General features: G+C 40.6%; 8 protein-coding genes across 9 annotated transcripts; 2 read left to right on the top strand and 6 right to left on the bottom strand.

The window, feature by feature from the left end:
- Nucleotides 1-266: 266 nt before the first annotated feature.
- On the top strand, nt 267-6,740 carry LOC311487724 (uncharacterized protein). Its single transcript, XM_084544082.1, has 5 exons — nt 267-1,117; nt 1,252-1,372; nt 2,586-2,794; nt 2,963-3,132; nt 5,213-6,740. The coding sequence occupies exons 1-5, from the start codon at nt 1,057-1,059 to the stop codon at nt 5,288-5,290; spliced, it is 639 nt and encodes a 212-aa protein (XP_084400208.1). The 5' UTR covers nt 267-1,056; the 3' UTR covers nt 5,291-6,740.
- Nucleotides 6,741-12,381: 5,641 nt separating this feature from the next.
- On the top strand, nt 12,382-15,031 carry LOC311488057 (trace amine-associated receptor 13c-like). Its single transcript, XM_084544560.1, has 2 exons — nt 12,382-12,830; nt 12,932-15,031. Exons 1-2 carry the CDS (start codon nt 12,667-12,669, stop codon nt 13,803-13,805), a joined length of 1,038 nt encoding a protein of 345 aa, XP_084400686.1. The 5' UTR covers nt 12,382-12,666; the 3' UTR covers nt 13,806-15,031.
- A 4,162-nt stretch (nt 15,032-19,193) lies between these two features.
- LOC311487662 (trace amine-associated receptor 13c-like) lies at nt 19,194-20,985 on the bottom strand. The gene is made up of 2 exons (XM_084544016.1): nt 20,569-20,985; nt 19,194-20,383 (listed from the first exon to the last, which is right to left on the bottom strand). The coding sequence occupies exons 1-2, from the start codon at nt 20,805-20,807 to the stop codon at nt 19,567-19,569; spliced, it is 1,056 nt and encodes a 351-aa protein (XP_084400142.1). The 5' UTR covers nt 20,808-20,985; the 3' UTR covers nt 19,194-19,566.
- Nucleotides 20,986-24,142: 3,157 nt separating this feature from the next.
- On the bottom strand, nt 24,143-25,953 carry LOC311487774 (trace amine-associated receptor 13c-like). Its single transcript, XM_084544143.1, has 2 exons — nt 25,551-25,953; nt 24,143-25,365 (listed from the first exon to the last, which is right to left on the bottom strand). The coding sequence occupies exons 1-2, from the start codon at nt 25,787-25,789 to the stop codon at nt 24,546-24,548; spliced, it is 1,059 nt and encodes a 352-aa protein (XP_084400269.1). The 5' UTR covers nt 25,790-25,953; the 3' UTR covers nt 24,143-24,545.
- Nucleotides 25,954-27,041: 1,088 nt separating this feature from the next.
- Nucleotides 27,042-28,932, bottom strand: LOC311487773 (trace amine-associated receptor 13c-like). Its single transcript, XM_084544142.1, has 2 exons — nt 28,660-28,932; nt 27,042-28,484 (listed from the first exon to the last, which is right to left on the bottom strand). The coding sequence occupies exons 1-2, from the start codon at nt 28,833-28,835 to the stop codon at nt 27,668-27,670; spliced, it is 993 nt and encodes a 330-aa protein (XP_084400268.1). The 5' UTR covers nt 28,836-28,932; the 3' UTR covers nt 27,042-27,667.
- Nucleotides 28,933-32,168: 3,236 nt separating this feature from the next.
- Nucleotides 32,169-33,071, bottom strand: LOC311487772 (trace amine-associated receptor 13c-like; the record flags this gene model as incomplete). The annotated part of the gene is made up of 1 exon (XM_084544141.1): nt 32,169-33,071. A coding segment is annotated over one exon (843 nt), but the record flags the coding sequence as incomplete, so codon positions are not given.
- A 16,528-nt stretch (nt 33,072-49,599) lies between these two features.
- Nucleotides 49,600-51,408, bottom strand: LOC311488736 (trace amine-associated receptor 13c-like; the record flags this gene model as incomplete). The annotated part of the gene is made up of 2 exons (XM_084545587.1): nt 49,600-51,148; nt 51,323-51,408. The coding sequence occupies 2 exons, from the start codon at nt 51,406-51,408 to the stop codon at nt 50,332-50,334; spliced, it is 903 nt and encodes a 300-aa protein (XP_084401713.1). The 3' UTR covers nt 49,600-50,331.
- Nucleotides 51,409-54,234: 2,826 nt separating this feature from the next.
- LOC311488313 (trace amine-associated receptor 13c-like) lies at nt 54,235-59,807 on the bottom strand (the record flags this gene model as incomplete). 2 transcript variants are annotated; one of them, XR_014699076.1, is made up of 4 exons in its annotated part: nt 55,210-55,341; nt 58,772-58,883; nt 59,401-59,477; nt 59,641-59,807. XR_014699076.1 is itself a non-coding variant. In XM_084544943.1 (2 exons), the coding sequence occupies 2 exons, from the start codon at nt 55,670-55,672 to the stop codon at nt 54,525-54,527; spliced, it is 990 nt and encodes a 329-aa protein (XP_084401069.1). In that variant the 3' UTR covers nt 54,235-54,524. The 2 variants fall into 2 exon arrangements, 1 of the variants encoding a protein (XP_084401069.1); XM_084544943.1 differs by lacking the exons at nt 58,772-58,883; nt 59,401-59,477; nt 59,641-59,807 and adding an exon at nt 55,500-55,672 and having other exon boundaries at nt 54,235-55,341.
- Between the last annotated feature and the right edge of the window lie 11,489 nt (nt 59,808-71,296).

Genomic DNA, 71,296 nt, shown 5'->3' with positions numbered 1-71,296 from the left:
AACTGCGATGAGAGACAAGATCCAATTAATAAGGTCAATCGCCACCAAGTGGCCAGGGGTGTGAACTGCAATCTGTCAAAATGACGGACAGCCTTCAGATTTTTCCGTCACATTTTAAAAAAAAAAACGGTCAATGACGGAAAATATTTGGTTAAAGCGACCCCTAGTATGTAGGTTATGTACCTCAAATGAGCCTCTATGTGGTAATATGTAAAAAATGCATTCTGGGAAATGTGGTTAGTTACCTCTGGTTAGTTAGCGTCCTCAGTAAAACACATCCAGTGTTCTTGGACTGTACTCGATCAGGTGGTACTTTGAACTGGAACGGACCATCAATCAGCCACAACATTATGGATTGTGGATGTTACTTAGACATGTAGCACCCACCTAGACCAGACCAGGCACCCCCACCCCATAGCAATGACACTCCTTGATGGCAGCAGCCATCCCCAGCAGGATGCAGCCTGACACAGACACACACACAAAAACAAACATGAAGAACAGCACAAGGTGTTGACCTGGCCTCCAAATTCACTAGATCCCAAACTGATCAAGTATCTGTGGGATGATCCACAGAGGTCCCTCCCCTCAAGCCATAGGACCCAAAGGCCCCCAACAACATTCTTTATTATATACCAGCTCCTCTCCTCATCACATGGGACCTCTGGTTCAGTTCATAATAAGTTGTTTTATGACGATGACGAACAGGAACAGGTACATAGTAGTAAATTCTAACATTTTCCACAGAGGGAAACAAACATTAAACAAAGTTAAACATTTCCTGCAGTCCAGGAAGTGGTTTCGATTTAAACTCTCAGGTTTGACAAGAAAAACAGAAGAATGACAAATACAGGAAAGAGGGCCGCCCACAGAAACCAGAAGACTGACTCAGTTATACACGGTGCCAGTACTGAGCAAGCACACACTTTAGCATCAAGCTCAGCATCAGACTTTGCTTTAGCGAAGCTCGCGTGTGATGTTGGTTAGTGGTGGGGTTTTTGATCTTTAAGCTCCTGTCCAGGTTCATTTATTTTTTCTTTATCATAGTAGAACAAGATGTCTCCTCACAGCTTCAACACTTTCATCATCTTCAGCTTCATCTTTCACCAAAGTCATGGTAGGACTCCTCACTGGTTTCTTCTACACGTCTTTGTATTTCTGTCAGTTTACTGACACTGTTCATTTATTTCTTAAATAAATATCTCTTATATCTCTTTAAGATGGATTAGAAGTGTCTGTTTTGTTCTTCAGGTGTCCAGGTGACCCAGCCTCAGTTTCAGACCATGAACCCAGATAAGTCGGCCACCATCAGCTGTGAGCACTCAGCGAGCAGCAACTCTGTGATGGACGTCCGACTCAACAGCATTTCATCGTACGTACCCTGGTGTCATTGAATTATTATTCCTTTTTTTATATGATGATGAAACATGAAATGCAAAAACATGAGAGAGTTAATCTTTTCTTTTTATCTCCAGTTTGGACTTGACTCAACGTGTTAAAATAGTCTCTTGTTGTTTCGTTATGAATCATGAGATTAGATTTGTATTAGCTGTGGAGGAAAGTTTTCTTGTTCTGCTCCGGTCTTTAAGTTCTTCTTCTTCCTCGAAGAGTTCTGAAGAGTCCTCGAGTTCTAGTTCATTCTCCTGCTGCAGAATGAACCAGAGGGTGGAGCGCGTCCACCGGCTTCTCCTTGATTAAGTCCATTCAATCCAGACTGTCCACTGTTTCACTGTGGCTTCATTCACCATCTCCACTGTGAAATGCTCCTCTGTCTTAGTCCACCACAAGAGTTTATCTTCGTCTCCGTTCTGAGAAGTGTTCAGAGAAATTCAGAGAAGCCGCTCGTCCTCTGAGGCTCTACCAGATGTCTGCGGTTCTCCATCCAACACAGTGCTGCTGAGTCAGTAACGATCTACTGACTCGTGGAGATCAATGATCTGATCAGTTTGACTGATGATACAGAAAATGAAGCAGAATCTGACTCTCTCAGAATTTTTTCTCAACTTTCTGATAAAGTTATTTTTTGTGCATAAACATACCTTTACCAAATTACCTATCAGCTCATCGGTGGATCATCCCACAGATACTTGATCAGTTTGGATCTAGTGAATTTGGAGGCCAGGTCAACACCTTGTGCTGTTCTTCATGTTTTTTTTTTTTAGTTGTTCCTAAAGTGTTTTTGTGTGTGTGTCTGTGTCAGGCTGCATCCTGCTGGGGATGGCTGCTGCCATCAAGGAGTGTCATTGCTATGGGGTGGTGGTGGGGTGAGGAGGGGTGCCTGGTCTGGTGAATAACCACCAGAATTTCCTTTTCGAACACTGTGCATGCAGCTGGTACAGAGCCAGCGCATTTGTCGAAAGTGTTGCACAGGAAATTTGAGAGGCAGCCGACTGTTTGCTCAGCGTTCGCAGGAGCAGCAGAGGTGGAATTAATGAGTCTCAATACGGAGATTGTGAATACACGTCTGCTTTCCTTCCATTAATGCGCCGTGCCCAATATTCCAGTCAGCTGATCCTCTAATATAATCAACCTAAAGACCTGGTGAGGCTGTTTTTGTGTGTCTGATATTTGTTCTTGTCTCTCAGAGGAAAGACTACAATGCTCTGGCAGAAAGGAATGAAAAATCATGAGCCTGACAAGATCGCCGTGTATCAAGAGAATGAAAACAAGTACGTTTTCATTATATTCAACATCGGGCCCCAGGAGATGAAACAGACGTATGAGTGTGAGGTCACAGTGCAAACCGATGGCATAGACAGGCCCGTGAAAGGAACACCCACCCAACTAAAACAAGGTATGTAAACCCCAAATCCCCAAATAATGTAACAAAATATGTTTTTTATTTAACTGTTTGTCCACAAATCTACCAACGCTCACCAGGAATATCTTAATTGAGCTATTCATTGTGTTAATGTGGAGTCATTCTGATTAGACGTGTTTGTGGTGTGCAAACCTCAATCAGATACAAGTCCTAAAGAAACGCCTGCAACACCTCCTTCTGCACCTCATTCTGCACCTCCTTCTACACCTCCGCCTGAACAGCTGAGTCCAGTCATATGGATTCTGACTGGTGTGCTGGCGCTGATGGTCATGTACAGCTGTGTCGTCACTTTCGTCTGCATCACACGGAGGGTAAGTATCTGATTCACTGATGTCTCATACGTCCTGGTGTCCTGGTCGCCTACAAACACAAATTCGTTATTTTGAAAAAAAAAAGAAGTTTTGAACATTTAATGCTTTTAAAAGTGCTTTATCTTTGTTTCATTAACATTAATGACATATCCATGCACAGCAGTAATCAGTCCATCTAGTCACATTAAAGCTACTGGTTATAACTGCAGAGACCACTTCCTCCAACTGTACAAAGTTAAGCCACAACATGTCAGAAATAGCTGTGGCACCAATGCATCGATGGTGTTGCACAGGAAATCTGAGTTTCAGTGATGGTCCATTTGCTTGGTGTGTTGTGATGTTCCCACAGCAGCTTAGCATGATGTGGTGCCTGTTCTGCAGAGGCCATACTATAAAACTATAATCACACACGTTGGCAAGCACCTGTAACCTGTAGAGGTGACTGTGGTGATAACAAAACCACAGTTACAGAAGTTTCCACATTTCTGCATAAAAATGACTCAAAACATCCTGTAAGTCAGGGGTGTCAAACTCATTTTTGTTCAGGGGCCACATGCAGAGCAATTTGATCTGAGGCGGGCCGGACCATTAAGATAACAGAATAATAACCTATAAGTAATGACAACTCCAGATTTTTTCCATTTGTTTTAGTGGAAAAAAAAAAAAATAAAAAATCAAGTAAATTGGGGCAATGTTTACATTTAATAAACTATCCTTGAAAAAAAATGTGATTTCTTAATAAAAGTAAGTGAAATTTAGGTACATTGCTGTCTGCTGTTTAGTCCTGGGTCTCGGTGTTCGTGTTCTGTCCACTTCTCTGACTAAAACATTGGACAAATTAGGGATATCAGATATTTTCATTGAAAAATTGCAGTCTGTGATTTTTGCACTTTGCAAATTCATGCTGCGGGCCAGATTAGACCCTCTGGCGGGCCGGTTTTGGCCCGCGGGCCATATGTTTGACACCTGTGCTGTAAGTAGACAAAGAGAACCCAGTCAAACTTGTTTATTCACTAAAATGAATCAGTTGTTCACATCATTTCCTCCTTGTTTCCAGTATCTGCTGTGACCTCCTTGTCACTAAATGTTTCTGGTAACTGCTGATCAGTGGTCTACAGCAGCTTGGAGGAATTTTAGCCCATTCCTCAGAACAGAACCACTTCAGTTCTGAGATGTTGGTGGGTTTCCTCACATCAACTGCTTGCTTCAGGTCCTTCCACAACATTTCTATTGGATTAAGGTCAGGACTTTGACTTGGCCGTTCCTAAACATTCATCTTGTTCTTCTTTAACCGTTGTTTTGTAGAACCACTTGTGTTCTTGGTTCTCGTTGTCTTGCTGCATGACCCAGTTTCTCTTCACATTCAGCTCATGGACAGATGTCCTGACATTTTCTTTTAGAGTTCACTGGTAGAATTCAGAATTCATTGGTCCATCAATGAGGACAAGCCGTCCTGGTCCAGATGCAGCAGAACAGGCCCAAACCAGGACATTAGCACCCCCATGTTTGATGGAGGGATGAGGTTCTGATGCTGGAATGATGCAGTGTTGGTTCATCTCATTTAAACCAAACTATTCTACTTTGGTCTCATCTGTCCACTAAACATTGTCCCAATAGTCTTCTGTCTTGTCCACGTTGATTTATTGAAACTAAACCAGGAACTGAACCACACCTGAGTCTCATTACATTGATGGAAACACTTCTGAACAGATGGACTCTGATTGGATCTTGGACTTAACCAGTATTCCCAGAATTGCACTTACTTTTACACCTCACTGATATGTAATATTGGCTCACTTCTCTGAGTAAACAAATACACAAGTATGATATTTCTGTTTGGGTTTGATTGGGCCGTCTACTTTCAGGACCTGTGCAACAATCCTCTGACATTTTGAGTCATTTTTATGCAGAAATGCAAAAGACTGCTGAATGGCTCAAATAGTTTTATGTGTACCTGCATCTCTGCTGCACCATGGGAAAAACTAAACAAACAAACAAAAAAAAAAAAAACATGGATGAAATGCAAAAATCTTTGCAACCGAAACTAGCAACGTGTTTTTTCTGTTTTCTCATGTTTCAGAACAGCAACAAAGACTGTGAGAACACCACCTATGTGGAGATGAGGAAGGCTCCTCTGCCGAGGAACCAGTATGAATGAAAGGAATCAGAGCGTCTCACCTTTGTGTCTTGAATATTTTCATAGAGGTGTAGTACTGAGGACAGATAGCTGGGTGAGACAAAGTCTGTCTAAAGACGGGATGCCGCCTGCTGCTCCACATCTCTGCTCTAGTTGGTACCATATTATTATCCATTATATTAATGTCCAGGTGATTTCATGTTAAACGGCATTTTGTGCGTATTAGTCTGGTTTAATTTCTCTGACTGGTGCACGTTTAGAAAGTCTGATTCTCTCCAAGAATCTATGAATATGTATTTAGCTGACAAGGGTCCGTATATGTTTGGACATAAAATGATTTCTCTGTTATTTTAGCTGCTCACTAAAACATACTGAAGTTACAGAATCATTAAAGAGCAGACTTTAATTCGAGGGCGTTCACATTCAGATTGGAGGAATCGTTTTCATAAACAGTCCCCTACTTCCAAATAGGACAAGATCAAAGGATCATAAATAAAATGCTTATTTTTAATACATTGTCCAGAATCCTTATAACCACCTGGAGGCTGGAACCTGTGGACATCGTTCCTGTCTTGAGTTGCACTTTGTCTCTGAGTTTAAAAAGCTTTTATTCTGATTTTGTTTTCTCATTAAAAGCAGCTTCATCAGATCCATTTGTTGGAGAAGGAGTTACAGATATAGAAGCTGTGATTCCTCCACATTTCCTCCAGTCTGGATCTGAATACTTTAATATTCGTCATATAACTGTAACTTCAATATGTTTTGGTAATCAGCTGACGTGACCTCACATGAAACCATGTCGTCTGCTTCTGGTTTGTTCGGTCATCTCATATTTTGAGCCTGTGCATTTTATTTTTTAAGTGAATGATTGTATTTTTATTGCTGGTTGTCAGAGTCTCTATTCAGTCTCAGTAGCATTCAGAGTCTCCGCTGGTAGGAATCTGAGCCTTGATTTTATTGGACATAATTAAAAGTCCCACAGAGGACAAGGAAGTTCTTCAAGTTGTTTGACAGGTGAGACATTCTCAGGTGAGACATTCTCAGGTGAGACATTCCGCTGCTAGTGGACACCATCACATGCATAAACTATAAACTATTGACTTCTGAATGTTCCTTATGTAACTTTGTACTCACGTTTTATATGTTATCAATAAAAATATGAAGAAGAAGAAGAAGGACAGGTCTGATTCATTCCACATCACATCCAGAAACGCATTCATCTTAAGGAGAGCAGCAGGTGGGAATACTGATGTAATCCTGACATTGGACAGAAGAGGGAGACACTGGCTGTTAATTGTTTCTGCAGATTTCAGTCAGGACACGCATACTGTACAGCTGGTGTGTCAAACATAAAGCCTGGGGGCCAACACTGGCCCACCTGAGGGTCCAATCTGGCCCACAGGATGAATACGCATAATTTACATTTAAGACATTAACTGCAATTTTTCCTGGAACTACATAGCAGATGGCAAAATGTTTTGTAAAAAAATAGATCATTAAATGTAAAAATAATGCACTTGTACTTCTATGTACTAAAAGAAAAGGGGGATTTATTATCATTATTCTTATTATTTATAAGTTATAATGTCATTAAGTTACTGCCCCGGCCCTCTAGAGATCAAATTGAGCCGTACGTGGACTCTGAACTGATGTAAAGGTGCAAGAACAAACTTTTAACACTGATTGATTTGAGTGAATCGAACTTCATGTTGAGGATAAATCTTCTCACAAGAGTCAGATCGAAGCGATTTTAAGGAATAGTTAGATTGACTGACCATAAACCTGCAACAGGAAATAAAATCAGAGGACTGAGAGAGGCTCTTTTTCATAAGAATCAAGAGAAAAAACAATAGTATTCATTCATTCATCTTCTGTAACCGCTTGTCCTCTGGGGGGTCACGGGGGGCTGGAGCCTATCCCAGCTGTCATTGGTCTAGAGGGGGGGTCCACCCTGGACAGGTCTCCAGTCTATCCCAGCTGGTCTAGAGGGGGGGTCCACCCTGGACAGGTCTCCAGTCTATCCCAGCTGGTCTAGAGGGGGGGTCCACCCTGGACAGGTCTCCAGTCTATCCCAGCTGGTCTAGAGGGGGGGTCCACCCTGGACAGGTCTCCAGTCTATCACAGGGCTAACACAGAGAGACACTCACACCTACGGCCAATTTAGAATCACCAATGAACCTAACCAGCATGTCTTTGGATGGTGAGAGGAAGCTGGAGAACCTGGAGAGAACCTCAGTGCTAACCACCACACCACTGTACCACAGACTCTATTACACATTGTATGTTTTGTCTTTTCTTTGGGGGGGCTGTGCAGGGGGTGGGTTCTGGACAGCATTTTTTTTGGTGGTGCGGATGGGGGGGCGGGGGGGTGAAAGACTCATGTCAGACTGTCAATTCTCTCTTTTGACAGATTCCACATCTCAGTTACTGACTGGACCGGTTTCTACTGAAGGCTTTTTAAAAACTTCAGATCTAACTTTTCAGCGTTCCACCAGTCCCCTCCCTGCACGCCGTCGTAGTTGTCCCCCACCATGTCACAGTTTTTTTTTTTAAATAATATTCAAAAACGTTATTAACCCTCTGACACCAAGTGTTTGATATTCCATGAGTTTCTGAGACCTCTGCTCCACCCACATCATCAGTAATCACGTACCTGTAAAACCAGTTTTATATGATCTGATGCATGTCATCTGCCCCCTGGTGGATTTACCCGTGCTCTGCAGCTTTTGGCAGCCAATTCCTGTATTATTTCAACTGTATTATTTTTTCTTGTAATACATAATTCTTGATATGTCAACTGAGATACAAAAGAATCATAAAATAATATAGTTTTTTGGTTGGTTTTGTTTCAAGGACATGTTTCATGTCATAGGGTTAATTAAATAAAATATAAAGAAATATTAAAAATAACAGTAATAAAACTTTCAGGAAGAAATAAGGGAACAAGCTGCTGATCTTGAACTCACTGTCCTCACTGTGTCACAGAGAGTGATGAAAAGAAAAGCAGTGAGCTGCTCTGAGACAATCAGGGAGATTAGAGGCCTGTGTGAACACGCCCAGTCCATTTGAGAGGAAACATTCCAGCTGTCGCACCTGAAAAGAAACCGACAGAACAACAGGTGCAGCTCACGGCCGTAGTAATTATCCTGCAAGGACGTTTAAGCTGCATTTAGAGTTAACAGGCAGGTGTTTTATAACCAGCAGCGTTTGAGGGAAGCAGTGTGACTCTTTGACACTTGCAGCCTGTTGCACCAGCTGTTAATGAATAAAGTAATGTGGGCTTCATGCAACCAACAAGAAAGAAACAGGCCCCAAGTCTGTTTCTCTGCTGCACAGCGTGCCACAAATCAAAAAACTGAGCAGGTTTAAACTATGACACCATGAAGAGTCAAACAATCACATGTATTTGTTTCACAAGTTCATTATTAAACTCCTTAAAGTTCAGCAAGGACTCACTGATAATGCAGCTGTCTGGACCAGAGACAGTATAAAGACAGATGGTGGTACAGCTCCTCAAAAGTGAAGCCAAAGCAAGTAGAGCTCCCCCTGGTGTCTGGCTGCAGTATAGGTCATAAGCTCCACCTCCTCCATGTTAGTGGGCGGGACTTGGGCCAAACTAAAACACTAAAATACACACAAATACACACAAATTATTTTCAAGGATGGTCTCTGTCATTTTAGTTTGTTAATATGATGTCGATGCATGCATGCAAGTTTCTGCAAGTTAGTTATTTGACGCTATAGAAAAAGGATGTGACATAATGGTGACTACCAGTTGCCATGCAAACCGCTTGTAACAGGTGGAGGTAGAGCAGAGCGTAGTATAAATTAAACTAAAACATGAGCGAGTCTGGAGGAAGTGTGGGCGGGGCATCAATATCACGGCTCCACGTGGCTCCGCCCTCAGACCGTACTGATCAGACTCTGGATCCAAACTCACAAGATGGCGCCACCCGTATCCCCGGGAGAATAGAGTCAGTTTGACCAATGAGAGGAAGTGGAGACGTGGTGTCCATGTTTATACACAGTCTATGGTCTGAACACGCTTGACTTGAAATGACTGTCCTGTTTTTTTAAATTGAAGTTCCTATTGGACAACATTCATTTCAATATATGATTTCAGTCTTGTATCTAAGTTGACACACTGGGCATTTATGACATTTTTATTTATTTATTTATTTATTTTACATGAATAAAAACAGTTTCATTCAACATTTCAGACATTCCTGTTGGTTTGGTTTTATTATTCTATAACAAGATCCTTTTATTTTGACTTTTGGTGGAAAAAGAGGTAGAATTTCTGTCTGGATGTTCTGCTCAGAAAAAGATGTGCAGGGAAACAACTAACCTATATGTTCAATAGGTATATTTATAATATTCATTTAATTGTGTTGAAAATTTAGGACGACAAAAGACAATAATTACCAAGTGAATCTTTGCAACATTGGTTTGAAAAGACAGGTCACACATAAACATCTAAAAATTCCTAAAATGTAAAAAAAGTAATACATATTTTAAGATCTTAATCTTAAATTAACAGTTTAGTTGAACTAAAAGCGACAAAACTCATTTAAAAACTGGAAATTTAGCAGGCATGATGAAATGTGCTTCAGTGACGACTGCTGAATCATGTGTGATCCACAACTTTTCAACACGATATTACTCAAACATAATAATAAAGTATAAAGTACTAATATGCTGCTTCCATAAAGTAATTATTCATACTGAATTATCAGTTACAACACAATTGTTATTCTTATCATAACCTTTTCAAAATTAGCAAGGATTTACTTGAAAAATAAATAAAATATACTAGAAAGTCCATGAAGGCGGCCATTTTGGAAATGGCTGCCAAAAGTTACTGACTGCAGACTACTGAAACGTCAAAGGTCTTTTAGGGAAGTACTGGTGATGTGTTTGGAGCAGAACTGTAATAACCCAAACTATTACATATGTGGAGATCAGTTGTCTATAAATGGTTTAATAAATATAAAACAAATATACTTGGCGATGTGTGCAGACGTAAATAAGTTCTAGTAATGGCTTCATTTACCAGATAAATATCTTTAGTGTCTTTAAAAGAGCAGGATTTATTAGATGTTTTTCCAGTTTCTGCAACATTTGTTGAAGTGTGATTGAGGAAATCACTTCTCTGGATTTAGGAGAAAGCAACGTAGAACAAAAGAAGGATTTTGACTTCCAAATTAATAATGAGATGCTTTAGAAGTTTGACTAATATTCATTAATTGCGTAGCTGCTTGTTTGCTGTGTTTCCAGTCACACCCTGGAGCCTCAGATGATGAAACCTGAAACCTTCCTGTTTGTGTCCATCATCAAAGGTTACATCAGCTAAATGAAAAACTACTTCTTGCATCATGTTTGGGGTATACAGTATATATGTATATTTGTCTTGTCTTAAAGTTTGCATCATGTTGTTGATGTGTGTTTTGCATCCTATGTTAACACCTCTGATTAGAAATGATTCCACTGAGACCAGAGTTTGGAGTCGTGTGACGTTAACGGGAGAAGGTGTGAATCCTCCATGAGAGCGGTTCATTAGAGAGCCATTAACACTTCATACGTGGATGTTTGTGTTGTATTGTTCAGTGACAAGAGTCAAACCTCTGGGGCCTCGGACTGTCAGGTAGCCACAGAACAGACAGATCATACTGGGAGGATTCTGTGGTCTAGTCAAGACTCTGACCTCCTGTTTTTGCTGCAAAAAAACAACAATTTCTACATTTTTTCCAAAATATTGAATCTATACCTGTGACCTTCTATCAGTCCCTGAAGTTCTATCAGGACAGGCCAAAATGTGCAAACATAAAGCTTCCCTAAATCCCACAAACAGTTGTTCTGGGCAGAGTTGCCAGAGCACAATGCAGATGAAACTATTAGAAAATATTGAAAAATTGATATTTTCTAGAGTATTTTAACCAACCAGATTGCTCACACCAGCGTAGTCTGTCATGAAACACAATGATCAGACCAACCAACCTCCAGACCTGCTCATAAGACCCTTGATGAGAACATGTAGTCCTTTTATTTCTAAAATCATTTAATGTGATTGTTCTGAGTTGCTATGTCTGATTTGTTTTATAAATTATGAAAGAGTTACAAAAAAGAAGCAGGAGAGGATGCAGACTGTTTGTGAGAACTCTCAGTACCACCGGGTATGATGGGAACACTCCCGGTACCGATTTAATATATAATATATAAAAAGAATAATGACAAAATGATCCCAGACCAGACGAAATTTAGTTTGTATGCCCTCTTTCCTGTCCTCTTTTCTGCTCAGGCACCCTCTGTACCACCACTAATGTCCAACAGCCTGGACAAGCCTGAGAGAACAATCTGCTCTGCATGTCTTTGGTTCTGAATTGTCATCGTTGTCACCTGAAATGGAACTACTATGCCTAGGCCACAATGAGCAAGCCAAGTGTCAACAGTCCTTCATTGTTGAAAGGTATCACTCGTGCGAGGCTGACAAAAACATTTCTAAAGAATTAAATACACAGACACGACAAGTGGATCAACAATGGCACAACAGTGACATGATCAAGAACAGGACGTCCCTCCAAAACCGACGATAGGACAAAGACAAAACTTAATTTTGCACATACAGATAGAGTTAGAGTTAGGACTACTGACCCTAACCCAAACCCTACTGACCCTAACCCTAACCCTAGGTATGGTCACTGGCTGGTGCTGTTTGTTGCTGAATGATTTCAATGGTTTTTATGACAGGCTACACTAGAGCAGCCAGTGTAGCCTCGGTGTTTAAAGCACTAAACTAAATATTGATCTTACATGTTTTGGTGGTTTTTGAACAACTTTTGGGCTGGAAACCATCCGCTGTATCTGGCTACGCTGGTCAAGAGGCTGACAACAAAACTGAAGGAGCTACAGCTCTTTGTGTCAAGTACCGGTTGTTCCCTACAAGTGACAAATATCCCTCCAATCCATCTGGGCTTTGGGGCAGGGCAGCAGAAACACAACCAAGTCTGGCTGAACTTTGCAAAAATGTGTATCCGGTCTCTCAAAACCCCGTGGAGAACGAGTTTCAGTCTGACCACACCAAAATCAAACACTGTACCCACGGTGAAGGAGCTGTTGCTTCAGTGAAGGAGGAGGGAATCATGAACAGCTCCAAGTGCCAGTAAGTTTATGCACGGACCCATGTGAACAACGTTGCAGGAATACTTGTCATGGAATATTTTGGGCTTGTTAATGTGATGAAAAAACAAAAAAGAAGGCAGGGTTAATTTTAAGGTTGGAACTTATGATGAAGGATGAGGATGAGGAGGAGGTTTGAGGAAGATGAGCCCAGTGAGGAGGAGATAAATTAACGGTGTGGCACAAAGCTTGGGCTTAGGAAGCTGCTCCTCTCTGCTGTGATGGAGGAAGATGAACTCTGCTTTCCACAGCTCTTCAACTCCTCCTGCAGGAAGCCCAAGCGTCCGGACTTTGAGGTCATGCTGATTTACATCCTGCTGTTGTCCATCTCTCTGCTCACTGTCATCCTCAACCTGCTCGTCATCGTCTCCATCTCCCACTTCAGGTCAGAGCATATATCTCATTACCTCCTCGAGTCTTTTGTCTCGTTGATTATTGATGCAACAGTCAAATAATGGGACATTTATTTCTCTTCTTCTTCTCCAGGCAGCTCCACACTCCCACCAACCTCCTCCTCCTCTCTCTGGCGGTCTCAGATTGCTTCGTGGGCCTCCTCATGTTTTTTCAGATCATGCTCATAGACGGCTGCTGGTTCCTTGGTGATCTAATGTGTGTCTTGTATCAGTATCTATCATACATCATCACCTCTGCTGCAGTAGGAACCATGGTGCTCATATCTGTTGACCGCTATGCTGCCATTTGTTATCCTCTACATTATCCCACCAAAGTCACTCAGAGCAGAGTTCAGATCTGCGTCTCTCTGTGTTGGATCTGTTCTGTTATCTTGCAGAGTGTAAACCTGAAGGACAACCTGAAACAACCCGGCAGGTTTAACTCCTGCCACGGAGAGTGTGTGATTGTTATTGATTACATCGCTGGGTTTGCAGATCTCATTTTGACTTTTGTTGTTCCCATCACCGTCATCGTGGTTCTGTACCTCAGAGTGTTCGTGGTGGCGGTGTCTCAGGCTCGACTCATACGCTCCCACATTGCAGCCGTCAGTCTGCAGCGCTCAGTCACCATGACAGTTAAGAAGTCTGAGCTGAAGGCAGCCAGGACCCTCGGCGTTGTCGTTGTTGTGTTTCTGATGTGTATGTGTCCGTTCTTCTGCGTGACCCTCACGGGGCAGGATCACCTGCTCAATGCCTCCTCTGCTGCCTTCGTTATTTGTCTCTTCTACTTTAACTCGTGTCTAAACCCGATCATATACGCCTTCTTCTACCCCTGGTTCAGAAAATCTATTAAGATGATTGTTACGCTTGAAATCCTGCAGCCTGGCTCCTGTAATGAACAACGTACCGTAGATGTGTCTGTGATTCTCAGTCATCCAGGTCATGGTATATCATGGAACGTACCGTAGAGACACAACGCGACACCTTTAACCGAAAAATGCACCTGATCATGACGCGTAGTTAAATGTGAAAGTCTGGATAAACGGTAACTGCTGCACATTCTTCACTCATGAGAAACTGTGATTCAACATTTTAGATGTAAATTTGAATTATTTATCTTCACGTCTGAAGCCAGGGACTCACACTCCTCAGCGTCGTCTGTGGTGACGCTGCGCACAACCTTATTTTTTCATGAAAACCAAAAGTACGCAGACTTTATTAATCAATGAACTGGAACGATGGAGCACCTTGAAGGCTGGAAGCTGAATCTGATAAATGCTTTGCAGAGATTAACCTCATAGATAGATTTGAAATATTCATTAACGTTTTGTTGTGAAATAAATGAAATATCTCAACATCTTCTATCTTTGAACGTATCCCTGCACATTACCTGCTGTCAACAATCCCTATAACATATTCACAACATGTGCAGCGTGTATTGTCTTCATTTATTATATATTTATTTACAGGAGCTGCCTTTGTGTTTTATTTCTTTTGTGCACCTCTGCAATAATCTGCTATATTCATTTCATGTTTACTTGAGGTTGCGTACACCTTCCTAAAACTATTATGTTGCTGCAAATCTGCCACTTTCCCCTCTGTGGCATAAATTATCTTATAAATCAGAAAACTAGAACTAGAAGCTAGAACTAGTCCTACATTTTGAAGTATGAACTTTTTCTAAAGTTGATAAACTGCAGTGAAATGCTGCATTTCAGCTACATGTGGTTCTATCAAAGACATCTATGAGATTTAGAAACTGAAATGTCCTTCAGATGCTTTATTAATGCTTATTTATTTGAATTAAAGAGGATATCTGCTGCTGGGCTAAAACCTGAGGAACCATTTTAAACGCGAGACTCCTCCTCTGATTCTGTGTGGATACTGACATCTTTTATGTTTTGTCTCTGTTGAAAAGTGCTGTCTTGAAGTTTGTATTTAACCCTTCCTCCCCTGCAGGCCTCGGGGCTGGGACCAGGCCCCATTTGTTTAAGATGATTTGCAGACATTTAAAGGTTCGAAGCGCCTCCTGGCAGTACTGTGGTTAAAATGGGTGCAGCTCTGTTTTGTTCATTGTTGTTGCATCAGATTTGAATTAAAATGAAGAAAACGTGTAACATTATTGACTATTTACTCTTTAGTTTAGGTTTAATTAGATGAAGCTAAACATTTTTTTGGATTCACTCTGTCTTGCTAATGGAGACCAAACGGCGAGGAGGAGGAGGGGGAGGAGGAGGAGGAGGAGTGTCAGCATGGGAAGAAATTCTCTGTCAATCCTGTAAAGCAGTTTTATTTTTAACCTGCTAATTCTAGACACTGAGACCAGGTCTTACCTGTCAGCGGCCATGATAAGAGTAAATCCTTTAATAACTGACTGTCAGTCTTTGTTGTCATTTAAACTGAGCTGGTTTTTAGAGAAGTCTGTAGTCCCACTTGAAGAGACAGAAGCTGATCCAACATTTCACTTTCACTTTTTTACATTTTTACATTTACATTACATTATTTTATTTAGACGCTTACGCCTCTAGCTATGTGTCCACCATGTTTTACTCTTTATTTCTGATTTTTAGATGTTTAACATCTGTTTCCAAAAAACTCCACCTCTAATTTTACACTAACCCTCATTCTTAAAGGTTTATGCAAATCTAAAAACTAGTGGAGCCATTTATCTCTTTCTTTGAACTGGACTTGTAACACCAGCTCATTAAGCTCCTTGGACACCAAGAAAGTGGAACAGATTCCCCTGAGAGGAACAGTCAGATATTAACTTTACTGCTAAGACATCAAAACACCATAAAACAGTTTGTAATGACTGAAAGGCAGCACACTGAATATCTCATGTTTTTTATCACCAATAAAATCATGTGGGCTGCAACACTGTGTGTCAGACAGGATGGTCAGCAGCACTGGGGCGCCACAGGGGACAGCACCCCCCCCCCCCCCCCCCCCCCCCCCCTCCTTTTCACTGTCTACATCACAGACTTCAACCTTTTTCAGGAGCTGGGCTTGGCCCCTTAGTTCCAGTGAAAGGAACTCTGAATGCTTCAGCATACCAAGAGATTCTGGACGATTCCATGCTCCCAACTTTGTGGGAACACTTTGGGGACGGCCCCTTCCTGTTCCAACATGACAAGGTCCATAAAGACATGGATGAGAGGAGTTTGGTGAGAAGAACTTGACTGGCCTGCACAGAGTCCTGACCTCAACCTGATAGAACACCTTTAGGATGAATTAGAGTGAAGACTGAGAGCCAGGCCTCCTAGTCCAACATCAGAGTCTGACCTCACTAATGTGATTCTAGAAGAATGGTCTGAAACAGAGGTGGCAAGTAACGAAGTACAATACTTCGTTACTGTACTTAAGTAGATTTTTCAGGTATCTGTACTTTACTCGAGTATTTATTTTTCTAACGACTTTTTACTTTTACTTCCTACATTTGTACACGAATATCTGTACTTTCTACTCCTTACATGGAAAAACAGGCTCGTTACTTTTTAACCTCCACGGATGACAAGACGTAAAAGACGTGACATGATCGGACTTGATTAGAGCATCGGACATAGAGGAAGGAAAGTCGACGATGCGCTGCCTGTGTTCTTCTTCTACTGTTTTGAAACAGGCAGCCTGTTGGTTAGTTTGAGCTCTGCTGCCACCTAGTGACTGGAGGCTTGTTTATTGTTCAAGCATCAATAAAGACACTAATACTGAAAGTCCACCTGACCCCACTATTTGAGAAGTACTGGTCTAATGTGAAACAAACAAATTCATGTATGGTGGTTTCTGTTGCTATCATTAGCTTTTTGAGGATTTTTTGGAAGCTAGTTTACAACATTAGCAATGCTATGGAAACACACATTTTTGATTTATTATTAAAATTATCAGATGCTCATGCAGGACATCTGGCCAATTCAGTCTAGATTATTCTGCTAGAACTTTTTCATTTGCAAAATTATCAACGGATGAATTGTTTCATTAATGGCAAAATCATTTTACGTTTTTACTTAAGTACATTTCAGAGCCTGTACTTTCTTACTTTTACTTGAGTAAAGGAGTTGAATCAGTACTTTTACTTTTACCAGAGTATTTTTTTACACAAGTATCCGTACTTTTACTTAAGTACAGAATGTGAATACTTTTGACACCTCGTCTGAAATATAAACACACTCCTAAACCTTGTGTAAAGAGCTGAAGCTGTTCTAGCTGCAAGGGGTGGGCTGATGTCATATTAAACCCTATGAATTAAGAATGGGACGTCACTGAAGTTCACATGTGTGTAAAGGCAGATGAGAGAATACTTTTGGCCATATAGTGTAGATGGGAGTGCACATTGACAATAAACTGGACTGGTCCTTCCTGTAGAATAGCCTCAGAGTCGACTCTACTTTCTGTGGAGACTGACATCCTTCAACATCTGCTGGACAATGTTGAGGATGTTCTATGAGTCTGTGGTGGCCAGTGCGCTCCTGTACACTGTTGCATGCTGGGGCAGCAGGCTGAGACTGGCAGACGCCAACAGAGTAAAACTGATGCACAAGGCCAGTGATTGTGTAGAGGTGGAGCTGGACTCTTTGAACACAGTGTCAGAGAGGAGGATGTTGGCAAGAGTGAAGACCATCCTGGACAACTACTCTCACCCACTGCACAACAGCACTGACCAGTCTAAGGAGAACCTTTTGGCTACGTCCACACGTACGAAAACGATCTTTTCCCTCTCCGTTTTCGAGGGCATCGTTTCAAGAAATATCCGCGTCCACACAGATCCGTTTCAGCTCGACCGAAAACGCTACTTCATATTCCAGGCCTATAGGTGGCGCTGTTTCAGTTTCATAAATTCACCAAAAATGGAGAGGAAGAGGCGGAGCATGCGCACAAATCTTGAGCGCTGTTTACAAATCGCCTTTTTGCTCAGCGTGGTGGCACAGGAGCATGATATGATGATATGTTGCCCTAGTAACCCTAATAGGCTCAATATCTTCTCCAGCAGGAAAACTAGCATGTAGTCCGCCATTGTTGTTGATGTAGTTATGAGACGTCTTGCGGGAGGTGGAAGGCTGCTCGGGAGTGTGGCGATGACGTCATCGTTTTCCCCGTTTTCCCCGTCCACAAAGAAACGCAAGAGCTGCGTTTGCGAATTTCTCCACCCTGGGACCCGTTTTCAGAAAAGTGCGTTTTAGGGCAATGCGTTTACAGGATACGTGTGGACGATCGGCCAAAACGATGCAAAACTTCTGCGTTTTTGCGTTTCTGTGTGGACGGCCCCTTAGTAACAGACTCATTCTACCCACATGCACCACAGAACGCCACAGAAGCTCATTCCTACCCGTGGCCATGAAACTTTATAACTCCTCCCACTGAGTGCTGGTCACTCTTAACATGGACTTTAATTTATTTATAACCCCTTACCTCTGTATATTGTGAATACTTGCACAGCATTTGGGTTTTCATGCATCTTATTTTTTATATTGTGTTGGATATTGAAGGGTTATGTGAGGTCAAAAACAGAAAGCAGTCCTCTTCTTCTATCATACGAGTTATGGGCTTGTTTACCACTTTGCTGCAGCTTTGCTCACTAGATAAGATGCACCACACTCTAATATTTCACCTTGTAGAAACCAGTTAGAGCCGGCCTAAGCTACACATTGAAAACTACTGATAGACGAAAGGCCGTGCTCCTCCTATTGTCCTTGGGTGGAGCCCAGATAGAATAAAACTTCTGTACACACATAGCTGGGGGCTTCTCCTTTTATACCCATAAGGTGGTTAAGCTTTTTTATTGTATTTGCCTACGTGACCTTGCAACTCTCACTTTATGGGAGCAAGAGCAACAAAACAATTTCCTTGAAGGATTAATAAAGTATTCTGATTCTGATTCTGATTCTTGAATCACAAATCTACTCAGGACAGACTGTACTGTAATATTAATGCCTGTATGTATCGAGTTAAATGTTTGGAGTGTAATTTATAGTTCCACATATAATGTACGATGGTTGATGGGTTTATACACTGCCACACTTGATTTCACATTTTACATGAAACAACAAGAGTCATTTGCAGCAACGTGGTTTTATTTAGACAGAAAATACTAACTGGTAGTTTATAAGAGAGGCAAATGAAGGCCTACATGGTGTATGTTACAGAAATAAAATGCACATAATATAAAATGTTACTGGCATAACACAATCAGAGAGGACAGAGGACTGACAGTGAAGAGCAGAGGGGCAAGGAGGCTGTTTAAAATGTGTCTCTAAACTTCTACACCCTCTTCTGTTCTCTGGGGTGCTTTCACACCTTCTTCCAATTCAGGAAGTAACTGATTCAGAATTGTTCAGAAATGCTGCATTTAACCTCAGTTTGTGTTCACAAAGCAATCGAGACAAAGTTCGGACATGTCCTCAACATTGCGTTTTTGCACATCTTTTTAGTCATCATTTTGACAGAAAAGTTGAATTTCAGAAAATAATGGAATCAAAGTTGGATCATAGGCAGAGAGTGAGGGATTGGGGGATTCACAAGTTCTTATCTCATCTTTATATCAACAACATCTAGACTAGGTGCAGAGCGAACATCTCTAACCGCACTCAGCTCAGCTAATTTTTTCCTGAAACAGAGTGTGATTGCTGCGTTCAAACGAGACCAAACAGATCAACGGTTAGAGACCTGCTAGTTTCTATGTATGTATGAAAGAATCCTTGATGTTAGTAGCTCCTTTCTCTCTCTCTCTCTCTCCCTCTACAGTATGTTGGTCTCAGAGGAGCCAGGCTTCAGTATCTGAAGTGTAACAATATGTTTAACAGATTTTCTGAACCAGGGGTAAAACAGAGCATAGATGATCGGGTTTAGACAAGAGTTAAAAAATAAAAGACTTAAAACAAATAGAACGGATGAAGTATTGAGCATGGCGTCCTGGCCTGTGAGTGTAACACAGTAATATGGACAGAGACATATTATAAACACAACAATGACAACGCCAATAGTCCTGGCTGCTTTCAGTTCAGATTTCTTTGCATTAACAATCACTGTACCCTGTTGACTGATAGCTGCAATATTAGACCTCATGGCACGAGCCTGAGACACCGCTACCACAAATACTCTCAGATACAGAACCACGATAACGGCAACAGGACCAGCAAAGGACAACAGAACATCTATAATTCCTGTAACATTATCAACAACAACCACACACTCCCCAGAGCAGGAGCTATACCTGCCTGGTTGTTCCACATTATCTTTCATAATCTGACTAGGAAAGAGAGCAGAACAGATCCAACACAGACAAACACAGATACGAACTCTTCTCTGAGTGACTTTGGTGGGATAATGTAGAGGATCACAAATGGCCACATAGCGGTCAATAGATATCAGCACCATGGTTCCTACTGCAGCAGAGGTACAAATATAGGCAATAACATAATACAGAGCACACATTAGATCACCAAGGAACCAGCAGCCGTCTATAAGCATGATTTGAAATAACATGATGAGACCCACGAAGCAATCTGAGACAGCCAGAGAGAGGAGGAGGAGGTTGGTGGGAGTGTGGAGCCGCCTGGAGAAGTTAGAAAGCAACACACTTATCAGTAATAATTGTCATTGAAGTAGATAAAAGCATGACTGAACTCTATTTAGTTACTACGACACAGTGTGAGATCTGGCCATCTCTATTTTGTGTTGCATTAATCATTCCTTTCTGTACAGCTACCACATTTAGAACATCACTAAACTTTAGATTACTTGAAGTGGGAGATGGAGATGATGACCAGCAGGTTAAGAGTCACAGTGATCAGAGAGATGAGGGACAGTATCAGGTAAATGAACACAGATGCTGAGTGAGAACGCATTGTCTTCCTGCAGGATGAGTTGAGGAGATGTGGAAAGCAGAGTTCAGCCTCCTCAAAGGTCGTCATCATTAGAACGAGGAGGAGAAGCTGCTGAGCTTTTGCCTGAAGCTCTTTGTCATATACCACATTCATTCCTCCTCTTCCTCTTAATTGCTCTTCCTCTTTCCCTCTGGTGGCCAGTTGCCGTCAGTATTTTTATTATTATCTCTATTATCTTAGAGAAAGAAGTCCAAACTCCTCCTTCAAGCAGAGTCAACTAATTAGAAGCTAAATGTGATCTGTAAGAAACACCAAAGATCCAGGGATGGGGAAGAAAATACACAGAATATCTCAATAAAACAAAGTTGACCAGTTACACCAAGTTATGTATGATCTACTTGACATATACAGTTTATATGAGCAGGACCATGTAATATAAACATGAATTCAAAGAAAGAAAGTGGTAGACAATTAAAAATGTCAACTTTGAACTGTGTTAAAGGGGCCAACTGTGAACTCCAACACCTAGCCTCCTTCTCCACATTCTTCATGATTCCCTTAAATGCATCATGTTGGCATAATGGTGTCTAGTTTTAGATCTTTCTGTAGATTATCCCATGTCCAAAGTGATGCACCTGATGGTTTGTTACACTGAACAATCTGGGAAGTCTTCCTTGGAAACAAAAAGGGAGGGCCTTTCAGAATAATTCTTGACAACTCAAAGGACGTCAAGCATCGGCTTGTCAGTGTCTTTCACAGGATAAACACAACAATCTGCAATGTGAGGAGTTGAGCTAAGAAGCAACTACCTATGTAGTTAGTATATGGGGAGACAATGTTTGCCATCACTGGAAGAAAAATGTGTGAATACAAGGAACTCTTAGGACTGTTTGACAGCTAAAAGTCCCTCAAAGCTGCTTTTCAGTTCCTCAGAGTTCCTTGGTCTGACCAGTCCAGATTGTTGTTCAGTTGCAGCCCAAGCATCTTGTAGGTCCCCACTATCTTCACTACTTCTTCCAGATGATGACTGGGAAGGAGGACCTCCTGCTGCACCAGAAGTCCATCACCAGTTCCTTGAACTCCAGGATCATGGTTGCCATTATCATAGGATTTGCATAGGAGCGGGTGAAAAACTGTCCATGACACAAAGTCCTGATCACCTTTGCTGGGATACCATCAAGTTCAAGAGCATTGTATGTCCTAACGCGGCTGTTGCCGTCCTTTCTCTTCTGAGAATTAGATCCAGTGAAATAAGGTCTCTCAAACTTTTTTCTCCTAAACCCTTTACAGGGCACTCAATAAAATACCTGGAAATTCAAAATTTCAACTCTAGAGTGTTATTGTAGGGCATAAGAAAACTTTTTTTATTTTTTCGAATTGTTTCAGAAATTTTCATTTTCATGTAGAAAAGACAATAAAGGGTTCCTTGACCTGAGGTGACAAACAAATGTTAACATACACTTACAACATTAGAACATAAGTGTTGATTCAAGCACTTCTTCGTGGTACACAATAAAGCCGTTATGCTCAGCGTTCATGCAGAGGACCTTGCAGACCACATTTGACCCCAATTTGACCTGAGAATGTTACATTGATCTTTGCTAATTGGCTGGTTGAAAACCACATGCTTCTAAACGTCACTGAAAGACACAGTGACACAATTTAAAATGTGTGAGGAAGTTACCACATATGGTTCCTTGCCCTACAAAGGGTTAATGATAGCAACCCTATTATTCATGTCACCATCAAAGATGACCCAGTTTCAACGATGAAATGTATGTTCTTGACCTGAATACATATTGCAGTGTCTCACACAAAGGAAGCTACGGAGGATGTTCTGCATGGTAACTCGTCTCTCATATGGTGCATTCACTGACATCAAGGATAAATAAACGCGCTCTATGACGACAGCAACGATGTCAACTAATACTGTAGAACCCAACAGAACTGAACATAAACATATGCGCTTATCAATACCGTGTGCTGCAGATATGTTTATCAGCACCGTCAATAGCATTTAATAGTACTTCACAGCATGTTGTTAGATGGGATAGTTTAGATGGATATTTCTCTGAAGCCTTCTCCGTGTCCTGCAGCTAAAGGTCTAATAACATTATGAAATAGTTGATGTGCAGCCTCCTTCTCCTCCTTCTGTTACCACAGGACATTTGGTGAAGCTGTTAACTGACTGCTGTCCAGAGGATTTGGACCGTTCCTCTGCTAGCATTAGCAGATGTCTTTTTTTGCAGTAGTACTTTAGTTGAATTTCAGGACTAACATGTCACGGTAGTATGGGCTTCATCTTTAGTGAAGTATTTCCACACACTTGATGAACCGCTGCTAGTTTGCTGCAAAGACCCACTGGGCTCCGTCCACGATGTTACTGTCATGTGATCGGTGACTAGTCCAGGTGATGATGATTAAAGCATCACAGCACAGCAGTAAATTCAACGAGTCGACTAGTCGGTACAACCACTAGTTAGAGCATGCTAGCAAGTTTTGATGTTGCGTAATAGCAGCCACCATCCAATGAGGGCCAACGAAGGACTGAGGCTTTTGATGTTTAACTTCCTGTTAGTGCAACTGAAGTAAACAGATGATGAGGATTGAGCATAAAAAGCATTAAAATCCTTGGTAGTGTAACTATTGCACCACTATTTTTCTTGTTGAAGGGGTTTCCACATAATGTTGAAATGACGGCATGGCCTTTTATGGTCTAGAGCTGCTAAAATCCCCCAAGAATAACACTGGACTTTTAGCCTACTTAGAGAATGTGATGTTTTGCTTCTCATCTAAAAAAAAAAAAAAAAAAAAAAATTCTGATTTGATGCCCCCCTGCACTAAACAGTCCTTGGACTAAAACCAGTATTCCTAAATTTGTTCAGCAATAATTCATGATTAACTCAAACTCCTTAAATAGATCCGTAAATAAGGCAGTGAAACACATGCATTGCTATGTTATATTTCCAAAGCACCAATGAGATCATTTGTCCCAAGGATAGTAGCAGTATTAGTACTGTGACAAGTCTTAAAACCTGACACAAAATCACTGGAATGTTAAAAGTAAAAACTGTCTGAACATCAAACTGAGCAAGGATCCTAGCCGGGATAGTACAATGATATGAGTTATCATATGAAACATGTGTAATGTCATATCTGTTGAATGATGATATAATTTATAGTATCTGACATAAACATTTAATGGGAGCAATACATAATGATGTGTTTTTACATGGGCATTTATTCTGTTGAACACTGTTTTGTCTCTCAAGATTATGGGTGTGAATTACTATATGTACAGTATATTTAGGGTGCTTCCAAACCTACAGTATATTTCATTCAGATTAAGAGAGTAGTTAATAAAAGTTGTGTTTAACCTTTGTTCTGTTCACAGAGACAAAGCAACTGAGACAAAATTCTGACACCTTCGACACTAGACACTTGTAAAGCATTTGGGGATTGGACATACTTTTGCAGGACAATTTGAATTCAGGAAAACCTGTAATTAAAAATGGAAAATAAAATATCAGCATTTAGCTCATTTATTGCTGTTCAGTGGTTCATGCACTAGAATTCTGTAAATGAACAACATGTTCAGTTTGACGGAGCATCTTTATGCTGGGAAGCCGCACTGCTGCCGCCAGACACCTCTGAAGAACAAGACAAGCTCTATTATAGCATAAAATCATTAGCTTCTCTCTTCCACTTGCAGGCTGGCTAACGAGATGCTGATTTATTCAGACAGAAGATAGGTTTAAATTCACAGCTACATCTTTGAATTAAAAGCTACACAGTGTTTGTTGCAGAACTGAAATGCAACCACTGTCATAACACAGTCAGGGTGGACAGACAATGGAAACAGCAGGCTGTCAAGAGTTGTGTCTCAAAATTTCATTTCACTATGTTGGTCTCAGATGAGCCAGGCTTCAGTATCTGAAGTGTGACAATATGTTTAACAGATTTTCTGAACCAGGGGTAAAACAGAGCATAGATGATTGGGTTTAGACAGGAGTTAAAATAGAACAGACATAAAACAAATGCAATAGATGAAGTATTGAGGAAGGCGTCCTGGCCCGTAAGTGTAACACAGTAATATGGACAGAGACATATCAGAAAAACAGTGATGACGACGCCAATAGTTCTGGCTGCTTTCAGTTCAGATTTCTTAGCAGTTACATTCCCTGAACGCTGCAGAGTAAGAGCTGCAATATTAGACCTCATGGCACGAGCCTGAGACACCGCTACCACAAATACTCTCAGATACAGAACCACGATAACGGCAACAGGACCGGCAAAGGACAACAGAACATCTATAATTCCTGTAACATTATCAACAGCAACCACACACTCCCCAGAGCAGGATTTATACCTGCCTGGTTGTTCCACATTATCTTTCATAATCTGACTAGGAAAGAGAGCAGAACAGATCCAACACAGACAAACACAGATACGAACTCTTCTCTGAGTGACTTTGGTGGGATAATGTAGAGGATCACAAATGGCCACATAGCGGTCAATAGATATCAACACCATGGTTCCTACTGCAGCAGAGGTAATAATATAAGCAAATACATAATACAGAGCACACATTAGATCACCAAGGAACCAGCAGCCGTCTATGAGCATGATTTGGAATAACATGAGGAGGCCCACGAAGCAATCTGAGACAGCCAGAGAGAGGAGGAGGAGGTTGGTGGGAGTGTGGAGCCGCCTGGAGAAGTTAGAAAGCAACACACTTATCAGTAATAATTGTCATTGAAGTAGATAAAAGCATGACTGAACTCTATTTAGTTACTACGACACAGTGTGAGATCTGGCCATCTCTATTTTGTGTTGCATTAATCATTCCTTTCTGTACAGCTACCACATTTAGAACATCACTAAACTTTAGATTACTTGAAGTGGGAGATGGAGATGATGACCAGCAGGTTAAGAGTCACAGTGATCAGAGAGATGAGGGACAGTATCAGGTAAATGAACACAGATGCTGAGTGAGAACGCATTGTCTTCCTGCAGGATGAGTTGAGGAGATGTGGAAAGCAGAGTTCAGCCTCCTCAAAGGTCGTCATCATTAGAACGAGGAGGAGAAGCTGCTGAGCTTCTGCCTGAAGCTCTTTGTCATATACCACATTCATTCCTCCTCTTCCTCCTAATTGCTCCTCCTCTTTCCCTCTGGTGGCCGTTGTTTTTCAACAGAAGCAACTAAACTTCTTCCTTCTCCTTACGTATCTCCATCAGAGTTTTCCCTGTTTTGCTTCTATTGTTTATCTTTTATCAAAACGTGTGAAGAAGCTCCATGTTGTTTTGTATTTGGGAAAAACTAAGCGTAACCAAGTATAACCACCAGCCATGACCAGATGGTGCAGGATTAGAGCCCAGAAGAAGCTCATTGCATAAACCCCAAGTTCCAACTTTTCCTGCTCTGTTCATGAAGCTGGGATCCTATACTCTGTCCACCTGATGTACAGTATGTTGGACCACCAGACTCTCATTGATGAGCTATATTTCCAAGGCTGATCTAACTGTCCTAGATACTGTAGGTGATGTACTTGTAAGTATGTTTTAGAAACACTGTCAGTCTGAAGCATTGTCAGACCACATTGTCTCAGATCCAGTGTTGGCATGGTACCTCGTTCTTTCCACTACATTACTGTGATGACTTGTGTGCTTCCTTGGTTTTATATATTTTAACAACTAAATCAAGGGGAAGCAAAAACGCTGCACATTCTGTCAAAGCACGTCAACTTTATTCATATCGAGTTCGTGCACCATGTATTAAATATGCACAGACAATAAAGCAGAGAAGTAGGGAATCCATTTTTATGTGAAGTGACATCCACAATTAATTACAACCTGTTTCACACAGAAATTAAATAATTTAGATGCTGTTCAATCTCTCTATGGAGCAATTTAAACCTCTTGGGAGTATCTTACTTGAATCTTGATGCCTTTCTGCAGTTTATAACTTCCATGCATGCATGACGTGTGTTATGCACAAGTTACCTTGCAGCAGCTGATTAAAAAACAATCTGTCTATAGAGGACTTTATGGAAGTCCAAGTCCAACACAATGTCAGCGAGGCTGTTTGAAGCCATTTTCATCTTCGATTAGTTAAGCGATGTAATTTCTCACTTCTAAAGCCAGGTTTGAGCTGCAGCCTTTTTAGGGGATGGCAGGGTATTGTAGGAGTTTCTGTACATATTTGTTTAGTACTGTTGAACGACTGTGAATTCAAAAGCTTTGCTCGTTTCCTGCATAACTAATATCCTGGAATTATCTTTGACCATTGTTTCATCTTGACACATTATGAAGCGAAGCAAATATGTGTAGTTTGTGTACTTGGTATTGGTAAACGCCCAGAATCAGAAGTGCAGTTGTATAATCTTACTCTGAACAGGGGTTCAGCATTAGACATTATTTGGCATCATTTTGGAATAAAAATAACACATTTACATAAAGCAGTATAGTTATCCACTCCTATGTTGACAAGGGGATCAAAAACTTAAATAACCTTTTAAGGTACGTTACATTTTAATCTATTCGCAGTCCAGGCGATTACAAGGATCCAGTGTCATAATCTTCCATAAGATTCATTTGCCACAGGTGAGCAAGACGTACTTTCCCTTGTGCTGACTTGTAAATATTCATCCACCGGGGATCCTTTGTGCTGCCTCTAATGATTCTAATGATTCTCAGCAACCACATTATGCTTTAGTCAAAATATTCTTATTCATTGTTCATCCTGGTTGTAAAGTATTTCTGTGACAAAGACAATGTTTAGGTTTACAAGTTGTGACATGTATATATTGTTTTCCCTAGAAAGAAAAATGTAGGTGAGATGTTTTTACATTGTCTTTTTGTCCATTTTGTTCAACAATTCCAAAACACACAATACATTCATTTCTTAGCTATGAAATGTATGTAATGTGAAACAAAAATGATGTAAAATCACAATGAACAGCTCATTTAGACTGGTCCAGATGGAGTTTCAGATCAGTAGCTTCTTTTTCTCACTACACCACGTTGGCCTCAGAGGAGCCAGGCTTCAGTATCTGAAGTGTAACGATGAGTTTAACAGATTTTCTGAACCAGGGGTAAAATAGAGCATAGATGATCGGGTTTAGACAGGAGTTAAAATAGAACAGACACATTACGAAAGCAACAGATGAAGCACTGAGCACAGCGTCTTGACCTGTAAGTGTAACACAAAAATATGGACAGAGACATATTAGAAACACAACGATAACGACACTGACAGTCCTGAGAGCTTTCAGCTCAGACTTCTTTGCATTAAGACTCAATGATCCCTGTAGAGTGATAGCTGCGATATGAGACCTCATGGCACGAGCCTGAGACACAGCCACCACAAATACTCTCAGATACAGAACCACAATGACAGCAACAGGACCAATAAAGGACAATAGAACATCTGCAATTCCTGAAACATAATCAACAACAACCACACACTCTCCAGAGCAGGAGCTATACCTGCCTGGATGTCTCAGGTTATCTCTCAGCAGCAGACATTGAAAGATTACAGAACCAATCCAACACAGACAAACACTGATCTTTGCTCTGTTCTGAGTGACTTTGGTGGGATAGTGTAGAGGATCACAAATGGCAACATAACGGTCAATAGAAATCAACACCATGGTTCCTATTGAGGCACAGGTAATAATATAGTCGAAAAGAAAATACAGGACACACATTAGATCACCAAGGAACCAGCAGCCATCTATGAGGATAATTTGAAAGAACATAAGGAGGCCCACAAAAAAATCTGAGACAGCCAGAGAGAGGAGGAGGAGGTTGGTGGGTGTGTGGAGCTGCCTGGAGAAGTAAGAAAGTAACACACTTATTATTATTCATAGTGAGAATCATCATCCAAGCAAATAAAAACATGACTGAAACATGAAACAAAGAAACACTTTTCCCTCACAGTCAATTTTCTGATGCAGTCAAACATTTCTTTCTGTAAAGCAAAAGTCACTGAACTTTAGATTACTTGAAGTGTGAGATGGAGATGATGACCAGCAGGTTAAGAGCCACAGTGATCAGAGAGATGAGGGAGAGTGTCAGGTAAATAAGCATTGATTCTGATGGAGATCGAATGGTCTTCCTGCAGGAAGAATTGAGGAATTGTGGAAAGCAGAGTTCATCTTCACCAAGGTCTGTCATCATTAGAACGAAGGAGGAGAAGCTGCTGAGCTCTGCCAGTGTTCTGCCTGAAGCTTGTTTTCATATACCTGATTCAGTCTTCCATTTCCTCCAAATCGCTCCTCCCTCTTTCACTCTGGTGGCCATTTGTTTTCAATCACAGCACTGAAGAACCTCCTACTTTATTTTTTGCTATTTCAGAATCACTGTCAGTCTGAACCATCACTTGGGCCCAGTTTTCCCAGGTTGCCCAAAACAGCTCCCAGGTTGACATGGGTACAAAAATCCCTCCACCACATTGAGGTGGTGACTTGTCTATTGTGTATTTTTTTCAATAATTTAAAAGGGGAATAGTACTCAAAATGACCAACAGACTATGGCAACTGAATCAATCCATATTAAGATCCTATAGGATAGCGGTGCCTGGTTAGAAGAGAGGATTGTTAGTTTGCCACACTGACACTGAGTCATGTTTCACACAGAGACAAGAGCTTAAATGCAAAGTAATTACTCAACTGAACAACAATACCAGAACTTTATCACACAATTAACTATGAAAAGTCACAACTACAGCATTCAGTGGAAAACCCAAATAAGCATCTGTACAGTTACAATAGTTCATTGAATTGATAGTAACCCACATGTACCCAATTGCACTAAGCAAGTAGGTTACCACTGTGTGAAAGGAAATTAACACAATATTGTGTGTCCCTTTATTAGCTAGCAATCATGTCTGTTGTGTGCTAGCTGGGGAGGAGTTACGGTTTGGTGAAGAATGCAGACCTTTGTTTGCTGTATTCTGGATAAGTAGGTTGGAGGCAACTGGTTGTTCATTTTTTCTCCTTGAAGAGTTAGCAGCTATGTGCTAACTTGTTTCACTGCTCATTTTGCTTGTTAACCTAGTAGATGTAGTTTACTCTTGGTTAGTGGTACATTCAGCAGGCTCTTGCATCACTGCTGTAGAAAATTCTTATCATAAACCAATATCTCTCCAATTGCCCTAGTTATTATGAATAATACATTTATTTACTGTTTTGTTTCACTGTACTAGTTGGACAGCTGGATATATATTCCTGTGGCTGAGTATGTGTGTCATATATATATCATTTTGCCTGCATTTTTTTTTTTTTTTGACAGTTAAAAGCAACTGCCCACAGTAATATGCCTCACATGGGGCACCATACATTTGAGCTCCCTTGGCAACAATTTATGTGGGGCTGCAGCAATTTTGAGATCAGCCTCAAATCACTATAAATTTAGAATTACAACCAATTATTATTAGGGATGTCCGAAATGGTACTGGGAGATCCGTATCAAGGCCGATCCATACATTTTCAAGTTGATTGGATAGGTATCATGCTTTTGAAGTCAGTTATTTTTGGTCAGTCATAAACCCAAACTATGTCTCTATACCATCGAAGTGTCTTCTTCCCCTCATGTTTTAATGGTGGTTGACTAGCACCAAAGCGAAGCAAAACAACCTCTTCTTCTGTCCTCTGTTTTAGTGGCAGTTGGCTAGTGTCAAAGTTGCCAAAAAGTCAAAGTAGAAGAAGAGGAACCAAAATCATATGACTTGCTGTGTGGATACTTTACTTTGGAAATGAAAGTCTTTCAGTGAAGCCTTTGAATTTAAGGCCAATGCTGACAACTGGAATAACACTGAACACATGCTATTAAAATGTTGAATTTAAATTCTCACAAGTCTGACAAAGTAGGTTCCACCTAACCTATTAACAACAATATTAATGAGTCTTAAATCAACACTACAAAAGTTTGAAATGGTTCTTATCAATAACCCATCTCTCTCCAATTGCCCTACTTGGATAAATAAATCAATAAACTTGTTTTGTCTCAATGTACTGTGCTTGACCTATATGTGTCATATATATATACATTTTGCCAGCTATGTAATATTTTTTATTTTCTTTGCAACAAATTCTGTTTGGCTGCAGTGTATTCAGATCAATCTCATAAAGCAATATAAAATATCAATATGGATTTCCAATAAAATGTTAAATTAATAACCAAAAAAAAAAAATTATTCCATTAATATTATTACATGTGGCATGAGAAATGTGTGGGCAACTTTTCAGCTGTTGGTTAAAATTTTTAAGTCTGAGGTGTTTGGCTACAAGGTGTATATTTGGACAACATGATTGAGTTGTACTCTTTGAAGTAGAATATGGGGAGGATGCACACAATGCTTGTAAGGTTATCTGGGCTTGTACGCGATCACTAGTTATTTGGATAAGATACTCGGTTAATTAATTTCCTACTACAAAAAAAGATTTGAACTCACATGTTTACCATGTGTCATGTTTCAAATCATTTAAGTGTGGTTTTGTTATTTGTGTCTCTGACATTTCCTTTACTTGCACTAAAATATCTCTTTCTCTCCCTCTCAGAACAAATTTGATGAGCTGCCATCACCCCCTCATTAAAAGGCTGTGCTCATACTTGAGCACAGCCTGGAGTAGTGAGTTTCCTGTGGAGCTCTATAGTACATCTGTTGTCATGGTCTCATCAGCCTGCCCAGTCTTCATGTCCTCCTACAGTTATCCACTCCTACCTGAATGAACAATTCCCCAACCTGCCTATGATTCCTCTTACATTTTCAAACTGTCATGTAACATCATCAGTTTGTATCATAAGATTCCACATGTACGCTTTAGTCAGATATATGTATGTTTATCTTGCTGTTCTCTTCTCTCTTTCTTCTGTCTCTACCCAGCTGGGCTTAGGCAGATGGGTCCCTCCATATGAGCTGGGTTCTGCTCGAGGTTTCTTCCTGTTAAAAGGGAGTTTTTCCTTGCCACCGTCGCCTTCAGGCTTGCTCTGGGGGTTTCAGGCCGGGTTTTGTAAGGCGTCTTGAGACGATTTGTACTGTTATTGACGCTATATAAATAAAATTGAATTGAATTGAATTGGAATACTGTAATTGGATTGGACTAATTTAACAAAATGTGTGACTGAGTGAAAAGAAAAACTACAAAAGTCACAGTAATTCTGGGTTCAATAAAATTGCAGAGAGATTATTTATCATGTTCTTTATCCACAAACTCTTTGAATTTCAAGGCGTAAAACTGAAATACATTTGGCAGATGGTTTCAGATAAACATTTCTAATGATCCTACTGTGATAATATGTATCCACCAAAGGTATGCATCTTTTGTTCAAAGATGAAAAAGTAGGTGTCATGCTGTCTTAATTTCCATTTCTGCATGACACCTTTAAGATGACAGGTGTGAACTCTCTAATCAGGTTTGATTTTTTAAATAAAATGCACTTGTGAGGTCCAATTCACAGTTCCTGTGAAACTCACTATAACTTTCACAGTGTTGGTTACTGCAAATGTACTGTAAAACAGAAAAGAGAGAAAACGTGTTTCAGGATTTCATGTCAGTGGCTCCTCCCTCCCTAGACTATGTTGGCCTCAGAGGAGCCAGGCTTCAGTATCTGAAATGTAACAATAAGTTTAGCAGATTTTCTGAACCAGGGGTAAAACAGAGCATAGATGATCGGGTTTAGACAGGAGTTCAAATAGAACAGGCATATAAGAAATGCAATCGATGAAGTATTGAGCACAGCGTCCTGGCCCGTAAGTGTAACACAGAAATATGGACAGAGACATATCAGAAACACAACTATCACAACACTGACAGTCCTGAGAGCTTTAAGCTCAGATTTCTTTGCATTAACACTCACTGAACCCTGTAGAGTGATAGCTGCGATATGAGACCTCATGACACGAGCTTGAGACACAGCCACCACAAATACTCTCAGATACAGAACCACAATGACAGTAACAGGACCAATGAAGGACAACAGAACATCTACTATTCCTGACACATAATCAAGAACAACCACACACTCTCCAGAGCAGGATTTATACCTGCCTGGATGTTTCAGGTTATCTCTCAGCAGCAAACAGACAAAGATTACAGAAGAAAGCCAACACAGACAAACACTGATCTTTGCTCTGTTCTGAGTGACTTTGGTGGGATAATGTAGAGGATCACAAATGGCTACATAGCGGTCAGTAGATATCAACACTATGGTTCCTATTGAGGCTGACGTAATAATATAGTCTAAAAGATAATACAGACTGCACACGAGATCACCGAAATACCAGCAACCATCTATGAGCATAATTTGAAATAACATGAGGAGGCCCACGAAGCAATCTGAGACAGCCAGAGAGAGGAGGAGGAGGTTGGTGGGAGTGTGGAGCTGTCTGGAGAAGTAAGAAAGCAACACACATCATTATTTATAGTAAGAATTGTCAATCCACCAAAAAAAAGGCCAAAAACATGAAAACATTATTTAGAATTATGACACTTTTCCTCACAGTCTGAGATTTTCTGTTGCATGAAGCATTCCTTCCTGCACAGTTACCAGCTTTAGAAAGTCATAAACATTTGATTACTTGAAGTGGGAGATGGAGATGATGACCAGCAGATTAAGAGTCACAGTGAGCAGAGAGATGTATGACAGTATCATATAAATGACCATGGATGCTGATTGAGAACGAATAGTCTTCCTGCAGGACGAGTTAAAGAGGTGTGGAAAACACAGTTCAGTTTCATCAAGGTCTGTCATCATTAGATCAAGGAGGAGAAGCTGATGAGCTCTGCCAGTGTTCTTCCTGAAGCTTCTTGTGATATACCTGATTCTGTCCTCCACTTCCTCCAAATCACTCCTCCTTCTTTCTCTCTGGTGGCTGTTCGTTTTCAATAGCAGCAACTGAAGTACCTCCTACAGTTTTATTTGTATCTGTTATCACCAGATTGTCCTCCTATTTCTTCTAAACATGTGAGCAATCTCCATTTTGTTCTGTATTGGTGATATGTATATTACATGAGCAGAACTTCCAGAGTCCACCAGGATGACATGCATGAAGTGGTAAAAGTAGTAATTTTTTTCAGTCCAACCCATTACTCTGGCCTAGTTTTCGCACACTGTAAAAATTGACAGCCCCATTAAGTTATGTGAACTTATTTCTCCTCTTTAACTCCAGTTGTCGTGACAAGTTTTTCATTTTGAACTCAAGTTTAAAAGTTTTCAAAAGTTAAACTGAAAGTTATCCATTGTTTTGACTAATTGGGAGTTTTATATGGATTATCAAAGTCCTTTTAACTCGTGTTTGTGAGTTATGGGGTGAAAAAAGGGAAATGGGAAAGGGGGGTGGGGTTGCCAAGGAAATACAGAGGAGTTGCCGCCATTTTCAAATAAGACAGAACCATCACTATATAATGGTAGTAATATTGATGCGTGGTGCTTAACAGCTATCCGCTGAGAATAAGGATATAGTATTCAGGCTAAAATCAGTACAGGAAATAATTTATGAGTTATTTGACATTGGAGAATTTGCTCATCAAAATATAAAGAGTCATTGATAAAGTTTTGAAAGGCATTAATTGCATAGCCAATGACAAACTTTGAACCCACTCGGATTGCTCTCAAGAGAGGGGCCTTTTGGCACAGAGTATAAAAGACAGTCGTTTTATTGGAAGAACTTCACTGTCATTGAACCTGTTGAATATGTGTTAAATGCACAAGAGAAAAAGCATACTTTTGTTTATGTTCCTATTTTAGATTTGCTGAGATACTTCAGACACTAAAGAGATCCAGTCAACATGAAGGTCATTATAGTTCATTTCAAGATGGAGAATACTTTAAAGAAAACAAACTTCTCTCTGAAGAATTAAGCTTAGCTCTTGGACTATATATTGATGATTTTACCTAATCCATTAGGTACTTCCAAAAAGAAAACAAAGTTTGTGGTATATATTGGGTGATAGCTAATCTACCCATAAGGTTTTGATCAACATCATCGTCAATTTATCTAGCTGTGTTGTGCAAAACTGTACACATAAAAGAAAATGGTTACAACAAGGTTCTAGAACCTCTGATAAGGGATCTTGAGCTTCTTGAGAGAGACAGTGTGTTTGTTCAGAGAGATGGCTCTAATGTTAAAAGAACAGTTTTGTATGTATCTGTAGACAATTTGGGTGCACGTTCACTTGCTGGATTCCAAGAGTCTTTTAATGTTGATAAATTTGGCAGATTTTGTTTGGCAAATCGTGTAGATATACTTTGAGCACCAGAATTGTCCGATGAAGGTGTTAATGTGCTTAAGCAAACTGATGTGTCTTCTGTTGATGATATGAAGAAAGACTGTCCTTCGAACAGACTGTCCCATTTTCATGCTGCAAAAGCATTTCCATCTGATATTCTACATGATGTATTAGAAGGAATTGTACCTGTAGAGCTCTGCATATGCCTCTCAGATCTGATTGCCAAGAAGTATTTTTCACTGAATGATCTCAATAGTGGAATACCAACATTCCCCTTTCAGTTCAATGACAAAAATAACAGACATCAGACAATACCAACAAATTTTCAAAAAAAAAAAAAAAAAAAAAAAAATGGAACACAGGTGGCAATGGACATGAGAACTGGGCACTTCTGAGATTTTTTCCACTGTTGGTTGGCCAACGTATTTCAGAAGGTGAAAAAAAAACTTATATTAATATAATCCTTGAACTAAAAGACATTGTTTAGTTGTTACTTAGCCCCTCCTTCACAACAGAAACCCTCTGCTACCAACAAGCCAAAATCTCTGACCACTGACAGTTACTTTTAGAAGTTTTCCCTTGTTCTAAATTGCACTCTAAACATCACTACCTCGAACATCATCTTGAGCTAATTCAAAAATTTGGTCCTCTCATTTGGACAATAAGATTTGAGGCCAAACATTCTTTCTTTAAAAAGGTAGTTCATGATGCTGGTAATTTCAAAAACATTTTGCAAACTTTGGCCACAAAACACCAGTTAATGTTGGCATATTATCTGGAGATGTCAAGTGTTTTTAAGCCAACCATTGAAACTGAGGAGGTATCTGTTGTATCTGTGGGAATCTTAGATGTTGCTATCAGCGTGGCCATATGGAACAAGTTTGAAGGCCTGGACTCTTTCTCTCACCTCTACCGCCTATTTATGGGACAAATATTCTAAAGGGACGGTACTCTCAGTTGGGCACACAAGTGTACTGCCAGATTTTGGGAGAATAATCGAGATCTGTTTAGTGGATGGCCATATATTTTTCATTATTGAACTGTTCGCAGCTGGCTTCTTGGAGCATCTCATGTGTTACCAGCTCGCCAGAAAAGATCCTGCAGTAACTGAGGTCGTCAATCCTGAACAGCTGAATGACTACATCCCCCTGGCTGCATACCTTGTTGACGGAAAGCTTCTCATCACTCCAAAGACATTCATGCTACAATAAGGTATAGCAAACACACCCTTGCACCCTTTTTACTGTTTTGTCTCTTGTTAACTCACTGCAGGCCTAATGGGATCACACAACACACACTCCTCAGATCATGTACTTCTTCACTCCTACAGTACAGTTTTGTGTGCTCAGTCTGTGCTGCTTTCACTGTTACCGTTTGTTTTCAATTTCTTTCATTTTTGATTTTTGTTTGTTTTATCATTCTGTTGAAGCTGTTGATGCCTCCAAAATGCTGCTCCGAGTCTTTGTGTCACCTCAGGACATAAGACATGTCACCCTGGAGCATGTTCCTGAGTCAGTCACCGAGCTGTGTCAAGCACTTTGGACCAGTCTGGGCCTGCAAGGAAACTTCATTCTACAGTTTGAAGATCCAGACTTCGGAAACGAGCTCTGCAATTTGACAGACATCAAAGATCTACCAATTGATCGAGCAACTCGAGAAAGTTTTGTTCACTTTTTCTGATCCAGTTGCTGACTCAACATTAGATACTGCAAGCTTGAGTTCCCCAAATGGTGCTTCTTCAGCCTGAAGCCTGATCCTTTTATTGTTCCCAATTTCTCCCATGATGTTGAACTTAAGCTGAATGCAGCAAATGCCTTGGCCAAGGATGGAACAGTGATGGTTGTCCCCAAGAGTGTTGAGAGTGAAATACTGGAAAAATTGTCTGATATGATGTCCAAAATCACAGCCTATCCAAGTAAAGAACATTATGAGAGTGTTGCCACAGCTCTTGTTGCAAAGCACCCTTGTCTCAGAGAGCATGGCTCTGACAAAGGATGGTATTGCTGGGTATTCAGCTTGAAATTCAAGATGGGCAATTATCCCGTCAGAGGCTGATGGCAGCTGGATGCCCTGAAGTTCTTGTAAATAAGAGAAAGAGAGATGTGTATGTTGACAAGTTCCTGAATCAGCACTTACGTTCTAATGGTCTAAATACATGTTTATATTTTTTTTTAAGACTTAAGGGCAAGGAACCATATATGGTAAATTCACTGACCTTCTTCATGAAAATTAAACATTTTGAAAAATGTCAAACATTTTTATACCTTTCAAAAACACTCTAGGGTTGAAATTATGAATTTCCAAGAATTTTATTGAGTGCTCTATAAAGGGTTAACACAGTTTATGACTGTGTGAAAAAGAACTGCAAAAGCCACATTAATATCAGGGTTTAATAAAATTGTCAAATTGTCAGTTGTCAATTGTCCAAAACTCCCTTATAAATTTCAGAGTGTAAACATTGAACACATTTGATTTACTCTGGAAGACACTTTCAGATAAACACTAGTGATCCTATTGTAATAATATGTGTCCATAGGTATGCATGTATTCTTCAAAAATGAAAAACTAGGTGCCGTCATAGCCTTTAGTTCCATTTCTGTATGAAACCTCTATGATCAGAGGTGTGAACTATGTAACCAGGTTCAATTATTTAAATAAAATGCACCTGCGAGGTCAAATTCACAGTTCATGTGAAACTGACTACAACTTTGATAGTGCTTGTTGTCCCAAAGCTGCATCTCTATCTACATCACAGCATGAGAAATGTGCCGGCTACTTTTCAGCGGTTAAAGTTCAGTCAGAGGAGTCAGGATACACGGCCTATATTTGGACAACATGGTCTTTTATTTCTGCTCTTACAAGATGAATGTAGGTACGCCGCAAACAATGTTATAAAGGTTGCCTGATGCCAGTTTGATATTAGATTTGGCCAACTGTATGGTTGGGCAAGCGAGCATTATTTATCAGGATGAGCTAGTTGATAGCAAAGTTGATGCAAATAATGTCTTTCTTCAAAAATCATATACGGCCTCTGCCGTTTCCCTAAACACTCCCCACATGTCACATTTCAAATCATTTCATGGTGATATTGTTATTCATGCACTCTGTTGGGATTTCCTCCCTTTGCACTAAAACAAATCTTCATAACCCGATGAGCTGCCATGCCCCCCTCACCAAAGAGCTGTGTACGTAGATAAAGCTCTTAGACATAACAATCTGTGGCTGTGTGAAAACAGAAAAGACAAATTAATTCATTTCAAACTTCTGATTTATTTTATAGTATTAAAAGAAAAATGCATTAAACTGAAAAATGCATTCACATTTGATTGTTTGAATTTGACCACAAAGATGCATTTTTTTTTACATTTCATGTGAAACAGACATTAACTTTCACAGTGTTTGTTAGCAATACGGTGCATGTGCTGTAAAACAGAAAAGAGAGAAAACTAAGGTTCACAGAGACGGTCTAAAATGTGTCTCAACATTTTGTTGCAGTGGATCCTCTCTCTACACCATGTTGGCCTCAGAGGAGCCAGGCTTCAGTATCTGAAGTGTAACAATATGTTTAACAGATTTTCTGAACCAGGGGTAAAACAGAGCATAGATGATCGGGTTTAGACAGGAGTTAAAATAGAACAGACATATAACAAATGCAATAGATGAAGCACTGAGCACAGCATCCTGATCTGTAAGTGTAACACAGAAATATGGACAGAGACACATCAGAAAAACAACTATCACAACACTGATAGTCCTGAGAGCTTTCAGCTCAGACTTCTTTGCATTAACACTCAATGATCCCTGTAGAGTGATAGCTGCAATATGAGACCTCATGGCACGAGCCTGAGACACAGCCACCACAAATACTCTCAGATACAGAACCACAATGACAGTAACAGGACCAATAAAGGTCAACAGAACATCTATAATTCCTGAAACATAATCAACAACAACCACACACTCTCCAGAGCAGGATTTATACCTGCCTGGATGTTTTAGGTTATCTCTCAGCACCAGACATGCAAAGAGAACAGAACTGATCCAACACAGACGAACACAGATACGAACTCTTCTCTGAGCAGTGTTTGGAATAACGCCGTTTAAAAGAACGGCGTTAGGTAACGACGCTCTTTTCTCAGTAACGGGGTAATCTAACTAATTACTTTTCCCGTCGTTACAACGCCGTTAACGTTACTGGACATTAAATGCGGTGCGTTACCATGCATTGATAGAATAAACAGTGTAATCCGATTCCGAACGCACCCCTGGCTCACCGCTAGTGAGGAGGTGGGTTAATAACGAGGTAAGCGATTATGATTGGCTAAGGCAGAGTCATGTTTCATGGTAGTGTGGCGACACGAGGGTAGCTACTAAGTTATATATCAGAAAATCTTTTGTTTTTATTACCGACAACGCCACCTTGGGTTAGGGTCCAAGGACCCATACTAAAGGTCAATTATCACCAATTAGAAAAAGGCACTCAGGTTCGTTCACTCAGGGAGGGCAGGAGACACAGTTCAATGATCACGTACACAACTTTATTGGTTAAATTAGCACAAGGTTTGGCAACAAAATAAACAATTCAAACAGAGCCCAACTGGAACAAGGGGGGGTTACAGGCTGAGGCTTACCGGCTGGCGGAGGGGTCAACAAGGGAAAGTGACGTCCAAACCAAAAGAAGAAAGCACCCCACTCACACAGCAAACGAACGTGATGTGCACAAAAAGAAATTCTTAAATGAAGGTCACGCACACACAAGGGATCGCCACCACCCGGGGGACACCACCACCACCACCTTCGGCCTTCAGCTCTAAGAGAAGATAAAAGACGGTTAAAAAGGCTCACAATTAAAGAAAAGAAATTAACAATATTCTATAACACAAATAAACTAATGAAACAAAAACTCAATAAACAAGAAATAGTTTGAATTAATCCAAAAATCAATCAAAAGAAAATTAGCGAGTCTCTGGCCAGAGATATTAACTCAACAGTTAACCATATAATTAATTAATTTTAAACACAAATAGAGAATGAGTCGAGAGGGGAAATCTCCCTCCCCAGGACAAACAAATTAACCAAACAAACTACAAACAAAATTTACCAAAAAGAAATTCTAATGAGAAAAGAAATAAACAAAAGTACACCGCACCTTGGCAAACTTTTAAAACACTCGCACCTACGCACACCATCCACACAGTTCAGGGCATCCAGCCAGAGCGAGTAGCCGCACACATGCACACACACACACACACACACACACACACACGCCGCAGCAGCGGGGAACAGGATCGGAGCAGAAGACAAGCCGGCCGAAGACCGCCGATCAGGACCCCGATCCAAACAGCCTAGCAGTGAAGTAGCAGCGAAGCAGCAGCAGTAGCAGGCTAGCAACAAAGTGGCAGTGGCAGTCCAGCAGCGAAGCACAGTAGCCGTTATTCAATCAATTCGCTCTTTGACTTAACTTTAGCGTTACGTACTCCGGTCCGGATAATCGGTGTCCCTCCCAAAGAGGGAGAGGGGTGAAGAGGATCAGCACAGCAGGGGAGAACAGCCACCACCTTTCATACAAATGGCAGACTGTTAGAGGGAGAGGAACGGAAAGGGGGGATTAGCACCGGCTAAACATAAACATCGAGGAGCTCACAGAGACTCACCTACGCTCCGGTCGGTGGCGATAAGCAACCCCAATATATTGCTTCGACCGCGATGGAGATGTCAGATCTATTGGGAAGTTACGTTTTGCGTTAAATGAAATGCTAACATGTGTACGCAACCAGCACGCTAAGGTGCGCCTACCTGTGCTCCGGAGCGAGCGGTGACTACAACGAACCGGAAGTGGGCGGGCTGCAGAGGCAGGAAGCGAGAGGTCAGGTGGAAGTGCACAGCCTACCTTTATCCCCTCGACATGGGCACTGATTGGTTAATAGGCCAAAGAGGGCATATTAACACGAGCTTATGTCTGATATAACAGTGGCACCTCATACCACTACAGTAGCCAATCAGAGCCAGTGTTTTTACACACATGACAGCACACGCGCCACACACACACACAACAGCGAAACAGAGATTCGATGAAGCAGCAGAGATGGCGAGCAAGGAGCAATCAGATGGAAAGTTGGCATTTTCAAAGTGGAGATATAACCACTATTTCAAACTCATTGTGGTCAAAGGCAAGAACGTGTATGTAATGTGTACATTATGTCCAGGAGCAAAGACTTTGTCGACATCCGTTGTAAGCAACTCGAATTTAATGAAGCATCTTACAACAACACACGCATCGACAAAGCTAGTGTCCAAAAACACAGATACCTCCACCACAGATGATGATAGCTCGCCGTCCACTAGCAAAGAAGGACTCGGAGCAAAGTCCTTCAAGCAGCAAAAGCTAGATTTTTCTGCCTCACAACAAAAACCTATGACACAGGCTGAAGTCAACCGTATGATAGGCAGGTATGTTGTTAAAAGTATGTTGCCATTATCGATGGTGGAGGATGATTCATTCCGAGCTATTATTGCGAAAATACCAAAGAAAGCAGGGGCGTGTACGCCATGCTCAAAAACGTTTGCTAAATACCTAGATGCTGAGTATGCCAAAATGAACACAGAGCTTAAAAAGAATTTTGAAGAGTTGGACTTTTTGTCTACAACTGCAGATATTTGGACTGCGCACAACCGCAGTTACCTCGGCGTGACTGCCCATTGGTTAGATCCACACAGCCTAGAGCGAAAGAAAGCAGCCTTGGCCTGCAGACGTTTCAAGACACGAATGAGGAAGAGGACGTGGAAGAGGATGTTGTGACTTTGCCACCACACCACAGATGTGCATCGCACACAGCAAACCTTATTTCATGCTCTGATGTGGACAAATGGCTACTTTCAAGGCCAGGCATAAAAGCTGTGTACAGAAGTGCCATCTCCAAATGCACAGCTTTGTGGAACAAGGCCAGCCGTTCCACAGTGGCTGCAGAGATCGTGGATGAAGTCCTTGAAAGGAAGCTCCTTGTCCCATGTACGACCAGATGGAACTCCTTTCATGATGCCGTTGCTCGTGTCTGTGAATTCCCAATCGCCGAGCTGAACACTATTTCCTACAATTTTGGATTGAAGGCCATCACAGATCGGGAGTACCAGTTCCTCAGAGAATACTGCACAGTGATGAAGCCACTAACAGTAGCCCTTGACATTCTTCAGGGCGAAGACAACTGTTTCTATGGCATCCTGCTACCCACACTGGAGACATTGATCTCCAAGACCCTGGACTTGAAGACTGGCCTCCAAATCCTTGGTGACCTTCCAGAGGCTGTTGTCAAGGTAAGAGCTAGTATTTCTTCAAATACATTGAATACATACTCCCATACATGAGATATGTATTAATTATGAATTATGAAATCAAAGTAAAATGAAATGTATATCTCTTAGCTCATAATGTGTAATGCTGTATGTATGTCTGTCTGTCTGTGTGTGTGTGTGTGTGTGTCATTTCAGGCAATCAAAACCAGATTTTCAGAGGTGCTGGAAAGTGAGACTGCCGTCTTGGCTGCAGTGACACTGCCCAGGTTCAAACTACGTTGGCTGCGGACACAGGAAAGGAAGGACAACGTCAAGGCAAGTCTGCTGGCGGAGTGCCGAAAAAGTGCCCAAGATGAAGACCAGCCAACAGGTACCAACGCACCAACGCGCTGCCTCGGCACCGACTCAGCCTTAGAGGATGAATTCTTTTCCTTTGAGGATGAGGAGGACACCTCTGCTTCTGTGGAAAGCCAAGTTGCTGACTATTTAAAATCAGGAGCACAAGGGATGGACACTCTTAACGGATTCCCACTAATAAAGAAAATTTCCCTCAAATACAATGCAGCCACTCCATCCAGTGCCCCAGTAGAGAGACTATTTAACCTGGGGAAGCTGGTCTTCACCCCAAAGAGAAACAGGCTGACAGACAAGAGGTTTGAAATGCTGCTGCTTCTTAGATACAATCAGTGGTTTGAAGGGTACGATGGTTAGGCTACATGGGTTAGTCAGATACACGACAGACACATGAATAGATGAGTGTTTTAGAAGGAGTGTTTGGATGTGTAGATGAATATCTAGGAGCCAAAGTTCAATCTTTAAAAGCACTCCATCATGTTAAACTGTTTACTTTTTTAATGAAGATAAAGAAATACAGCAGCCTATGTCTTCCAGACTATTTATCTCAGGTTGTTAGAGTTTGATTTTTTTTTTTTTTTATTTGCTACAGTTACTGCAAATACACTTTATATTATTTAACTGTTTACTTTTGAAGAAAATACTTGAAGTACAGAATGTCTAACAGACCAGTTGAGATTGGGAGTTTGATTTATTTAATTACGAATAAGACTACAGAGCTAAACACAATTTTTTGTTGTTTAAAAGTTTGCTTTTGTTGTGAACAAAACACTTGGAAGTATAGGTTGTTTACTTGACCAGTTGTCTCAGGTTGAGAGAGTTTGATTTAATTTGCTAGAGTTAAATGCACTTTATATGGTGTAACTGTTTACTTTTCTTACAAAGATAATACTTGAAGTACAGGATAAACATCTTGCTGTCTGTTGACGTGCAATAAATATCAAAAGTTATGTACAAAAAACTGTCTGTTCTACTCATTTCAACTGACTTGTGAAAACTGCACAAAAAAAACCCAAATTCTTTGACATATAGCAATTTTTTCTAACAGTAACGCAAATAGTTACTTTCCCTGGTAACGAGTTACTTTTATTATAGAGTAATTCAGTTACTAACTCAGTTACTTTTTGGAACAAGTAGTGAGTAACTATAACTAATTACTTTTTTAAAGTAACGTTCCCAACACTGTCTCTGAGTGACTTTGGTGGGATAACGTAGAGGATCACAAATGGCCACATAGTGGTCAATAGATATCAGCACCATGGTACCTATTGAGGCCGACGTAATAATATAGTCAAAAAGATTATACAGACTACACATTATATCACCAAGGAGCCAGCAGCCATCTATGAGCATAACTTGATATAACATGAAGTGGCCCACAAAGCAATCTGAGACAGCCAGAGAGAGGAGGAGGAGGTTGGTGGGAGTGTGGAGCTGCCTGGAGAAGTTAGAAAGCAACACACTTATTGTTATTATCCATAGTGAGAATCATCATCCAAGCAAATAAAAGCATGACTGAAACATGAAAAAACATTACTTAGAAACACTTTTACCTCACAGTCAATTTTCTGATGCATTCAAACATTTTTTTTCTGTACAGTGAAAGTAACTATAGATTACTTGAAGTGGGAGATGGAGATGATGACCAGCAGGTTAAGAGCCACAGTGATCAGAGAGATGAGGGACAGTATCAGGTAAACAAGCATTGATTCTGATTGAGAGCGAATGGTCTTCCTGCAGGAAGAGTTGAGGAGTTGTGGAAAGCAGAGTTCAGTTTCAAGGGTTGTCATCTCTAAAATGAGAAGGAGAATCTGCTGAGCTCTGCCAGTGTTCTGCCTGAAACTCATCGTCATATACTTGATTTGATAAATCGCTCCTCCCTCTTTCCCTCTGGTGGCCATTTGCTTTCAGCAGCAGCAACTAAAGTACTCCCTATTCCCTGTTTTTTGAAGATGTGAGAAGGTTCTGTATTGAGGAAATGATACGTATATTACAGTCTGGAGCAGGACTTACAGAGTTCACCTGGATGATATACATGTGGCCCCAGACACCAGGTTCTCGTTACTTAGGTACACTTCTACCTTGCCCATAATTAAGCCTAGATGTGTCTTGAAGTTGTATTTTTCTTTTGTTGTGCGTTTCACCATCTCTTTGAGTCTGACCCATTTCTCTGGCCCAGTTTTCCCAGGTTGCCCAAGTGGTGACTTGTCTACAATGACTTAAAAGCAGAGTAGGATGATGGCTGCTTTAATTCTTTTGAATCCTCAAGACTTTATGGCTCGTCCACTACACTAAGAAGCAAAACATACAGCACTTGTCAGAACTATCTCATTCAAAAGCTGACAAACACACGATGTTAATCATATATCAAGGTAGAACACTTTATATGCATTACAAATCCACATACAAATATTAAATCAATTTACTTTTTTTGTTTAATAGTACTTGTTGGACAGCTGGATGTTTATTCATGTGGTTAACTATACAGTATATGCCGTATATATACAGTTTGCTAGCTATGGAATACAATTGTATTTCTTGTATAACAAAAATGCAGAAGTAATATTGCACAGTTAACAGTAATTGGCATTAGTACTATGCTTCACATGGGGCACCATACATTTGGCCTCACTTGGGTGGCAACACTTTTTTTTCTTTCTTTTTTTTTTTTTTTTTTAAGGTCACAACATTTTCAGACTAGTCTCTTGAAGTAAAATTTTAGTGTCAATTTAGAAATCCAACCGATTATTAAATGACTAACTGCGATCAGATTGGCTCAAAAACTTTTACAATAAAAGTTCGCCTCAATAACACAGTTAAAAAAGTATGTATGCAGAGTTTCAGGGACCTAACACTGGGTCTCTATCTTAAATTATGTAATTTAAAACATGTAATTTGATTGACAGTGTATGGAATACTAATTATGAACCAAATTTGGATACAAAATCATACTGAGAGGTGTGTCCAGGTGTCCAGGCAAGAAAAGGTCTTTAACTTTGTGACTCCTGATGCCATTCTTGTACTGTTCTCAGGTATGGCATGAGGAATGCGTGGACAACTTTTCAGGAGCTGGTTAAAAGATTTTCAGTTCAGAGGTGTCATGATACAACATCTATATTTGGACAACATAACTGATTTGCACTCTTTTGAGGAGAACATGGGAAAGCAACAAACAACAATCAGTGGTTAATTAATTTACTTCAATAAAAATCAGATTTGAACTCATGTTCAATACGTTACATTTCAGATCATTTAAGTGTGTTTTCTTTTCTTCCCTATGTTGGCATTCCTCAGCTTGCACTAAAACATTTCTTTCTCTCACTCTTAGAACAAATCTGATGAGCTGCCAGCACCTCCTTACCAAAAAGCTGTGGTCATAGTGTAATTACATATGTTAAGTTTAACAGTTTATGGGGCGAGGAACCATATTTGGTAACTTCCACACATTTTAAATTGTGTTCCTGTTCCTCTAAGGGAGGTTTAGAAGCATGTGGTTTTCACCCAGCCAATCAGAGAAGATCAAGGGAACATTCTCAGGCCCAATCAGGGTCAAATGTCTTCTGCAAGGTCCAGCTCTACATGAACACTGAGCATAACTGCTTCATTAGGTACCACGAAGAAGTGGCTTAACGTTGTCTAATGTGATAATATGTATGTTGACAAGTGCCTGAATCAGCACTTATGTTCTAATGGTCTAAACACACCGTTGGTTTTTTTTTGGTTGTTTTTTTTTAACACTTAAGGCCAAGGAACCCGATATGGTAACTTCATTGACCTTCTACATGAAAATTAAACATTTTGAAAAATGTCACATACATAAAAATGTTTTCTTATGCGCTTCAATAACACTCTATTGAGTGCCCTATGAAGGGTTAACACAATTTATGACTGTGTGAAAAAGAACTACAAAAGTCACATTAATATCCAGAGGTGTATAGTAACGAAGTAGATGTACTTCGTTACACTACTTAAGTAGTTTTTTTGAGGATCTGTACTTTACTTGAGTTTTTTTTTTTTAATCAGGACTTTTACTTTTACTCTACTACATTTAAAAGTTAAAAAAAATATACTTTTACTCTGTTACTGTGGCGTTTGCCACCTCGTTACTCGTTACAAATTAAAACAGAAATATAATTAATCATCGAAGGATAATCTGGAATGGGCGTGTCCAAGAAGACGAGAGGAACAACGTACGGTACTCTCACGAGGTTTAGAGGTAAGGACGGGATGCGCAGGGCTGCGGACATCAACATGGCTACATCCGCAGTTAACGCTGATGAGGAAGACACGGAAGACGTTACCACACCGACAGCATCTCCTTCGGTAGAAGACGACAGTCACCTGCGACGAGGAGATAGAAGGCACTTTTTTGTGTTCTTAGGCAGACACGAGACACTTGATCAGGGTAGGGCGGGTAGATCTCGTGCCATTGAAATTTTTTTTTTTTTAGATGTTAGTCTAAAACATTTATCCATTGCAACTCCAAAACAAACAGCATGCCCTCAGTTCAGCGGCACACATCCACAGCCACGCACAACTTCAACGTCTCAAGACTACCGTCTTTCTTAAAGAGACAGCGCTACTGTTCTAAGGCTGCGTTCAGACTGCCAGCCAAAATCCGATTTTTAGCCCATTCAGATTTGAATCAGATCTCGATTTTGAAGTCTGAACAGTGACAGATCACATGAAATCCGATTTTTGCCAAACGGTTGCAAACCACATCCAGAGGTAGTTTCATATCGCATTCGTATCGGATATGGACAGATGCGTCTCAGTCTGAACAGCTCCCAACACTCAGATGGGTTTTGACTGTCCGTGACGTCACTTACGCGACGCCAGGCCAGAACCAATGCGCCAGACCGGGTGCCTATTTCCGTTGTGGAGGAGCCACGTTACGGCCACGGACAGTGATATTACAGCTATCACAATGGAGGAGGACTTTGAAAACAATTCGCCTTGGACAGAGGAAGAAACTGCATGCCTTATAAATCTTTACACTGACGTGACGTACATCCATCGTGTTGTTTGTTGTTGTTTTGCTTGTCGCTGTCGCAATTATATAACGTCTGACAAATACACGTGCTGAATGACGCTTCCGCTCGTTGCTACAGCAACCTATCAGACCGGTGAAGAATGTGGCCCAGTCTGAACAGAACCATATCCGATTTGGACACTTGCTAAAGGCAGTGTGAACAGTCAGCCCTAAAAATCGGATATGAGAAGGAATCAGATTTGAATCAGATCCGTCTGCAGTCTGAACGCAGCCTAAAGGTGCAGTGCACCAATTTGTCTTGATAAAAATAAAGACAAAGATGGATAGAGCTGTACACTGTAGCAACAATTAATATGATAATTAATGTGACTATATATATACGGGTAGATCACTTTGACTTGGTCATAGAAGTAGCTCGCAAGCCAAAAAAGTGTGGGCACCCCTGCACTTGATTCACTCACTCTACAAGTGTTTTTTTAGTTTTTGTGTTATCATACCACATCTATTTCATTCACCTGAAAGTGAAATAAAGAGAACAAGGGGAGAACCATTTTTGGTTGTTTTGCTTCTTTTTATGTGTACTGTAATACATTGTACTTGTATTTATGATACTTGAGTATATTTTTTTCACAAGATACTTTTGATACTTAAGTACATTTAATGTGAGCTACTTTAAGACTTTTACTCAAGTGATTTTCTTATGGGTGACTTTAACTTTTACCAAAGTCATTTTCAGTTATGGTATTTGTACTTTTAGTTATTTTTTTTTTCAAGTACTTTATACACCTCTGTTAATATCAGGGTTTTAAAAAATCATCAAATTGTCAGTTGTCAATTGTCCAAAACTCCCTTATTAATTTCAGAGCGTACACATTAAACACATTTGATTTACTCTGGAAGACACTTTCAGATAAACACTTCTGGTGATCCTATTGTAAAAATATATACCCATATACAGTCATGGACGAAAGTATTGGCACCCCTGGAACTATTCCAGAAAATGCACCATTTCTCCCAGAAAAGTGTTGAAATTACAAATGTTTTGGTATACACGTTTATTTCCTTTAAGTGCATTGGGACAACACAAAAAAGCAGAAGAAAAAAGCCAAATTTGACATAATTTTACACAAAACTCAAAAATTGACTGGACAAAATCATTGGCACCCTCAACTTAATATTTGGTTGCACACCCTTTGGACAAAATAACTGAAACCAATCGCTTCCTATAACCATCAACAAGTTTCTTACACCTCTCAACTGGAATTTTGGACCACTCTTCTTTTGCAAACTGTTCCAGGTCTCTCAGATTTGAAGGGTGCCTTCTCGCAACAGCAATTTTTAGATCTTTCCATAGGTGTTCTATGGGATTTAGATCCGGACTCATTGCTGGCCACTTCAGAATTCTCCAGCTCTTTGTCTCCAACCATTTCTGGGTGCTTTGTGAGGTGTGTTTTGGATCATTGTCCTGCTGGAACACCCATGACCTCTGATGCAGACCCAGCTTTTGACACTAGGCCCTACATTACGGGCCAGAATGTTTTGATAGTCTCCAGATTTCATGATTCCTTGCACACAATCAATGCACCCAGTCCCAGAGGCAGCAAAACAACCCCAAAACATCTTTGAACCCCCACCGTATTTGACTGTAGGTACCGTGTTCTTTTCTTTGTAGGCCTCATTCGGTTTTCTGTAAACAGTAGAATGACGTGCTTTGCTAAAAAGCTCTACCTTAGTCTCATCTGTCCACAAAACATTGTCCCAGAAGGATTGAGGCTTACTCAGGTATGTTCTTGCAAACTGCAGTCTTGCTTTTTTATGCCTCTGTGTCAGAAGTGGGGTTCTCCTCGGTCTCCTGCCATAGCGCTCCATCTCATTCAGACGACGACGTATTGTTCGAGCTGACACCGTTGCACCCTGAGTCTGCAAGACAGCCTGAATTTGTGTGGAAGTTGACTGAGGTTGTTTATCCACCATTCGAACAATCCTGCGTTGCATTCTTGCGTCAATTTTTCTCTTTCGTCCACGTCCAGGGAGATTTGCCACAGTTCCATGGGTTAAAAACTTGATGATTGCGCACAGTTGACAAAGGAACTTTAAGATCTCTGGAGATTGACTTGTAACCTTGAGATTGTTGATATTTTTCCACAATTTTGCTTCTTAAGTCCTCAGACAATTCTCGGCTCTTCTTTCTCTTCTCCATGCTTGGTGTGGCATACACAGGCAAACAACACAAAGGTTGAGTCAACTTTTATACATTCCAACTGGCTTCAGTTTTGATTTCTATATTGCCAGCACCTGTTACTTGCCACAGGTGAGTTTAAATGAGGATCACATGCTTGAAATGAAATTATTTACCCACAGTTTTAATAGGGTGCCAGTGATTTTGTCCAGTCAATTTTTGAGTTTTGTGTAAAATTATGTCAAATTTGGCTTTTTTCTTCTGCTTTTTTGTGTTGTCCCAATGCACTTAAAGGAAATAAACGTGTATACCAAAACATTTGTAATTTCAACACTTTTCTGGGAGAAATGGTGCATTTTCTGGAAAAGTTCCAGGGGTGCCAATACTTTCGTCCATGACTGTATATCCATGTATGACACCTCTATGATCAGAGCCGTGAACTATGAAACCAGGTTCAATTATTTAAATAAAATGCACCTGTGAGGTGACCTGTGAGAGACTGGAACTTTAATAGTGCTTGTTAGCAATTCGATGCATGTACTGTAAAACAGAAACGAGAGAAAAGTAAAGTTCACAGAGATTGTGTAAAACGTGTTTCAACATTTCATGTCAGTAGCTCCTCTCTCTCTACACCATGTTGGTCTCAGAGGAGCCAGGCTTCAGTATCTGAAGTGTAACAATGAGTTTAACAGATTTTCTGAACCAGGGGTAAAACAGAGCATAGATGATAGGGTTTAGACAGGAGTTAAAATAGAACAGACATATAACAAATGCAATAGATGAAGTATTGAGCACAGCGTCCTTGCCTGTAAGTGTAACACAGAAATATGGACAGAGACACATCAGAAAAACAACTATCACAACACTGACAGTCCTGAGTGCTTTAAGCTCAGACTTCTTTGCATTAACACTCACTGATCCCTGTAGAGTGATAGCTGCGATATGAGACCTCATGGCACGAGCCTGAGACACAGCCACCACAAATACTCTCAGATACAGAACCAAGATAACAGTAACAGGACCAATAAAGGACAATAGAACATCAGCTATTCCTGCAACATAATCAACAACAACTACACACTCTCCAGAGCAGGATTTATACCTGCCTGGATGTTTTAGGTTATCTCTCAGCACCAGACATGCAAAGAGAACAGAACAGATCCAACACAGACAAACACAGATCTTTGCTCTGTTCTTAGTGACTTTGGTGGGATAGTGTAGAGGATCACAAATAGCAACATAGCGGTCAATAGAAATCAACACCATGATTCCTATAGAGGCACAGGTAATAATATAGTCGAAAAGAAAATATAGGACACACATTAAATCACCAAGGAGCCAGCAGCCATCTATGAGCATAATTTGAAATAACATGAAGAGACCCACGAAGAAATCTGAGACAGCCAGAGAGAGGAGGAGGAGGTTGGTGGGAGTGTGGAGCTGCCTGGAGAAGTAAGAAAGTAACACACTTATTATTATTCATAGTGAGAATCATTGTCCAAGTGAAATAAAAGCATGACTGAAACATGAAAGCTTTGTTTAGAAACACTTTTACCTCACAGTTATTTTTCTGATACATTTCTTTATGTGCAGCAAAAGTAACTAAACTTTAGATTACTTGAAGTGGGAGATGGAGATGATGACCAGCAGGTTAAGAATCAGAGTAGTCAGAGAGATGAGGGAAAGTATCAGGTAAACAAACATTGATTCTGATTGAGAGCGAATGGTCTTCCTGCAGGAAGAGTTGAGTTGTGGAAAGCAGAGTTCAGTCTCAAGGGTTGTCATCACTAAAATGAAAAGGAGAATCTACTGATCTCTGCCAGTGTTCTGCCTGAAACTCATTGTCATATATTTGATTTGATAAATCGCTCCTCCCTCTTTCCCTCTGGTGGCCATTTGCTTTCAGCAGCAGCAACTAAAGTACTCCCTATTCCCTGTTTTCTAAAGATGTGATAAAGTTCTGTATTAAGGAAATGATAAGTGTATTACAGTCAAGAGCAGGACTTACAGAGTTCACCTGGATGACATGCATGTGGCCCCAGCTACCAGGTTCTTGCTAGTTAGGTACACATCTTACCATGCCCATAATTGAGCCGAGATGTGTCTTGAAGTTGTATTTTTCTTTAGCTCCGAGTTTCACTGTCTCCGTGAGTCTGACCCATTACTCTGGCCTAGTTTTCTCAGGTTGCCCAATACAGCTCCCATGTACACATACACACATACATAAAACCCTCCACAACACTAAAGTGGTGACTTGTCTACGATGACTTAAAAGCAGAGTAGGATGTTGGCTGCTTTAACTCTTTTCAAGACTTTGTGTTTTGACCACTACACTAAGAAGTACAAACACTTGTGAGAACCATGTAATTCAGAAGCTAACCAACACACTATGTCAATGAAATGAACCGATATAAAGCCAGAGCAGTTAATATGTATTAAAAATATACATAAATTAAACCGTGAGACTGGTGAATCAGTTTGCAAGTGTAAGAAGAAAGGATTGTTAGTTTGCATGTTAGATCTTGTGTCTGTGTGAAACACGACTCACTCATCAGCTAAGCAGTGTGGCAAAGGTAATTACTCAGCTTAATAATACCCCAACTTTATCCTACAATTAACTGAAAAGTCACAACGACAGTATTCAGTGGAAAACCCAGATACGTATCTGTACAATTACAGAAGTTATGATAGAGCCATAAAGAAGTTATTGATAGTGACCCACGTGTACCCAATTAAACTAAGTAAGCCAAGTAGGTTACCACTGTGTGAAAGGAAATGAGTTCCATTAATGTGTGTCCCATTTTTTTTTCTTTCTTTTTTTTTTTTTTTAAAGCTAGCAATCATGTCTTGTGTGCCAGCTGGGAAGGAGTAACGGTTATGATGAGAAATGTAGACTTTTCTTTGCCATATTCTGGATAATTAGGTTGTAGGCAACTGGTTGCTCATTTGTTCTTCTGAGATAGTTAGCAGCTATGTGCTAACTTGTTTTATTCCTTCCCTTCATCTGTAAACCTGGTAGATGTAGCTTACTCATATCAATAACCCCATATCAGTAAATAAATAAATTTACTTGTTTTGTTTAAAAGTACTTGTTGGTCAGCTGGATGTTTATTCATGTGGTTGACTACACAGTATGTGTTTTATGGAATAATACTATATTTCACATATTAACCAAAATGCAGAAGTAAGACTAAACTAAGAAGAAGCAAGCATACTAGGTTTCAGAACTACACTGAGATACTCAAAATGAAGTTGACCAACAGACATTTTCAAGTGGCTCACACCATGTCAAGCTAGTGAATGTACTGTATATTCAGCACTAAATTAGGTAATTATTGAACACAGTCATGTGAAATAAAATCTGAGAAGACTCAACTGGGCTATAGACATGAAATGTGAAAGTCTGCTTGATGTGAACCTATGTGAAGTGATATAAATTGTAGCATTTAGTTGTGTTGCAAATCCAAGTACCAAAGCTTGATATTAAAAGGTTATTAAGAGGTGATTTTAACTTACAGGGTAAAAGGAGTCTGCCTTTATGAGTCCTTAATCCTTTCTGAAGTGTACATTTATCATGTATGGCACGTGAAATGAGCAGGGTGCCTTTTAGAATGTGGTTTAAATGTTCATTGTAAGGATACAAAGCCTACATTTCGACATGAACATGGGGAACTGCAAACAATGTCAACAACACTGATGCCAGCTTGATATTTAATTTAGCTCAGTGTTGGGTTGGGCAAGCAACTAGTATTGTTAGCTGAGGTCAAGTCAAGACAGTTTCATTCAAAATCGAGGTCATTCTGGTCACTTCTAAAACCAGACTGGAGCTGCAACCTTTTTAGGGGACTGAATGGTATTGTGGTATTGTAGGAGACTGGTAAGTGCACAACTTTCAGGTGACAAGCATCATGCTGTTAAGTCACATTGTGTATGTGTATGAATAATCTGAACACAGTGCAGTGGTTTCCTACAGGTCACGTATTACATCATTCAAGGACGGATGCGTTATACAGGCCATCTGTCAGCATTTCCACCCCCAGCACTAAAATGTACCTGTCTCGCCTCCTCAGAGTCCAATGAGCTGCCATCACCCACAAACCAAAAAGCTGTGCACAAAATAAAAGCAGTTTGACATAACACAATCTGTGACACAATGTTTGTTATTATTGCATAAAACACATTAAAACACACCCTTGGAGCCAAAGAGAGCAAATTCAGTCTAGCTTTAGAGTGCCAAATCCTCCATTAAGAAATCAAAGACAGAACTAAAAAAGTCATAGGTTTTTAATAAAACTGTTAAGTCATTATTTCTAATGTCTTTTTCTGAGTATGTCTCATTTATTTTAGTGTACAAATCAATACAATTCCATTCAATTGTATTTATGTAGCATCAATAGCAATTCAAACCATCTCTAGATGCTTTACAGAACCCATGGCCTGAAAACCAACAGAGCAAGAACAAAGAAAACTGCAGCAAGAAGAAAAAAAACTCCCTTTCACTGGAAGAAGAATCCAGGTTCGTGAAAATAAATAATAAACCATAATCAAATATAAGTTACTTTCTCCTAAACATTTCAGTCGATCCCATTGCAATTATGTGCATCCAACATATGTGTCTAAAAACTGGAAATGCAGGTAATCTGCTTTTATAATTTTTTCTTTCTTCTTAGTGGTGTAAACTATACATACTGTATTTCTATTTACACAAGAAACATAATCGCTTCAAACACATTGTTAATTTCTTCTTTTTTAATATACTCATGCATTTCAAGCTGAAAGATTTCATGTCAGTGACTCCTCTCTCTCTCTCTCTCGTCTCTCTACAGTATGTTGGTCTCAGAGGAGCCAGGCTTCAGTATCTGAAGTGTAACAATGAGTTTAACAGATTTTCTGAACCAGGGGTAAAACAGAGCATAGATGATCGGGTTTAGACAGGAGTTAAAATAGAACAGGCACATCACGAAAGCAACAGATGAAGCACTGAGCACAGCGTCTTGACCTGTAAGTGTAACACAGTAATATGGACAGAGACATACAAGAAACACAACTATAACAACACTGACAGTCCTGAGAGCTTTAAGCTCAGATTTCTTTTCATTAACACTCACTGGACCCTGTAGAGTGATAGCTGCAATATGAGACCTCATGGCACGAGCCTGAGACACAGCCACCACAAATACTCTCAGATACAGAACCACAATGACAGCAACAGGACCAGCAAAGGACAATAGAACATCAGCTATTCCTGCAACATAATCAACAACAACCACACACTCTCCAGAGCAGGAGCTATACCTGCCTGGATGTTTGAGGTTATCTCTCAGAACCAGACTCTGAAACACTATGGAACAGATCCAACACAGATAAACGCAGATCTTTGCTCTGTTCTTAGTAACTTTGGTGGGATAATGTAGAGGATCACAAATGGCTATGTAGCGGTCGATAGATATCAACACCATGGTTCCTACTGAGGCTGAGGTAATGCTATAGTCCAAAAAAAAGTACAGGCTACACATGAGGTCACCAAGGAACCAGCACCCGTCTATGAGGATAATTTGAAATAACATGAGGAAGCCCACGAAGCAATCTGAGACAGCCAGCGAGAGGAGGAGGAGGTTGGTGGGAGTGTGGAGCTGCCTGGAGAAGTTAGAAAGCAATACAATTATTATTACTGGTTCCTGCAAATACACAAACATGACTCACAATCTAAGACCTGGATATTTATTTTCTGTAGCATGAAACATTTCTTTCTCCAAGACTACTTCTTTTATAAAGTCAAAAAAACTCTTGACTACTTGAAGTGGGAGATGGAGATGATGACCAGCAGGTTAAGGATCACAGTAACCAGAGAGATGAGGAACAGTGTCATGTAAATGAGCACAGATATTGAGTGGGACCGCATGGTCTTCCTGCAGGAGGAGTTGAAAAGTTCTGGAAAGCAGAGTTCAGTCTCGTCAAGGGTTGTCATCTTTGTGACCAACGAGGAGGAGAAGCTGCTGAGCTTCTGCCAGTTTTCTGCATCAAGCTTACTGTTCTTCCTTAAATCGCTCCTCCCTCTCTTCCTTCGATGGCAGTTTCCTTTCTGTATTTTTACTGTTACATAGTGAAGTTATGGTTGTGACTTTCCATAAAATACTTTAACTTGTGACCTTCCCTTTGCTCGGGCAGGGTCGTATGTTAACATGTTCACTGAGAATAAATCAAGGCAAAATCTGTTTTACATACACATTCAGAAGCACATAAACGGTCACAATGACACCAAAAGTTGTATTTTGACACAGCCAGGTAGTGCAACGTGAGCCTGATTGAGGTGTCAATATACTTAAAACACATAATTTGCAGAAACATCCACCGATCAGCCACAACATTATGACCACTGACAGCAGAAGTGAATGACATCGACCATCTTGTGACAGTTCAGTGTTCTGCTGGGAAACTTTTGGACCTGGCATTTATTCATGTGGATGTTACTTAGACATGTAGCACCCACCTAGACCAGACCAGGCACCCCCACAAAAACACTTTAGGAACAACTAAAAAGAAACATGAAGAACAGCACAAGGTGTTGACCTGGCCTCCAAATTCACTAGATCCCAAACTGATCAAGTATCTGTGGGATGATCCACAGATACTTGATCAGTTAGTGAATTGCTCTATGACACTTTAGCATGTGCTCCATGCACCAGGGATCGAACCACTAACCCTCAGGTTTGGGGACAACCCGCTTTATGAACTAAGCCACAGCTGCCAGAAAGATGAGAGTTTCCTTGTGCAGAGAGATGAAAGACATACTGAATACCTTGTCAATTATAAATAGGAAACACTACTGAATGATGATATTGGGTCTTTCTGCCAGTTGCAAGTTTTGAGGAGGAGTTCAGATTTTCCAGGATGCATCCAGGCAGAAGATAAGAAGCTGCTAGCGCTCTATCCATAGGCCTGTGTATGATCTGGCTACCATTAGTGCCTCAGCTGAACTAACTGGGAGAGTCATGTATAATGCTTGGAAGTTCAGCATGGCATTGTACCTGAACTAAAGACAAAAAAATGAAATCTAATCTGAGTCAGGGGAAAAAAAGAAAATAAAAGTCAAACCAAGAAGTTAAATTTGAACTACTGTTATTGATTAATGTGAACTGTGAACTCTGACATATGCATGAAGCTTCTTTTTAGGACTGTACAGTGTGAAGTATGTACTTAAGGAATGCACCTTAGTGCTGAGGTTTGTATGTCTCTCTGGCATGTTGCATAAGGTGATGTTTCTGACTGGTCGGCCACACCTGAGCTCTACATCTGTCACCTGTTCACCTTACAATGACTGTCAAACTTTCCTGTCCCGTTACATTCCAGACCAGATCTCTAAAGACTGGACCTGAACATTTGAGCTCGGGGATATTTTCCTTTTGTCCTGGGACGTTTCTTAAAAACATGCCACGTATCCAAACCCATTATAGATCAAACACAAAGAATGCCTTTTGAAATCTAAATATAGACTCGACACAGACCGTCTCTTCTGCACCGAGGCTGAAACTAATCAATCAATGCCTGCAGGCTTTCACATAGGAGTCCTGTTAATATACTGCAACGTATATTTTATGTTTTAAGATTTTCTTTAAGCTTCAGCTCTTTGTAATAAATCCCAATTTACTTTTTTTTTTTGTTATTTTACTTAAAAGACTCCAACACGTGCCAAAAAAGTTGCTGTACTCCATCAAAACAGATTTGATCATGACAGGAGTGAAGCATTGATAAGTCGACACTTGACCTTGTCAAGCTGTAATCATCGCCTTAATCAGCAAGTCCCCCTTAATTACAGAGTATTTGGAAACTGGAATGCTCTGGGACAGAAGCTAGTTTGGGAAGACAAAAGGTCACATGAATCTGTGAGAATGTCTTCACTCTACTGGAGAGTAAACACGGTCGTGAAGCTTGTAGAACAGACAAAGGGTTGTGTCGTCCACACGGAGGGACAAGGCGGCTAATCAGTCAGAGAGCTGCAGCATCCAGCAAACGTTCTCCTCAGACACAGAGCTGCTCCACTCCTCTACTTGCTCACAATTCCTTCACAAGGTAAGACACCTGGAAACCTTATGTCTGCATATTTTCATTTATTTTTAATTATTTAATTTTTCTTGCATTATTCTGACTTACCCAGAAGCTTTGTGGATAACTATATACAGACACGTTGGGGTAATATTTGAAAATATAATATGCAAAATATCCTAGAAATAAGAGCTTATCCTCAGGCTCATTGCACAACTGTACACGGACACACAAACATTTCAAAATAAAATGCTCTGTTTCAGGCAAGTGAGACACAGCTCATAGATAAATCACTTACCTGTATAAGATTTTTTGGACCTTTCATTTGGGGGGTCTCTTTATATCTGTTGAATTCTACCTGTCAAATTGCAGCAACTTGTTGGTTGCACACAGCACTTAAGTCTGCTGCACTTATAGAGGTTTGTTAAGTTTCTTGTTAAAGACTGTTTATAATCAAGTTAAAGTTGTCTAGCTATCTATCTAGCAAGCACAGCTATCTATCAACAACCTCAGGAGGGTAAGAAGAGATTTGGATTTGAATCCTGAATACAATTTCCGCATTTGTTCTAACAGTTTTGGGTAAGAAGAAATATAAGAGAAAAATAGGAAAATGTTCATGTGTGAGGCCTGGGAGTAATATTAGTGCATTGTGAGCTCAAGCCCCATATTTCCATTTACATTAAAAACCCAGACGCTTGACTTTAAAGCTGCTCTTGTGGTGGAGACTGATGTACACAGAAAGGTTCATTTATCTGTTCTCTAGACCTTGTTCTTGTCAAGTATCTAAAAAATATTACATGAAGGAGGAAAAGCGACAAAACTTCAAACTATTTATAATGCTTGAATGGATGTATATTTCAAATGTTTTTCAGTTTCCTGTCAGTGGACCACCAGCATGGTTGGCCTCCTGCTCTACCTGGCTGCAGTCTGCATGTTGACAGGTAACAAAGCGCCTCATCTCACAAACACATCAATACTCACTGTGTCAAGCTAATAACGTCTGTAATAATGTCGTGTAAAATACCTGGTCTGGTGTTACTGCCGTTATATTGCGTCTCCATATCTTCAGGCATTGCAGCAGCAAACCAGACTTTCACCAGCTCTGGGGAGATGAACATCAGCTCGTGCCCCATCACCTATTACGGACAGAAATACGACAAAGTCTATGTGAGTAAGACAAAATGTCTAAAGATATGAAACACAGCTAGAGGCTTTTTATAGTTCTTCAGGACAAGAAGAGCACAAAGACAAAGAAGTGGCTCCAGAACTAGAAAAACTAAAAAACCATTCAAGTTGAAAATATCTTCATCTGTATCCCCTCTTCCTGAACAGATGGCCTTCAGTCAGAACAGATTTGCAGTCTGCTTCAACAGCTTATACAAGCCTGGAATCAAAAACGACTGTATCCTGACGTCCAGAGGGACGGCTGACCGAGGAAACCTGGCAGTGCTTTCCAGAGAAATCCCAACTGGGTCTGGAGTTCATAAACTTCTTCCCAACCTGAAGGGTGCTGGACAATGTGTCAACATAATACCACTGAGAGACAGCCAACACTCTGAGGTGAAGGTTTTTCTGATTCGTTGTGTGTTACTTTCTGTACTATTACATCAACATCATCATCAATGTAATGTAATAAGAAGGAATATTTCAAACCATTTCCTGTTGTCAGATTGAACAAGTTGAACTTGGCAACTTTGGGGCCCAAGCAGTTCTGGCAATCAAGACATATTCTGGGTACACAAACGGTGACGTGGTAAGTGTACATATAATAATCTGAACTGAATATATATGGAGATGTTACAATACCAGGAATTAGGAAGTAGGTAGTTACAAAAATACAAAGCTAATTTTAGTAAATTACATTAAGAAGCCAAACAGGACACTGAAAGATACCTGGTGAGCTTCTGCAGCAGGACTGTAGTGATGCCTTCAGGGCTCTCCAGTCATGTGTTTTCTGCACATTCTCAGGTGTGGCTGGTTGAGGTAATTAAGTCTATGCACCAGCTGAAGTCAGTTGCACTGTCACTGTAAGGCCAGTGGGGGGCGCAGAGGGGCCTAACAACATGTTCAGTGAGGAAACAATGATCATGGCCTTTGAAGACCAGGCTCTTATCACTTCATCCCTGAGTCTAGGAGGACTATGTCAAGTTTAAAGAAATTCCCTCAAGCTTTCTTTAGACCTTGCATTAACATCCAGCCTGGGGAATCCAAACTTCCAAAGTTCCTGTGTCTCCACATGCGTCCCCAGCCAGCACTTGAGATCTGATCTCAGTTTGTGTGTCTGTAAATCAGCAGCGCCATCATGTGGTCAGTAGAATATTGTACCAGCTGCTGTCTCTAATGGATCTCTACCTACCGCTGGATCAGAACCATCAACAGCTGCTTGTTGACTTGGAGACATGATCCAGATGTTGGAACAAGATGGAAAGACTCTCACATGTTAAGTTCTTCTTGATTTCTTGTTAGGTACCAGCTCCAAGACCAGAATCTTTTAAAAGGCTCTCATTACTAATGAACAGACATCACTGATTCATGTGATCATTTCTACTAGTGGTTGAATGAATGAGTTAAACTCCTCTTCCTCAGATCAGCCCTGTTGCGTAGGTGGTCTTTAATGTGACCCAGGACTCACTGTGTGTTCACACCTGCATTTAGAGCTGGCCACTTGCAATCAGATCACCCAGGATGGATGTTAATGTGAGATTTGAACGGGCCATTGCTTTACATGCAAAGAATGACAACGTCCACAAATTAAATAAAAAAAATGTTACTATCAGAACAACTGACCATTTAACAGATCAGAGAAATGCAATAAAATGAATAAACTCTTCTTCTTTCACATGAGAAGAGTAGTTTCTTTTTAATGAGTGTGTGGGTTTTTTAAAACCTTTCAACCTGGCTGGACCAGTTTTTAGTCAATTTTTGAACTCAAAATGGACTAAATGGCTTTTATATGGACTACAGGGCATATTTTTTTGTGGTTTTAACTCAACATTTGTTGACACCATCTAGGAGGCAGATGTGCTGGTCGACGGCCTCACAGTTTCTAAACAGAGATTCCAGACGGCTGAGACGATTAAAGGCGTCATCACGGATGTGAGCGGATGCAGACTCTCAGGTTGATAAATTCTGAGTGAATTTTAAGGAAAGTGTTTTGTATTGTATTTGAAATAGCTGTTATTTAATGACGTATTTTTCCTGGTAGGTGCTGTTTATAAGACTAATACAACAGTAAGGGACCCAGACATGTGCGCCACTGTAACCTGTGACGTGAACGGGGTCGTGAGTGCCGTCAGTGACTGTGGTCCCATGGAGCGCTGCCAGGGAAATGGCAGGTAAATATTTAAAGGAAATAAACAGGAGAAACTACAGTGATCAAAAATTTGATGGGCCAGAAACCAAGCTGGGCGAAGGAGAAGCTTTTATATATAATCTGACACTTGTCATCTGACCCCTGCTGGAAAATTTCAAATTTGTTTTGTTCTAAAATTAATAAATATAGATGCCAGATTTGTCACATATCAGAACACAAATTGTATTTTATTTTTGTGTGTGTGTGCGTGTATGTGTGTGTGTGTGGGGAGGGGGGGGGGATTAAAAGTCCTTTAAGCACTTCAATAAAATATGTATTTTGACTATTGTGATTCTTCTGATTCTTGCCAGAAGAAATCTATAATCATTTAGGGAATGTAATTAATTATTTTTATTTTTTGTGTAGTTGCTGACATAGGCTATTATTTCACTGTCCCGTAGCCCTTTACCGAACTGCTTGATGAGGGCAAACAGAAGGAAACCTCAACCCCTTGTCCTTAACATCAGTGTTTCCATCTCTGCTGATTGTATTATATTCTGTCCTCACCTCTTTCAGTTGCATCTTAAACGCTGTGTGCTCTGTGACCGGACCCACTGTCGTCGACTTCGTTGGAAGAGTTCACTCTGTCCCCGATCGTTGTGGATACACTCTGCTGAAGCCCTCCACCATCCCAGGCTTCCAGGTGCTTGGTGTTTTCAAGGAAAGACGTCGTAAAGATGTTAGTTTTCTGGACCGTGTGATCCTGCAGACGGACGGTGTTCAGATTTCTCTGGAACAAGGCAGCAGAGTTCTGGTAAGCGACCTACAATACTGCAGCGATACCTGTGGTAGCCTACTCACGTGTACTTAAAATTCAAATCAGGAAATAACAAAGAAGAGAACGACATGCAACAAAGATCCCTGGCTTGACAGAATCATTATGTTATAGACGCCGTAATCTCTGGGCTACTAAAACCCCCTACAAGGCTTCAGATGGGTAGTGGATGTGGCATGCATAACATATAGTTGGGCCTTTTCTGTCAATCACGGTAGTCCCTCCATTTCATTCTCTGTCCATGATTCAACCTGGAGTTAAGTTTGTAGATCTCACTTCACGGTTTCTTTGTCCAGTATTTTAGACACATATCATAGCTAATCGATGTACAACCTTTCACCATCTTTTCACCTTTTGCCTCTGGTAACACTGAAAACACAAATAAAATAAGTTCAGTCACAATATTCACTCAGGATTCATGTAATTACAGGAACTTATCTGCATTTCAATTCCATGTCACATTGTGCATCTATTGGTTTTGGTGGCATTCGTTGGCATCAGCTTCCGTTGATTCCTCTCTAAATCCAGAAACATGTGGTGATCTGTGATTGATGAGTTCTCCTGTGGTATCACTCCAGTACTGTTAAATGATACTGAACCGTAAATGCGTCCTCCACTTTGTCCCTCTGCTGTGCTGAAGGTTAACGACAAAGAGCTGATGCTCAGTTCCACGGCTCAGGTGGTCTACGGTGTGGAGCTCTCCAAGGACCGGACCGGCGTGACTGCTAAGACAACATCCTCCAACTACACCATCTCTATCCTCTTTGATGGCTACACTGCACTAATCCACATGACAGGTACAGTTTTCTGAAGCCAGTCTACAGGCTGCTTCCCATATCACACTGAAAATGGCCCCACATGTTTAGTAGGGTAACACCGGCCGATTTCACAATGGCAGCTTTCCCCTTTGAAGATGAGACCACAGAGGCGTTAATGACTCCACACACCCACCCAGGTGTTTTCATTATTCGGGCTGACTGAACATATGCTCAGATGTAGGGTGGGCAGAGCCACGGTGTCAAATTCATGCTGGTCTAAATCCTGTGACAAAGCTAACAGGGGGATCTGGAAGGTGTCAATCAGGCACAATATATATTCAAAAGGTCTAATCTACCAACAATGACTGAAATCAGGGATGCCTTAGATTAAAAGCAGTGTATACCTCCATCTTAAAAGCATCTTGATATTTTCCACATGGTTTCCTGAAACCCTCCAGGACCAAATGGAGCACCTGTGCACGGTTTATGTGGTGATTCCAGCTCGACTCTGAGTGAAGACAGGGTCTCTGAACACAGTCCACCTGAGTAAGGACCTGGAACATGATATCACATGCACCACCACTGTCTTTCAGAACAAACCCACAGGCCAGTTTTCATTCTGTTTATCCTGTTTGTTTCCCCCACAGCTGTAAGATAACACATAATGAGGCTGCTGACGGTGCAATCAACTGCAACACTACCACTGAATGGTAAGCACAGAGTTCACTAAATACGATCAATAACAGACCTACAAACAGAAAACAGAAAATCTCCATCGCTATACAGGTGTAATGTCCTGAAGCAGGCTCCTTTCTCTGCTTGCAACTCATACGTTGACCCAGAGCCCTACATAACTGCCTGTACGCAAACTTTGTGCAAATACCCTGCGGTGGATCGCCTCGAGTGCCAGTTCCCAGAGGCCTACACCCAAGCCTGCAGGTACCAGGGTAATGTCACAGTGGAGGACTGGAGGGCAAAGACCAGCTGTTGTAAGACAACTGTATTATCTATTATTGGCTAATCTGGAGAAAACATTAAAAACAACAACAACTAAATCTTCCTTTGTATTAACTGTGCGTTTGGTTTTGCAGCTGATGTTTCTCAAGCTTTCTGTCAGGACGAGTTCTGCAGTGCTCATGAGTTTTGTGGTGTTGACAGTGTTAGTGGAGAAACTCGCTGCCACTGTCGGGCCATCTTTGCTACAAAGTACAAACCAACAAGCAGTTTTGGTGAGTTGGCTATGACACAAGAAAGTCACAGTTGTCTCAGATGCTATCTCATTAGAGACACAGGAGTTTCAGATTTAGGAAATCATTTATGAAAATCCTAAAGGTAAGAATAATAAAAAAAAGAGCCCAGAAATGTGAAACCAGACCTAAAACATTTTTAATGTTAAACTAAATGTTGTGGTCGTCCAGGTGAGCCGGCCATCTGTGGGAAGAAGTCTTCGGCTTCGGTAACTCTGGCCAACTGTCTCTTGGAGGATGAAGGGATTGACTACTCGGTCTTACACCTCAACGACAGGGCCTGCAAAGGCAAAATAGACAACCAGACCCACATGGTGACGTTCAGCTTCAATGGCAACAATGCTTGCGGCGCAGTGATCATGGTGTGTATCCTCTTTTAGTGACTAAATCAACTCTTAGTAAGCAGGCAAATCCCTTCCAACCCTATGCTGGACGTTCCACTCATAGTAATCATTCTGAGGTCATAGTTGTGAAGACACCTGGCAAGCAGGACGGTTTGTTAAACAGGAAGTCAAAATGGAAACTTACAAAACAGTTTGGAGGTTTTTAGATGAACAACTAATTCGCACCAACAGCTCCCAGTAGTTCCTCTCAGGGAACTGATAGTCTGCACCTCTGTAGATCAGCCACAAGTGCATAACTTGAACTGTGGCAAGACGAATTGTCATCCAGTTTTGTCTTCTGACAAATCCAGCTGCCTAGCAGAATCAGCACTGATCAGTTGCAGCATAAAATATTTGTTTATTAGAATATACAAGATATGCACCTAAACTTGCACTAACTATTTGTATGTCCATGTGAACCTGCAGGCAAACAACAGCCAAATTATCTACAAGAACACAATCATGACACAGAACGTCTCCATGTTTGGCCTCATCACCCGTCACGACCATGTGCATATAGATTTCGCCTGCTATTACACTCAGCCAGATGTCAACAGCTTGGCCATCAAACTCAAACACAAGTATGTGCTGGATGTATGGCATCTAGCTCCAGAGATGTTACCCTTTTCGTTATCAAGTGAAGGCTGACTGAGCCTTAACTTTTATTTGCATATTGGAGCATGTAAGAACCAACTATGTATTCCCTTTCCAGTTCTGTGATCCAACAGATTACCTCTGGAGAATGGAATTACAATCTGACCATGAAGGCCTACGCCAGCCCGGACCGCATGCAAGCTATTGAGTCAAGCACCAACATTCAACTCAATGAAAAACTCTGGGTAGAGCTGAAGACTGAAGGACTAGATGGAGAAATGGTTGCTGTGGTGACTGACTCCTGCTGGGCAACTGATCAACCTTCACCAAGTGGAAGCCTGAGATATGACCTCATCATAAAAGGGTGAGATTCTCATGATGTAATCAAGTTGGTCTTTGTTGTTGGCAGCCAATCCCTGTCATGTCTGCTTTCCTGTTTTTGAGCAGCTGCCCTAACCCTGCAGACCAGACGGTGAAGGTGGAGGGCAATGGAATGGGAACGTCCAATTACTTCTCTTTCAACACGTTCCAGTTCTCTGGCAATAGTGGTGATGTCTACCTGCACTGCAAAATAGAGCTGTGTGTCAAGCAAAGCAATACCTGCACACCGGTACTTCTAGTTTCTGAATCTCACAAAAATTCACAAATAAACATCTACTATTTCTAATTTAAGAATGCTGCCATGAACAGTATGTGTATGTGATTGCGTCAGTTGGGCCACAAAAGCTTATACTGAAACAACCCTAAAAAGTGACCCTCTGACTTTTAACTGCCTCCCAGACCTGTAACCAGGCTCAGAGAAGGCGCAGATCTGCCATGCCAGAATATGAGGATGAAAACCCAGCCTTCATCAGCATGGCCTGGACTTATTAAGGTAAGTTCAACTCTGTTCCAGCTGGTGAGTCAGTTCTAGGCTGGCACAATAATCAGCTTCTTATAAAAATAAACGGATCACGTCGGTATTAGGCTTCAGCCAAGCCTGATGTTTTGTAGTTATCTAGGTCTGCCATCCCTGTCGCATCAAAACGTCTTCACCCTCTCCTGTTATAACTGAAAGAAAGTATGAGCTACCCTCTCCACACTACATTAACTTTGACAGAAAGATTTACTGGACTGAATCCAGTCGAATCATGAGAATACAAGGAAGGCAAGGAAAGATTTTAGGAACTAGACTTTCCTCCCCTGTAGACTTTAAGAATCTACAGGGGAGAAACTTTAGGATCGGGACTCGGATCACCCTGTACGGATTATATTAAAAGATCAGTATTGGACCTGCGACAAAAAATAATTGAGACACCCCAACAAATACAGAAGATCATTCAGTAAACCACATCAACTAACAATGATTTGCTTATCTTCTTTGGTTTTCACAGACACTTGAACTGACCAACAAGCTCGAACAGATGCCTGTTTCAGCTCCATCCTAATGAAGAGTCATTTGTCAGTGCTGGCAATTCTTGCATATGTATTTGTTACATTGAGGTTATACATTTGTTTAGTCTTGTTTCATAATTAAGACATTCTAATACTGTATCATAGAGACAACCCTAACAGAATATGTGAGCAAACTTGTCTCAGCAGAATGTGTGGATGGGCCTTTCTCGATGCTTAATAGGTTGATAAAATTGGGATGCAAAGTTATCTTGTAAGTGTTTTTGATTTTGGGGGAGGGTACCAGTACCATTTGTTCTAATTGCTATAATCCAAGAACAGGTATATGCAGGGTTTCTCTGATAGTTGCAGGCTGAATTTAAAACATGTAACTTTCAATTTGTGGCCAAAGTATGCTACATGTTTATTATTTAACCTTAGTATAGCAGCCATTAAAAGCTTAAGTGTCCTGAAATATCATCTGATCTTCGTTTTTGTTTTAAGGTTTGCACAAAATTGCCAAAGTTTCCCTGGTGCATCATTTTACACTGACCAGCCCTAAGATTACGACAATCTGTCTAATATTGTGTAAGTTCCACCCCAAAACAGCCCAAATCTGTCCCTGGTTTTTCTCCGTCTTTGGACCACTGTTATTAGGTACTGCCCACAGACTAGGAGCACCACACAAAAGCTGCAGTTCTGGAGAAGCATTGACCCAGTCATCTAGACATCAGTCAAAGCGAACTTTGAGATTATTAAAGCAGAGTTTACATCTCTGTGGGACCTAGATGCTGCAACCTACGTATGTAGCCTGCACCGGTGCGAGCCATTGATACTTGTGTGCTCGTCAGTCTGGCTCACTCTATAAAAGCACCACCTAAGTGCTAGTCGGTGCTGTGTCTTTTTTGTCACTCGGATTCATTTTTGTTGCTTCCTACTGCACCCAACAATGGCGACTGAAACTTTTACCGAAATTTTGCTGAAGTCATACAAAACCTTTCCTCGATGTTTTCCATCTTTATTGATCTAAAACCACGTTAAGTTGATGCAGAAGCTACGGTGACACCTATGCAGAGCCTTCCCAGACCCTAAAGCTGTAACTGACGTGCACCTAACCAGAAATGGCAACGCAGAGAGCAAGCGCTGTTATTGGTCCGCTTGGTAGTAGCGCGTTTCCACTTTAGTATTTCCGGATGCTTCTCCATCTCCGCAACTTTCAAATTGATTGTCTTGAATCAATAAAGATGGTTGACTGAAGAGGTTCGGAGACAGATATCAAGAATGAGTGAGGACACTTCACTGTCGACCAGGAATTTATTATTTCTCCAACTGTGCAAAAACACGTTAATGTTAGTACCGCAACTCCTTGTCACAGGGATTAACAGTTACACCTCTCCTCAGCGGAGCCTAACGCAACTGAGGAAAGTGGCGCTAAATCGCTATGAGTACAAATATCCGTGACTATCAACATAAAAGCACATTTAACAAAATAAAATCCCCCTGACATGAACACATTATGGGTAAATACGTGAGAAAATATGAACAAAGGTGGATTTTGGTGAAATATAAACACACATTAAAGCTACACACCTGTTACACAAAGTTGATGACAAATGGTAAACAGTGTCCTTAAAGCCCTTGTGGGTAACATGTAGACAACAACAGAGGAGGGACATTGGTCCTCAAAGAATCTTAGAGGAGGGTCAGAAGAGCTACATTAACAATAAGACTCTGAATTGTGGCCAGGAGGCTGCCAGAGCTCAGCAGCTCTCTCCTCCTCTCTCTGACAATGGAGGGAGATGAACTCTGCTTTCCACAGCTCAACACTTCCTGCAGGAAGCTAAAGCGTTCTCACTTTGACACTGTGTGTATTCACGTTATCCTGTCCTCCATCTCTCTACTGACTGCAGCTCTCAACCTGCTCGTCATCATCTCCATCTCCCACTTCAAGTAGACACTTATTTCATCTCTTTATAAAACTGGACAGATATGACTGTGAAAGTAGCTTTAATAGAAATGTTCTTGAATGCTTAATGATGTGATGTGGGTTATCTGTTTAGATAATAATCACTACCAGTAATAATAAGAAGTGTGTTTCTTCTCCAGGCAGCTCCACACTCCCACCAGCTTCCTCCTCCTCTCTCTAGCTGTCTCTGATTTCTTCGTGGGCCTCCTCGTCTTCTTTCAGATTACACTCATAGATGGATGCTGGTATTTTGGTGACCTGATGTGTGTCATTTATTCTGTTTTAGCCTTAGTCATTACTTCTTCCTCGGTAGGAACCATGATGCTCATATCTGTTGACCGCTATGCTGCCATTTGTTATCCTCTACATTATCCCTCCAAAGTCACTCAGAGCAGAGTTCAGATCTGTGTCTCTCTGTGTTGGATCTGTGTTCTCTTCTATGTAGGTGTGCTGATGGAGGAGAGTCTGAAACAACCAGGCAGGTTTAATTCCTGCATTGGAGAATGTGTGATTTATTTTGACATTACCAAACAGTTTGTAGATCTCATTTTGACTTTCATTATGCCCATAACTGTCATAATAGTTCTGTATCTGAGAGTATTTGTGGTGGCAGTGTCTCAGGCTCGTGCCATGCGCTCTAATACTACAGCTCTTACTCTGCAGCGTTCAGGGAAAGTAACTGCTAAGAAGTCTGAACTGAAAGCAGCCAGGACTCTGGGGGTTGTTATACTTGTGTTTCTTGCATGCCTCTTTCCATATTACTGTGTTTCACTTGCAGGCCAGGAGGCTTTGATCAATTATTCATCTACTTTTGTTATAGTTTGTCTGTTCTATTTTAACTCCTGTCTAAACCCAATCATCTACGCCTTTTTCTATCCCTGGTTTAGAAAATGTATAAAACTTATTGTGACACTCCAAATACTGAAGTCTGGCTCCTGTAATGCCAACGTACTGTGATTGAAATTAGGCCTCTACTGTGCTGGTGGAGATGTAACCTTGATGTCAAGTCAAACTAATTGTTTATACCAACATATTACAAATGTATTCTGTGGAAAAGATGGTCAGGTGCATCTCCACCAGTAGAGGCCTAATGTCACAGTGTATTGGAAAACAGGCAAATCTGTGAAGACAGAAGTATGTAAGAGAGGTGCTTTTATATTTTGATATATGCCTCTCTTCTCTCTCTTGTTGTTTAGTCAGTGAAATGTGCTTTAAATGTAGGTGACTGATGAATAATAAATGTCATAAAACTACAACTCAAATTGTGATAAAGTATATTTCATGTCCACTGTATACATACAATCAAAGAGCTTTCTGGAGTTTCCTTTTTCTACCTTCCTAGAATTTCTCAAACAGACACATAATCAGATCAAATCAATCAAATCTTAATGTTGTTTTCAGAGAAATGAGACACGTGGTATATAAAAGACATTTGTGATGTACAGTAACTTTAATCATTTCAGTTCTAACAAAATAAGACATGTTTATGTCCTGCACTCACTGCAGATACTATTCCACATTTAGTTCAATACAGTCCTCTCAACTCTTTCTTGTGCAACCATTAGTGGAGTATTTTGGGACAGCAGGGCTCAGTAGTAATATATGTAGGTGATAGACTCATTAGTTGACCACAGGTCTGTATAGGTTTTAGCTTATCAATCTTCTGCACCGTCAAACTGCAAGGTCAGGTGTGAACACCTCTATGAACCTCAACACAGAGTCTCTATTAAAACAATGACAAGTGTGGCTATGCTTTAACCTACAGTCAGTCACAACCACTGAACACAGTAACACCAGTCAGGGAAACAATAAACATCAAAGACACATGTCTTATTCTTTAGATTAGAATCCCAATGACCACCTTGAGGAGTTATGTCCATCTTTTTTCAAATCATATACTGGATACAGAACCATAGACTGTATATACATGATGAACAACACATCAACACTTCCTGTGAGAAGGCACAAATATGATGAATGTTGTGATCTCCTGCTGGTAACATCATTTGTATCCAGAGCGTGTTCAGCAGAGCTCCAAATCAGCCTCTATAACTGCAGGTGTTGAGTCTAGAATAGGACCATGTACAACAGAAACAAGTGCAGTCCATTCAATGTTCAAGTTAAACATAATCAAATAAAATATAATGTGAAACATATGTTAGGACATGAAAGAGAAACACACAGATGTCTACACACTGTCTGTTTGTTCTGGTTTTCATTCTGCTTGATGGCAGCAGTTCCAAAAGTTTGTGACTATGGTGCCATGAGTCCTTCAGTATATTTGAGGTTTTCTTGAGGCAACGTGAGCTGTGCACTTCTTCCAGAGGATGGAGAGCAGAGCTGGCTCTAGTCATTTTGGTGCCCTATGTGAGATTATGGTTTATCTTGTTGGGATTATGCCTTACTAAAATAAAAGAGGTATATACTACAATTATATAGTGACACAGTAGCTACAGTATCTTCAGCAGCATTATTGGACAACACTGCTTTATTTAAACTTCTTTTACAACTCCCAGTTACTCCCCTGCATGGCACTGGTGTGTGAATGTGTGTGTTCTCGTGTGAGCGAATGGGTAGATGTGTCTGTGAATGTGAAGCGCTTTGAGTTCCAATAGTGAGAAAGGTGCTATATAAAAACAAGGCCATTTAACTTATCTAGCCTGTAGCTAGTACAAATGAAAAGTCTGACTGAATTTTTTAATGTTAGAAAAGACAACATACCTCTACACTGGGAACAATTTTTTCATGCCGACAGTACCGATAAACACGATTTGTTGACTTCTGAGTACAACGTGAGTGCGCACAGATGGGTGAAGGTTCTGCAAGAATAAAGACTTGAAGGTGGAGTTTTCTTCTAAGCCTTGTGCATTCTTGCCCTGGAAGTACACATGTTTCAAACGTTTGTAATAATCAATAGGAACTGCTGCCTGACCTGAGCACAGATAACTCGTCCCATCCCCCTCTTTCACAGTGCATGGCACGGAACAGATTCAGCGTGAGATTAATCAAATAATTAGAAACAAGAGGCATGTGTGGGTGGTTTTGTGGTGTTGTTTATATTTTTCTGTATTTGTATTTTTCTGTACAAGACAGACCATATTTT

The sequence above is a fragment of the Chelon labrosus genome, assembly GCF_963514085.1.
Source record: "Chelon labrosus genome assembly, chromosome: 5".
In the NCBI taxonomy this organism is placed as follows: domain Eukaryota; kingdom Metazoa; phylum Chordata; class Actinopteri; order Mugiliformes; family Mugilidae; genus Chelon; species Chelon labrosus.
This window is presented reverse-complemented; position numbering and strand designations above follow the sequence as displayed.

Bases quoted from the DNA above. Each gene is read 5' to 3' on its own strand.
- LOC311487773 (XM_084544142.1), bottom strand. From the start codon at position 28,835: ATGATGACAGACCTTGGTGAAGATGAACTCTGCTTTCCACAATTCCTC. The intron at 28,485-28,659 runs GTAATCTAAAGT...TTACTTCTCCAG, and splicing joins ATCTCCATCTCACACTTCAA to GCAGCTCCACACACCCACCA.
- LOC311487662 (XM_084544016.1), bottom strand. From the start codon at position 20,807: ATGAATGTGGTATATGACAAAGAGCTTCAGGCAAAAGCTCAGCAGCTT. The intron at 20,384-20,568 runs GTAATCTAAAGT...TAACTTCTCCAG, and splicing joins ATCTCCATCTCCCACTTCAA to GCGGCTCCACACTCCCACCA.
- LOC311487724 (XM_084544082.1), top strand. From the start codon at position 1,057: ATGTCTCCTCACAGCTTCAACACTTTCATCATCTTCAGCTTCATCTTT. The intron at 2,795-2,962 runs GTATGTAAACCC...AACCTCAATCAG, and splicing joins ACCCACCCAACTAAAACAAG to ATACAAGTCCTAAAGAAACG. The intron at 3,133-5,212 runs GTAAGTATCTGA...CTCATGTTTCAG, and splicing joins TCGTCTGCATCACACGGAGG to AACAGCAACAAAGACTGTGA.
- LOC311488057 (XM_084544560.1), top strand. From the start codon at position 12,667: ATGGAGGAAGATGAACTCTGCTTTCCACAGCTCTTCAACTCCTCCTGC. The intron at 12,831-12,931 runs GTCAGAGCATAT...CTTCTTCTCCAG, and splicing joins GTCTCCATCTCCCACTTCAG to GCAGCTCCACACTCCCACCA.
- LOC311487774 (XM_084544143.1), bottom strand. From the start codon at position 25,789: ATGAATGTGGTATATGACAAAGAGCTTCAGGCAGAAGCTCAGCAGCTT. The intron at 25,366-25,550 runs GTAATCTAAAGT...TAACTTCTCCAG, and splicing joins ATCTCCATCTCCCACTTCAA to GCGGCTCCACACTCCCACCA.